Source organism: Artibeus jamaicensis, unplaced genomic scaffold (genome assembly GCF_021234435.1).
Source record: "Artibeus jamaicensis isolate MK-2021 breed Jamaican fruit bat unplaced genomic scaffold, CSHL_Jam_final contig_373, whole genome shotgun sequence".
NCBI lineage: Eukaryota > Metazoa > Chordata > Mammalia > Chiroptera > Phyllostomidae > Artibeus > Artibeus jamaicensis.
In genome coordinates this window covers 4162422-4223369 of record NW_026521807.1, presented here as the reverse complement: position 1 = coordinate 4223369, position 60948 = coordinate 4162422, and the positions used below count along the sequence as shown (strand labels likewise).

The 60948-nt window shown below is 42.5% G+C and overlaps 1 protein-coding gene across 4 annotated transcripts; it reads left to right on the top strand.

Annotated features, from left to right (window-relative positions):
• The first annotated feature begins 17794 nt into the window (after positions 1-17794).
• MTX3 (metaxin 3) lies at positions 17795-31890 on the top strand. Of its 4 annotated transcripts, XR_005080395.2 has the most exons (10): positions 17795-17898; positions 18404-18473; positions 18823-18899; positions 19415-19507; positions 20008-20190; positions 20335-20411; positions 21136-21293; positions 22575-22663; positions 25016-25218; positions 31562-31890. XR_005080395.2 is itself a non-coding variant. In XM_037130781.2 (9 exons), exons 1-9 carry the CDS (start codon positions 17818-17820, stop codon positions 25124-25126), a joined length of 939 nt encoding a protein of 312 aa, XP_036986676.2. In that variant the 5' UTR covers positions 17795-17817; the 3' UTR covers positions 25127-28642. The 4 variants fall into 4 exon arrangements, 2 of the variants coding, with proteins under 2 accessions (XP_036986676.2, XP_036986677.2); XR_005080396.2 differs by lacking the exons at positions 25016-25218; positions 31562-31890 and adding an exon at positions 21684-21780 and having other exon boundaries at positions 22575-22658; XM_037130781.2 differs by lacking the exon at positions 31562-31890 and having other exon boundaries at positions 25016-28642.
• Positions 31891-60948: the final 29058 nt, after the last annotated feature.

Sequence of the window (60948 nt, the reverse complement as noted above, 5' to 3'; positions counted from 1 at the left end):
TTTTCCTCATACCCCAAATTACTGTACCTTGGCTACAATCTGCATGTGTTCATAAATAAATATGGCAGCTACTCCATTTTCTTCCATTTTTTCGCCATCCGTTGGCCAGTGCCACACCCTTGGCCTCCAGCACCACTCTTGGTCTCAATCAGCCTGAGCTGGTTGCTGCTCCCTCGAGTCCTTCTTTGTTCACAGGGCACTCGTCTGCTTTTTCTGGAAATACCACCACATCTGCTGGGGATCACTGTCACGTCTGCTGGGGACCACGCTCATGTCTGTTGGGGATCATTATTCCATCTGTTGGGAACCATATTCATGTCTACTAGGTACACATGGGTGTCACACCAGCTGGGGACCATAGTCATGTCTGCTGGATACCGTTGCCAATCTGCTAAGTAACCACTGGCGCTTTGGATCCTGTGAGCTTCCAGAGCTGTGCAGCATTTTGAAGTGAGGTTTGAGACAGACTCTTCCCTGGTTAGCTGGAATATATATGTTTTAGGAAGTTGTGGTGGTACCAAAGCAATAATGCCTTGTAACACCCCAAATCTTTAACAAGTTTTTAATGGAACAGCTCTGTTCAGAATTTATTTGTAATCCCACCTCTATATGTGATGATGAATTATTGGGGAGTTGGGCCAGGAGACAGAGCTAAGTGCTGGGCACCAATCTACATTCAGAATCTCTACTTATGGGGTTTTATTACTGGTCAAGTTCACTTTCTTCTTCCTTTAGGGTAAATTTCCTCCAAATAGGCTTATTTGTGGGGTAGCTATTGCTACAACTGTCATTTATTGGGTGTTACTACATTCTAGGCGCTGTGCCAAAAAGCTAATTTTACTTTAATTTTTACAACAGTCCTGTGAAGCAAATACTTTAATTATGCTATTTTACAAAAGAGGAGATGGAGGCTTGAGGAGAATACATGACTTTTCCAAGGTCACACTACTAATAAGTGGCAGAGCTAAGATTTAAACGCAGACCTGTGCAATTCTGGAGCCTGCTTTCTTAATCTTTATCTGCAGTGACTGGTGAAAATATGCTTTGGACAGACGATCATTCCCACCTAGCCCATGTGCCTGGCTGTGGCTCAATCCCAGAGGTAGACACGGAGGACTCAGAGTAGGCCCCTTCATGGAGAGAGTGCTTTGTTCTTAAAACATCAGTATGTAGGACCCTGGAAAGACTCCTCTGGAGTTAAGAAATTCAACACTTTTTGGGGGTTTAGGGTGGAAACTTGTTCCATTTTGGGGATCCCTGTGGTCTTTTCTATATGCAGCTAATCCCCCTGTATTTCAGCACTGGTGTGTGGGAGAGGATGGGGTTGAGGGCAGAGGGGAGAACATAGAGGAGACAGGATCTTTGTCAGGGTCAAGTGCTGTGTAGGAGAGTCCCAGGATGAGGGTCCAGTAGATAGGCTGACTGGAGATTTTCTAGAGATAGCCTTTAGTCTAAAGGTATTAACACCCCTACTTCAGCAGAATGAAATTTCCTGAGTTGTGAACCTGTATCTTAGTTTCACCACACTTGTAGGTGGGCATGTAAGCTTTCTCATTAGGCGTATTTAAGTTATTAGTTGTGGACACACTCAGATTGCTTCAAATGATGGATGCTGGAGGTCAGGATGCTGGGGCGAAGGAAGCCCAGGAAACCACAGCCTTGGGGAGTGGGGGCTGTCTCAGCAGGAAACCCTGAGGCTTCCTAAACTTCTTAGCTTCATCCGGTGGCTGGAATTTGCCCTCAGGGGAGAGACCAAAGCCCATTGGCCATTCTAGAAGTCAGACTTTTCATGGTCCCTCATCTTCTATGTTTTCTATAGTTTCCCTATGCTTTTCCTGTTCATGCCTTCTGGCTCCTCTGTCTGTCTTATTCCAACTTCATGAGAGGATCAGTTGGTGTTTAGTCTCATGCTGCCTAATATATTGCTGCTATCGGTAACAGTCTTACTACCAGGCTTCTTCAGAGGTTGCTGATCTCCTTACATTTAGGTTATAGATGACACCTTTTACAATAGGTTCCAATCCCTGGTCCAGGCAGTGGCAGAAACTTGTCTGGCTACTTTGTTTACAAAGAGGGGGACCCTTTTCTGCACAATCTCTTTGATACTTGTTATTACTTGTCTTGTTGATTAAATATCCATTCTAACAGGTGTGAGGTAGTATTTCATTGTGGTTTTGATTTGCATTTCTTTAATAGCTAGTGAGGTTGAACATATTTTCATGTATCTGTTGGTTGTTTGTACATCTTGTGCAGTGTGTCTGCTCAGGTCCTCTGCCCATTTTTTAATTGGATTGTTGCACTGTAATGTATAGATCTGGTGTCTTAGAAATGTACACTTGAAACCTATGATCCCATTAACCAATGTCACCTCAATAAATTTAGTAAAATATTTTAAAAAAAGAAAAAATACATTAAAAAGGGGTAGCAGGCACTAAAGCTTAGTTTCTTGTCTTTCCACACAACCTTATTATGTTAAAAATCCAAGCACCACTAATAGAAAGTAATACATTTGTATTAGTGTTATCTGATTGGTGTCTGATTTTGGTCAATACAATCACTGGTATCTTTGTAGAAGCAGAATCGAATTTCAGTACCTTTTATAATCTACATTAATTGACTTGCTCTGATACGTAGCCAGTCTTAGAAAAACATCTAATTCCAGAGGTAGAAAGAGATAGAGCTCAAAGTCAGGCCTTTTGTGAAGATACTGCTTTATCTGGTTCTCCCTGTGGCTTGGGGTTGGGGAGGCAGCCTAGGAGTTGTCCCTAGGAACTTCTTCCTACAGAGCTCTGGGAAATCCATGATGGCTCATTCTAAAATCAAGCTAAATTTGGTGTAGTCATCAGTACTGAACACATCACTGGATATGAGCAACCTCTCAGTTCCTGTCATGTTTTTAGCTATTTCTGCCTCTGTGCTTTGTGGGTAGCTTCTTCAATAAAACAGGTTTTGATCTAAAATTTTCAATAAACTGAACAAACCGAAGCAATGATTTTCCTTCCCTCTTCCCCAATATCCAATCTCCCTCCTCTTCCTTCCTCTTCCTAGCTAGGCATATGGCCTCCATCTAGAGGCTGTATTTCCCAGCCTAGGCTAGCTGTCCTAGACATTCTAGACGAGGAGATGTAAATTAAAGGGTTTTCTGCAACTTCAGGTTATATCCTGTTGTGGCTGCTGCACTGTGCTGCCATCTAGCTATCCGGAAGGTTACTGGCTATCAGCCATCTTCGGGGATCACCTCAGCTGAAAACAGCTGTCTCATCCAAGGCCATGCCCCCTTTCTGGAGCAGCTTGAAGCCAATAACTGGTCAAGGGACACAGAGGCCCAACTTCCCATCCTAACTCTAAGGGCCATCTCTGGGTCAGGGTTCCCTGTAAGGTCGGTTGAGACCTTGATAGGGATAGGTTGAGACCTATTCCATAGCCTAACTTTTCCCTTTGCCCAATTAGGCGTCCTTCCTCCTCACCCCCCACACCCCCGCACAGGTGTTGATCTCACCTTAAGGAGTATTTCTGTGCAATAATCCCCATCACAAAGTCTGTTTTCTGTGTGTGCCCACCTCTCTGCCTACCTTTCTAGAGGTTGGAATATAGGGAGGGTGGTGGTGAGCCAGCTTTGACCATATGGATAAGGAGAGTGATTCACAAGGGTGAAGGAACAAGATAGAAAGTACTTGGGTCAATGGCTGACTTCATGGATCAAGCTCCCCATAAACCCTGGATCACTGACTACCTGCATGCTTCTAATCTGTTATGTAAGAGATTAATCAACTTTGATCGTATTGGAGCCGTTCTATTTTGGGGTCTGTGTGTTAGGGGACCTTAGCTTTACCCTAGGAGTTGGAGAAACTGATCTACTCCTGTTGGATAATTTAGAGGCTTGTCGACAGCAGTCGGGATTCTGGACTTTGTCTTAAGGGCAATTGGTCTTTGCTCCATCTTTAGGAATTTTGTATATTTTTTTGTCTAAAGAAAGAACTGTGGACCAGAACTGAGTTTCTTTGCTCTTAAAGCAGAATTGCCTTGACATAACTTAAAAAACAGCAACAACAACATTTAGTTAGAATAACTTTTACATTCCTTACATTTAGTCAGAATGACTCAAAAATTTATTTTGCATTATCCTCACAAAACCTGAAGTTATAGACTTCAAATTAATAAAAGGCAGAATAAGAAGCTCATGCATTCTCGTTGGACTCTTCTTTGAACTACACACAGTTCCTTTGAATCTCTTTTCATTGGAAGTAGATTTGATTTTTCACTCCAGTCTGGCAATCGTGTGGAATTTGAGTGGAAAATAGGATTAGGGCTGAAAATTCCTTGGAGGAAAGAATGATTAGTGACTCTCTCTGTAAAACCAAAGAACAGTAATTAAAGCCACAAAGACTGGAAAGGTTAATGATTTAAAAACTTCCTCATAATATGCATGACCACATTACCTCCTTGGTTTAGAAAGCAAACTAAATTCATATGTTTTCTTGAGGGAAATAGAAGCAACAGCACCTAGCAAAATTCCCTGTTAGATTATTTTCTGAAAATCATATAGCAAACAGTTCCCAATCTGGTTCTCCACACAGCTCTTAGCAATTTGTTTTTTGGTGTTTTTTTTTTTTTTTTGGACACACAGGCATAATTATTCAGCTAGGTGGCCTAGGTTGGAATTTCACTTATTGCTATCCAAATAAAACACTCCTTTTCCTGAAATCAGTGGACTGCATGAACTCCTCTTGTAGAGTCTGAATAAGACTGTGCTGGGAACCTGAGCCCTCTCCCAAGCTCTTCCTCTAAAGCCTCTAGAGGAACAGAAGCTTCCGGAATAGAGCCTGAGATTGCAAAATGATCCCACGTCCAGCAGCTCTTCCACCCCTCAAGCATTTCCCATCAATTCTCCATTGGTCTCTCCCAAGATGCTTTAAATGAAAACTACATAAAGTATGGGTTTCCCCTTCTGTGTTCAAGACCAAGACAAGCTAGTTTTCTATTAAAATATATGCAGAACACTTACTTCATTAAGTTTCCTTCCTCAGAACAGTGGTCTTCAACCAGGGATAATTTTGTTCCCCCCACCCCCAGGGGTTTTTGGCAATGATCGGAGATATTCCTGGTTGTCAGAATCTCGGGCACTACTGGCATCTTCTGAGTAGGGGCCTGGGAAGCTGCTGAATGCCCTGCGGGACACAGGACGCCCCGCAACAGAGAATCGTCTGGCTCAAAATGTCAGCAGTGCCAGTGTCAGGAGACTCTGCTTCAGTGAGGTATAAAATTTTACTGAATTATTTTCCAAATTCATTGGTTATCCTATACTTTGCATTTTATTCAAGAGCAGTATTTGGAAACAAAATTTGTCCCTCCAATTATAGTCACTGTATTTAGCAAGTAAAAATACAGGAAGCTGAGTTAGATATGAGGTTTTTACTTATATGAAAAAAATTATCTGTTATTCATATGAAATTCAAATTAAACTGGGCATCTTGTATTTTGTCTGGCAATCCTACCTTAGATGGAGACATTTGCCTTAGTTTTTAACTGGTAGAACTGCTTTTATATCTTCATTTAAAGCACTGCTTTTAATTAAAAGATGCTCACTGGTTTTAAAAATCTTTTATGTTAATGTGGTACATAAACAAACTGATTATCTTTCAGAAAGACCATATTACTATGAACACAGCTTGAGACTATCTTTAGTTTCTTCTTTGAAAATTATGTCAATCTGATTTTTGTTAACACTGATATGAAATGATAAACATTTTCATGCATTTATGCTCTGCTAGGAATAGTGTGCATTTATTCTGGACCTGGGCCCAATTTGTCCTGCGACCTTACCCTAAACATCCAAATCAGGTCTTTCGATTTCTTTTCTTGCAGGAGCATCTGTTGCCTTCTTCACTCTCAAAATAAAACTAAGTAGTTCTTATTTGGGAAGAATATGAATAATCAGTACTGATAATCTCAGATAAAATCTAACATACCACCCACAGCACCACAAGAAAAGTGACAGTAAGACCCAAACAATAATATTTGTCTTTCATAAAAATATATGCTAGGTCTGTATGAGCCGGAGTCAGGAGACTTGGGTCCTGGTTGAGGTTCTGCCACTGGCTTACTCTGGGCTCCTCACTGATTCTCTGAGCTTCAGTTTCATTCACAGACAAGTTGGGCCCTTGAAGCAGGTATACCTGAAGAAGTATGTCAGTTGATGGGATTTTCTAGCATTGAGGCAGAACTTGACTGAGAACCAGAATGTGGGCAGCAGCTGAGTCCTGCAGATTGGGCATGCATAGTGGGCAGCGGAGGGATGTCTGCTTCTGAGGGGAGCTAACCTTAAGCACTAGCTACCTGGCTTCATGGTGCAGATGAATTCCAGAAGATGCAGGGATGCCCCTGCACTAAGCTCGATTTTTGTTGACATGCCAGTAGAAAATGACACGAAATTTAAAAAAATTACTACTGCTAAATTAATTTAGTCCTTTTAAACCATGTTATTGTATATGTCTATGAAAATCATAAGAAAAAATACGTTTAATTGCTCCCTGTTAGCGTCCAGGCCCATTATGGTCTAGTCTGGGTCTGTGCATGTCTATGGGCTATGGACCCATGGATGAGGATGAACACCTCCTGGGTTTCATACTGTTGTTCATAGGGCATCATCCATTCTCCCTTCTGTCCCATCCCTCTGGGAATTTGATGTCCTTGGCCTCAAATTCTGGAATATAAGCTCCACAAAAGAAGGAATTTTTGCCCATTTTGTTTTTCTGTGCACCCCAGAAAAGTGCCTGGCATATAGTTGGTGCCCAGTAAACATTTTCTGAATGAATGACTGGCATGCCTCCTTCATTCTAAGCCAGCTTTGCAATTGTAGTCAGAATCCTTCCTTAACCATTCCCACTTCAGATATTTTCACTGTGGGACGTGCCAGCAGGGTGGTGTTGAGCTCCAGGGCAGTGGGGGTGAGAACAGTTTCCAATCTGACTGTGAGGGGTAAGAGAATCTGAGGACAGTGGCTGAGTTTCCAAAAGGACCAAAGCAGAGCAAAGTTGACCAAGGTAGGGAAATGAAACCTCTTGACATTTTACAGCCACAAGAAAAATAAAAAAGAGTTCTCCAGTTCCTTTTCTGGAGACCATTGTTTTTCAAGAAAACTAAAATGCATATAAAACCCTTCACTTTAAAAACAATACCACAAACAAAATATAAACTTGTACACAGTGTTCCAGGTTATAAACATCTCTACCATGTATTATCTCTCTGGATCCTTACAACATCCTGCCAGCCAGGCAGAAGGGGGATCTGTGCCTTTCTCTACATAAAACAGGACCCTCAAGCTCAGGGAACTGAAGTGAACAGCTCAGGCCAACACGTGGCGGAATCTGTCCCAAACCCCAACTCATTAGAATTCACATTTCGTGCCCATCCTTCTGAGCCAGGCTCTCTCCACATAAAGTTTAACGTGCTTTGTGGTTTAGTGATATTAAAATGTATTAGAATTGACAATCACAAAATGTCATGTTTGGCAAATTAAATTTTAAAGAATAGTTAATTTGGATAACTGCCAATTGACTAATTAAATGAACTCTTATCTATACTTATATTTATTACACATGGAACCACAAGCTGCTAAACTTTAAAAAATCCAAAATTTATTACTTTCTGCCAATATAAAATAAAGCTTGAGAATATCACATTAAAAATGAAGATGTTTATAATATTCTGTAGTTTTCTGTTTAGTAGTATCATAGCACTAAAATAAATATTCACACAAAGGGCTAAGAAAAAAAATAAGGAAACCCACTCTGTCCTAAAATATATCAAGTACAGCTCTTCCATGTGAACATTAATTACTGTCATTTCCGAGTTCTCACTGTTACTCTAATTTTTAATTGATATTTTTTACTTGCCACAGTTGTAAAATGCTCCAAGTTGCAGCTTTGCCCCAATGGGTAAACACTTCTCTAACCTTTTACTGAGTTGTTCATTTCTAGATTTTTCTGAATTGCTAAATCAAATCCACAGGCCACAGAGAAGGGCAGACTCTAGCAGGAGAGAAGCAAGAAGGGTCCCACCCAGTGTCTGAAAAAGGTCTGGCCTGCACCGTATGTCTGCCAGGACCCCGGCTCCGTGTCTTGGGAATGAACATGAAGAGTTGTTGTGTCACCAACAGTTGAAAGCATCCCCGAGGTACAGAGTCCTGATTTCCCCAGGCCAGTCAAATGCAGTGCTGATTCCTAAAACTTTTCCATTTTCCCCATTTGGGGAGAAAAATAAAACCTTAAGGCAACCCTGAACGACACTTCAGGAAACCCAGCCCCTAGTTTCAGCTCTGCTATTGTGGTTAGGGTTCCTTGTGAAAGCTACCTGCCAACGGGTAGAAAGTGAGGAAGCTAAGCGGGAAGATTTTCAAAGCCTTTTAGTTGTAACTTTGATTTTCCTTTACTTTTGCTTCTCTGGCTGTGATTCATTTATGCCACATTAGGAGAGCTCCATGTCTGAATGACCCGGCCCCCTACTGCCTATCTTGGGTTTCCCTGTGCTCAGCAGCTGCACTTTTAAAGAAACAGACTTGAAGAGGAATGTTTAAAATCCACAATATATGAAGAACTTCTCCAAAATCTCTCACCAATCTGTTTCTGATGATAAATACCAGATGCTATAGAGGAAGATTAACTATGCAGACAACCTGCATGTAAATTACATAGTAATGGCAAGGAAGGGGTCCTGAGGGATGTGGGATTTCATTTTGAACTTGGCAAAAGCATGTGCTTCTGCCTCCAAAGGGTAGTAGTTTAGGGTTGCTTTAGGTTCATTCACAGATATATGTTCATTGTTGTTTCTTTTCTTTTTGGAGGAATTGCATTTGCTGTCCATTTTTTTCTTTTTTCTTTTGGAAGAACTGCTCTTGTGTCTGAGTTGTAGAGATCAGAATGCTGTGGGAAGCTGCTTGAGCTCCTATTTGGTGAGCAAGGGTTAGAGAGCTTATTCGGTCAGGACAATAGTTGAAAGGGCAAATCCCTAGCAAACAGCATGGTGTGACCTGTAACCTAAGGCTTCACAAAACTCTCTGGGTTCAACATCATTCCTCCTCTCTCTCTCTCTCTCTGCCTACTTATTTCTCTTCCATTGGTCTCATCCCTGACCCCTTTGAGCTTTCTTTGTCTTACTCTCTCTCTCCTTTCTCTAAATATTGCCTTCATCTCCAGTTCACTTTTTGAAAGTTAATGAAATGTTTCAGGCATGCGTAAAGGTATAAGAATAACACAACTAACATTTATTCCTACTATTCAGCTAAGTTTGTTATGACATATTATTGAAGCCCATCCTTAAAATTCTACCCTTCATTCACCTCCCAGGAATTAACCACAATACTTAACTTGCAAATCATTTACCTGTTACAGACCACAATAAAAGTGTTAAAAATATCAATCTTGTTCTAACTAAAAAAATTGCATTCACAGTTTTTATTATCAAAATCAGGGCCTTTAATTAAAGGTCTAAAGAGAAACAGGAGACAAAGTTACTCAATGAACTTTCGCTGAAATAATGGATCCTCCACCCACCTCCTGGGCAGGGACATGTACCAGCTGGGCTTCCCACCACCTCAGCACAACTGTGTTCAGAAGTCTTTTTCCAAATCTGTACACATTTAATGCTCTCGCGGTTGGTTCTCAGGATTTCTTTTTCTCCTGGACTTGCCTCAACTGCCCAATGTTTCTCTCCTGTCTCATTACAAGACTTACCCTGATGACATTTACTACTTGGACAATTTATTCTGGAATATAAAATGTTCTCTCTCTGCTCTACACCAAGTGATTATAGTTCACTTTCCGTGCACCCTTTCTATTAAAATGGTTTGGTGAAAAAGGATGAAGACCATTCACATTAGGGTGGAGCATGAGGTCATGGAGCAGGGTGCTTCCCTGCCCTTCTGAGGCAGTGTGACTGGTAAACACAGCACAGGGCATGGTCCTTGGGCCTCTGTTCCTCTTTGGGAAATGCTAATGGTTTAGGGGCAGCTGAGCCATCCTTAGTAACTGGGCCTCCCCTGACATCCATTGAGATGTCAATTCCTGATGCCAGGACTGGGAGAGACCTCTGCTCCCATCAGGCCCAGCAGATGTTCTTTGATGGAGGTGCCCTTGATGTGAAGGTCTGGTCTCAGGTTTAAGTCTATGTCAGGCAGTTACTAAAGGCAGTGGCTGGATGTCCAAAGAGCTGAGAGCCTATTGTGCAGTACCTCCAAGTGTAAGTCCAGTATTAGATGTTAGACAGTTTGCTATTTTAATATCAATTACAGTTAACAAAACCAAATAGATGCCCTGGCTGGTGTGGCTCAGTGGACTGAATGCTGGCCTGTGGACCAAAGGGTCACAGTTTGGACCTGGTCAGGACACGTGCCTGGGTTATGGGCCAAGTCTCCAGTTGGGGCCGCACGAGAGGCAAATGCTTCTGTCACACATCAGTGTTTCTCTCCCTTTCTTTCTCTCTCTCTCCCCTTTTCTCTAAAAATAAGTAAATAAACAAAAGCTTTAAAAAAGTAGACTACATGGTTTTGAGAGCAAAATTTCAGAGTAAAAGATGTCTAATCAATGACTCAGAGTTTAAACAGCGTTGAAAGTCAGATTACAACACTAACTTTTCCAAAATAATGTTATTAAAATCGTTTCCAAATTGGTATTTTTTCCTTATTACAATATGATTTATTTATATCTTTGGTAAATAGTTCACTTCCGGAATGTCTATGAAGTATGATTTAGTGTAAAATATACAGGCTTTGGAGATGAACAGAATTGGGTAAAAAATCCTCATGTAATCACTTTTCAGGATAAATTATTTACCCTTGGTTTCCCCAAGTCCCAGTTCCTTAGTGGGGCTGCACAGGTATCTATGTAGCCTTATTTCTCATCATTATCTACTACATACTTTGCCCTCCTGAAGTGTTGAATTATACACAGTTCTCAATGCACAACGTACTATTTCTCTACTCCATGTCTTTATTGAAGCTATTACGTCTGCTGAGAATGCCTTCCCTAGACATCTGCTTGCAGAGTGCTTACCTGATGCTGCTTCATCCCCAAGTCCTCTGCCACTCTCTAATGACAAATGATGCTGAGCATCTATTCATATGCTTATTTCCATCTGTAGATCCTCTTTGATGATGGTGTGTCTGCTCACATCCTTTTTTCCAGTTTTAAATTGGATTGTTTGCTTTCTTGTTGAGTCTTCAGAGTTCTTTGTATATTTTTAGATACAAGTCCTTAAACACATGTGTTCTGCAAATACTTTTTCCAGTCTGTGACTTATCTTTTTTAATCTTTTCATTCTCTTAATAGAATTTGTTATATTTTCATTATTTAATATTTTTCCCTTTCAGACTTTTTTTTTGACCCATGATTATTTAGGAGTATAGGTTTCATTTCCAAGTGTTTGTAGAATTTACTGTTGTCTTTATGTTATTGATTTCTAGCTTGATTCTAGTGTGGTAAAAGAATATATTTTGTATGATTTTATTAAAATTATTTGTTGAGGTTTGCTTTATGACTCAGTGTATGGTTGGTCTACCTTGGTGAATGTTTCATGAGTCTTACAATGTATGTCCTGTTGTTGTTGGATATAACATTCTATAAATGTCAATTAAATCCTGTTGTTTAATTTTCCTAGAGCTTTGCTTATTTTCTATATTAGTTCTATCAATTGCTGAGAGCTATTCTTGTTGTTCTGCATGATTGTTTTTTGCTTTCTTATGTTCCAACTCATTGATTTGATTCTCAGCTTCATCCACTCTACTGTTGTGTCCCTGTAAATTGTTCCTCATTTCAATTAGTGTATCCTTTGTTTCTGACTAGATGTTTTTTATGCTGTTGAGGTCCTCACTAAGTTCCCTGAGCATCCTTATAATCAGTGTTTTGAACTCTGCATCTGAGATCTTGCTTTTCTCTATTTTATTTTGTTATTTTTCTGGAGTTTTGATCTGTTCTTTCATTTGGGCCATGTTTCTTTGTCTCCGCATTTTGGCAGCCTCTCTGTGTTTGTTTGTCTGTATTATGTAGAGCTGCTCTGCTTCCATGTCTTGTTAGTATGGCTTAATGTAGTAGGTGTCCTGTAGGGTCCAGTGGCACAGCCTCCCCTATCACCCAACTGTGTACTTGAGGTGAGCCCTTCATGTGGGCTGAGTACACCCTTCTCTTGTAATTGAGCCTTGATTGCTGTTGGCAGGTAAACAGGATGAATTTACCCAAGCTAGTCAGCTATAAGGGCTGCCCGTGACCACTGTTCACCAAGCTCCTTACCCCCTCCCATGCCCATGAAGGGTCAGCTGTGCAGAGGCAGGGTAGTGGTGCTCCGACATGGTCTGTAGCTGTCCACTTGGTGCACAGGCTCTGGGGTTTCCCAGTCAGTGCAGACCAAGGTCAGCTCCCACCTGTGTTCTACCTGGGGCTCCCCTGCATGAGCTATAGAGCAGTCTGAGGTGGCTGCTACTTGTGCTGAGCTCGGTTCCCAGGCAAAACCAAGCTATGAATCTAGGTTGGCAGCTGATAGTGCCCTGCCTGGGGCCACTTAGCAAGTGCTATGGGGGCTGGGGACTCAGTGAAGCCAGCTGTTGTTTGTTTGATAGGATTTAGGAAGTTGTGAAGCATAAACCAAAAATTGAGGGAAATTTGATAGTAACTGATTTGAGCTAACTCAGCACTCCGTGTTCTCCTTGAAACTTCCTCCAATGTCAGAAAGTATGCATGTCTCTCACTTGACTTGGACTTCTGTTTTATATTATTGACACTGAATTTCACTTCTCTTGTCTTCATAATACATGGCCCAGGTGTTGTTGTTCCTAGAAGATGGCTTGGCTAGTAACTGTTGAATTAATTAAAATTGGAATATTATTAAAAAATAAAAAAGCATGTCTCTCATTGTCTATGTCAGCTCCATTGCTCAAGCTACTCATCTCAGCCTTTTAATTCCTAGGTAATTCCTAGAACCCCACCCCTCTTCTTTCTGGAATCTTAAGCCTTTTGCTCACTAGCAGCCAATTTTGTCTTCATATATATGTGGATCTATCCTGTCATCTCCTTCAAAAGCTTTATCTTGGGTCTTCTGCTCCTATCTTATTTCTTTCCTTCCCATATGAGATCTGTGTCATATTTCCAATAATCTTGTACCTGTTCCTAACACTAATTTCTCTTCAGTAATCCCCTGCAGTTTTTTTTTCCTCTCCTGGAGGAGAGAGCAGCTGTGGGATCCCTTGCAGTTTGATTTCCAGCAATGTAGTCAATGAGAAATGCTCAGAGCAAGGGTGCCAAGTGACTTTCTTCTAATACTATTCAGCAGCATTTCCTCATTTCATTTTCCATGACATTTTTGCTTAATTTAATACAATTTATGGATTCATAAAACCCTTCCTCTTACAGTGTCTATGCAACAATGGCATTCCACCTTCCATCCATGGCAATGTGAATCCATCAATATTATATTTAGACTTTTACTCTTTTTCACCTCCTCAAAAATCCATATGCTCAGGCTTCCAAAATCACCAATTGGATATCCAATATCACCAACTCTTTCTCAAGTTAGTCAACCAACAGTCTTTCTGATCAATCTCCATCTTTTTATTGAATCCACCATCCATTTACTTGTCTTTAGATTCTTTGCCATAGTCACTCCATCTCTGTGCCTTGACTCATGTAGCACAGTCCATGTGGAATGCCTTCCCCTGCTCCAATCTCAATCCAATGTACCCATCCTTCAAAGTTGGCTAAAGTCCTGATTCTTCCCTTAGGCCTTTGCCAAGCATTGCAGTACAGTAAAGCCTTTGTCTAAAATCACACTAGACTTGCAATCTTTGTGACAACATGGTACCTCCTAATCATCTGCAGTTACCTGAAATATGTAGACTTTGTTTTACCAACTATCCCTCTGAAAAAAGCCTGAAAAAGATTTTATTCCAACAGCCTAGCTGTGTGCTGGACATACAGAAGTTGCTTAATGAACTTGTTTAATGGCTTAATACTAAACAAGTACTATTGAAACAAGTAATGATTGCAATATCATTGCATTGATAACTCCACTTTAAGTGAAACCAGTATCTTTAATGGATTACTTAGAAGGCCATAGGCATTATGACATAGTGGTTAAGAGAATAAGCCCAGATTGGCTAAGTTCAAATCCTGGCTCTGTCACCTATTGGCTAAGTAAGCTTGGGAAGATTAATTAATGTCCTTGTGCCTTCATTTCTGTTCCTGAAAGGAAAGAGTACCTACCACGTGCAATCATTGTAAAGGTATAATGAGTTATGTTAGGTATGTTAAATACTTCAATTTCTGGCATTAATGTCATTCATGAATGACAATTTCATTCATTAATGTCAAATGTTATTATATGCTCACATGTTTATGGCATATAGAGTGATAGCATCTCAGAGCTAAAAGAACATTTGCTTTATAAGCGAATGAGTTGAGGAAGTAAGGTAAAGTGATTGGCACAAAAAGGTTATATAGCTAATTGGAGGCTCAGTCAGGAAACCAGCTGTCCGGACTTCCATTCAGTGTTTGAAGTCTTCCTCTCCAAGGATTCTACATCTGAACATGGAATTGAATTATGGAAGTTAAAAGTTGAAAGGGACATTCAGGGCTCTCTAGTTCAACTTTCCCTAAGGGATCACACTACATGATTACTTGTCACAAGCCTTTCATCTTTGCTCACAGCACCATTTCACAGATGCTTACTCATCCAGTTATAAAGATCCTAACAGAACCTGCACCGTGGCTCCCAAGTTAAGAAAAACATGAGGGATAGGAATAGATGCCAAGGTCAGGTCCCCTGAGTTTAGATGACTATCACTACATGAAGTCATTTTACCCATCTTTTGAAAAATATTTCTTTTTCAGGGAAAATATTGTCTGGAATATTCATTAAAAAGCTGTGATTCAGGTCATCCCACACATACGTGAATGTTTTGCAGATAGTATGCTTCCTGGTAGAAATATGAAATGATTTTGATGAACTCTGAACAATATACTTTAGCAGCCAGGAAAAGACACTGGAGCCAAATACCCATACCAGGCATAATTCCTGAAGGTTTCAGCTTTCTGTACGGTTCTCTGGAACAATATTCAGCCTGGTTGTGAAATCAACCCCACTAGGGCTTTAAAATTCAATCTAGCAAATACAGATTCTCAAGAGGGGATGCAGCAATAAAAGATCGCAATTAAATAGGCACAAATAAACCTGTGAGGGTTCTCTCATCAGATGCAATAGCATGCTATTCTCTGTCTTAATTCAATGCTAAGAGAAGAGATTTAATTTCCCTTTAAAGCAAATGAAGTTGCTATATGTAACAGCACCAATAAGGAAGAAGGCTGAACCAAAGAATTATGCGTCCACAAGGAAAGTGTACCTCTCTCAACCCCCTCCACCGTACAAACAAGACTCAGGGGAATCCACATTCTCTGTGCAGGGTATTTAAATTGCCTGATTGTAGTATATGGACTTGGAATTTTATGGCTTGAAATGTGAACCCTCAAAACAGGGAGGTCCCATTATTTGAATCTGAAAGTTAAATTACATTCTGTTTACTGAAAACTGAACAGATAACCTCCACTAAATCCCACAGAGGAGGCATCATTCCTGCTCTGTGCTTCCATAGAATTTTATTTATATCTCTAATTTTACTTAAGATAATCGGAATTGTTACACCTGATTGTAAGTCTCCTTTGTAGAGGATAAACTCCTGAGGATAGAATTTATGTTTTATTTATCTCTGTATTCTCCCAGACCCTTTCAGTGCCTTGAATACAGTAATCAATAAATATTTTTATATTTACTTTTAGTAATACATATATTAAGCATTTTCCAGTTACACAGTATTATTAATGGATTCCACCTTTGACATACTTTTTCCTCTCTATCTCTGAGAACTCTTGCCTTTGAAACATGACAAAAGATTTCAGCAGATTGACAAAGTAATTTAGATGGGTATGTAAATGGTAAGGGAGTGCCTAACAATTTTTTTGGTTGAATTGTAACTTTATGAACATTTGCAGAGGTTTCCTTTGAGCTCTCAGTTGTTTAAGGGAACCCATCTATCTTAGTTGGGCAAAGGAAAGGAGAAAACTCAGAGGAATGACTGAGAGAGTATTTAAGAAAGACTACTGTGACTTCTAGAAAAAAGACACAGCAACTCTTTACTCCAGGACCCACTAAGCATGTTAGGATCATGACATTTCCAAGGCCTACCTTTTAACTGTTTTTCTGAAAAGCTGTCAGTTTGATGTTCAAGAAACATTTAGTGCACGCCTATTGGACACACAGACACAACTGGCTGTGTGATTTTCAGGGCCCGTTTGACAATAAAAATGCAGAGCCCCTTTTCCAAAAATTATTAAGAATTTTAAGATGATAACAGCAGGCGTGGGCCCTTTTAAGCACAGGGACCTATGTGACTGCAGAGGTCTCACTTCTATAAAGTTAACCTTTTCCTGTCTTCAGAGAGCTTCCTGTAGTGAAGGGCAAAAGGTCTGTATCTAGAGATAGAAGCTACAATTCAAGGATGTACGAGGGGCCACAGGAACCTAGAAGTTCCTAACTTTGTAGATTCATCCCAGGGAAGGTGACAGTTAAGTTCACTTTTGAAGGGGTAGGGAAGAAACATATTTCATACCAAAGGAAGGCAGTATTCACCTGTTAAATTTCAGGAATAGGGTTACTTTCAAGGAGGGTGGGGTGGTTGACATGAGGATGACATAATTGATATTGAGAGTGCAAAGAGGCAGAGGCCAAGTATTGGGTTGGCCAAAAAGTCCATTTAGTTCTTCCTGTAAAATAAAGACACATTTTTCATTTTCACCAATAACTTCATTAATTTGGATAGTTTGAGTGTGTCAGCTATCTCCTGTTATTGGCTTCTAGTGGGTAGAGGCCAGGGGTGCTGCTAAACATCTTCCAATTCATAAGACAGCCCCACAGCAAAGAATTATTTGTCCAAAATGTCAAGAAACTCTGCAAATCACTTTTGACATGTACAATCAGTCACAGCACCTTCTTCATACACTGAACAAATCTTTTCTTATGTTTCACTTGTGTTTTTACCTTTTTGAAATAGTAAATCATAATATGCTGAAATGTTGTATATCTTCTTCCATCTTCAATATTAAAAGGGCTGAACAAAAATCACCAATTTTGATATTTTTAAATGCATGCTGATATGACAGCTGTCACAATACAGTATAATAAAATTGTTTTGAATGAAATTAAAGAGAACTAAGCACGACTAGAGCCATCGTGTGGAAAAAAGTAGGTGAATTTTTTTGGCCAATTCAATATATGGGGGAAGAGGTTGAACAGTTATTAAATGCCTAATGAATGCCAAATTTGTTTCCCCCATGTCATAATTTTAAACACAACAATCTTGTAAACGAACTATCTTACCTATTGTACAAAGAGGTTAGTTTAGGCACAGGAAGGAAAGGTTCAAAGGGTCTGGAATACATTAGGCATCCAACAAATATTTAAGGAATTACTGGTGGGTGTGACTTAAGTTCCAGGACTCCTAACCCCTAGGCCAAGCTTCTCCTAAACCTGCTTTTTATTCATCACAGGTCTTTTCTGCTTCTCTGCAGAGTCCAAAAGTACCCACCCTGCCCTTCCCTCGCCCCGCCCTTCCCTTCCCTCGCCCCGCCCTTCCCTTCCCTCGCCCCGCCCTTCCCTTCCCTCGCCCCGCCCTTCCCTTCCCTCGCCCCGCCCTTCCCTTCCCTCGCCCCTCCTCTGATTTCCACCTGCCGGAAACTAGGTGGCAAAAGTACTTCCGGGATAGCAAATGTTGGCCCTGGCAAGATGGCGACCCCCTTGGAGCTCAGTTGCTGGGGAGGGGGCTGGGGGCTTCCATCAATACACAGTGAATCCTTGGTGGTAATGGTGAGGCCAGGGGCATGAAAGAGGGGGCGGGGCAAGAGGCGCGACGTTAGCTGTGCTGGGTACAGGCGGCTGGTAGTGGTTCCCTGTCCCGCAGGGGCCACCCGTGGCGCTCGCTAGCTGCATGCACTGCCTTGGGCTCTATGTAGTTGAAGAGTTACAATCCAGCCTGTGACCCTACCGAGACGTAGGGGGAGACCCGTGGCTTCTCCGCTAGGACTGGAGCTGGAGTTATTCTCAGTCTTGCAAAGCTATCTGGGCGGTGGAGTGAAAGTTCGAAGCAGGGAAGCTCGCGAGAGAGCGTGCCCTGCTCTGCATCTTTATCCCGCCCCCCTTCGCGTAAAGAGGTTTCTGAAAGCCGGGTAGTGGCCAGCGTGCTCCCCTGGCTAGAGATCGGGGAAAGGACGCACCCCCTTGCCTTCGGGGAACCAGGCCGTGAAATAAAGCAGATCTGCAGATTTGCATTACGTACTCAGTCTAAAATATTTTATTGCAAACTCTGTTTCAGGCTTACGCCAAGTTTTCTGGTGCACCCTTGAAAGTCAATGTCATAGATAACACCTGGAAAGGTTCAAGAGGTACAGTGTAAACTTCAAACACCCCTTCGGCTCTCTTTAAGGGCCTTCGCCCTTACCCCCTTTAAAGTTCTGAGTCATATGGCCTTGATTTCGTTTCTTTTTACTGTGACCTTGGCTGGTGTAGCTTATGGTTTTATCATTCTGTGTAATACTTAAAGTGCAAGCCAAATCAGAGGAAATTATGAGAAATGTAAATGTTCTCTAGCACTGCTCTTTGTGAAATTGCAGAAAACTAAGATAACAACTTACTTTTTTTCCCCCTCCAATGGCGATTGGTAGAGTTGAGTATTGGAATCTTTAAGAGGGAATAGAAATGTTTCTTTGTATGTAAACTGTTTTTTGATTGTAGGAGATGTACCAATTTTGACAACTGAAGACAACATTGTTTCTCAACCGGCAAAAATACTAAACTTTTTAAGAAAACAGGTGGGTGGTTCCTTTAGAAAAAGTAGATTGTTGATCCCTGCATATTGCTTTAAAAAATACATTGTAAGGTTTGTGGATTTTTTTCAGAAATTCTTTTTTGGAAGGTTTTCTTTCTGTTTTCATGGGGGAAAATAGAAAAGTCAAGTCACTAGACAATTGGAAGATTTTCTTTCTATTTTCATGGGGGAAAATGCTACCAATTAGAACTTTTTTTTATTATCAACAATAACAATAACTTCTGTTCAGTTTGTACAGAACTGATCATTAACAATTACTGATATAACAGTGAATAAAAATTGTGACAGTTATAGACTTTATTGTGTGCATGATGCTGTGCTAAGAACTTTATTTGCATTAAGCAGCATTTGCCACTAACTTTGTATTTCTCTTTCTCCCTTTTAGTTTCATGTTTGCTATTTTTGAGGAAGAATAAATAGGAATTGTAATTTATTTAGCTTCACTGTTTTGGGATGCTCTTGACTTCTGAGGGGTTTTTGTTTTATATTTTTTAATAGAAATATAATGCTGATTATGAACTCTCAGCAAAACAAGGGGCAGATACACTGGCTTACATTGCTCTCCTTGAAGAGAAGCTTCTTCCTGCAGTGGTGAGCATTGGTGAATATTACAGTATTTTAATGATCTACTGAAAATGTATTTATTTAGAAGAAAAATGATAAAAAAGGCTTAAGAGAGGAAATTTCATTTATGCATTAACCTTGATTCCTTCATTTCCCTGTGAAACTGGATTCTGTTAGCATTCTACTAGTATGAGAAACAATAAAGTAAAAGATAATGTCGTTTGGAAATGAGTCTTTGTGGAAGATGGAGTTTGTTGCTCCTTGTATAGAATTGGGTAAACTGTAATCCATTCATTCAGCAAAGATTAATTGAGCACCTACTGTATGCTAGGCCTTGTTCTGGGTGCCTGGGATATAGTGATTTAAAAACCTCACATGTAAAATCTTGTTTAATCCTTGAGTCTTTCTAACTAGAAAATTTGTATGAATTCACTGTATACAAAGATATTTATGAAAAACTTGCACATCAACTGAGTGATCTTTTAATAAAAGAACATCTTTGTAGTGTTTGTTCTCTTTTTTTGCAGCTTCATACATTCTGGGTTGAGAGTGAAAATTACTTTTCTGTGACAAAGCCATGGTTTGCTTCACGAATTCCCTTTCCCTTGAGTTTGATCCTTCCTGGAAGAATGTCTAAGGGAGCACTGACCAGGATTCTCCTGACCAGAGGACAGCCTCCCCTCTACCACCTCCGAGAAGTGGAAGCACAGGTATGGTCACTATTGCTGTCAGAGCCGGGGCCTTCCCGAGGAGGGATGAGAGATAGCGGAGACGGGTTTATCTGTAGTTACCTGCCTAAAAAAGGAGTCGAGAGCATCCTTCCTATCTCTGAGATGTAATGTCATCCTTATTAGATATACAGAGATGCCAAGGAGTGCCTGAATCTTCTGTCAAACAGATTGGGGACATCTCAGTTTTTCTTTGGAGATACGTGAGTGCATGCCCTTAAAAATCATTTTGATGCTTTGTGTGCATATTTTCAGTGAGCACTTATTCAAAGTAAGTGCCCTTGTCCTCTTCCTCCCCCATTGAGTTTTTCACTTAAAAAATATGTAATGAGCCCTGGCTGGTGTAGCTCAGTGGATTGAGTGCAGGCCTGCGAACCACACGATCGCGGTTCGATTCCCAGTCAGGGCACATGCCTGGGTTGCAGGCCAGTTCCCAGCAGGGGCCAGTTCCCCAGCAGGGGATGCACCAGAAGCAACCATACATTGATATTTCTATCCCTCTCTCCTTCCCTTCTTCTCTAAAGATAAATAAATAAAATCTTAAAAAAAAAAAAACGTAATGGGTTTTTACCGTGGGAAACTTTCCATTGGCGGTAATCTCACATTGACTTACTGCACTGCACTGGTACATTGAGAACAGCGAGACTATTCCCACCCCGTCTCCAATCCCTCCATAACACTTGTGAGTGAAAATGAATCTTTAATTTACAACTGAATTTTCTTGGAAATAAAATAAATGGTTAGAGTATTAATAAAAAAACAAGTAAAATCCTAGTTGCATCATATTATAAGCTAAAGTGGGTGTAAACTTTGAAAAAGACTATATTGTATACTTCAGAACTGACTAATAATGTACTTGAGATTTTTTTTTAATAATGCCAAATATTTTCTAATGTGCTTTTTAAAAAATGCTTACTTTGTTTTTAGGCCTTCTACCTTGGATGCCTATGTGTTTGGTTTTCTCGCACCGCTGTATAAAGTCCGCTTCCCTAAAGTTCAGTTACAGGAACATTTGAAGCAGCTCTCCAACCTGTGTCGCTTTTGTGATGACATCCTCAGCAGTTATTTTAGGCTCAGTCTTGGAGGTAAGTGGGCTCCTCTTCAGCTGGTCTCTGTTCGTATAGAGTAGTGTTTGTCTATTTCCTAATGCTGTATAGCGAGATTTATTACTTATTAAAGAAGTTTGCATATTGTCTTTAAATGCTAATTTGTAGCACTTCAAGAAGTTGCATTTTCCCAACTTTATTTTTATTTTCATATTTTAGTACTTATTTAAATAGAGACATGAATATTTGCTTTTGGTCTCTTCTTTTGGGTTTTATACACTTCTTGCTTCATGTTCTTCTTTAAATATTGCCCCTTTGAAGTGGGTCATTTTCTTTGAAAAAATTAAACCACAGGTGTTTATTGAGGTATTTATTAAGATAGCACTTTTCCTAATACAAATGGGCAATTACTTTAAATGTTGCTTCTAGCATTTTCCTGCGTGAACAGAAATCAGTAGCAGATTGATTTTGGTGAGGTACACCCCCATGATTCCACTACTTGAAAACTGATTGCATCAGATTGGAGGTATAGTAAACAGAGGGCACCTGTCATTCAGGATATGATTCGTTGGGAGTGTGAGACCTTGTGCTTAAGTGATTGGGATACTAAATTTATATTGGGAGAGTTGGCAGAAACTGTCATTTTAAGAAATGGGGGGTTATTAAGGTAGCTGGCTGAGCAACAGTTTATTTTTTATGGGTGGTTATACATTTCATATGTAGGGAGGAGTTAGTATTAATAGTTTGAGAGTCATGAAATTAAGTAATGTTCAACCTTGTTACTTTGAAGCAGTGGTTGGCAAACCTTTCTACAGGACAAATACAAAATCTTGGGTCCTATACCAGATTTACTAAATTAGAGTTTCTTAGGAATAGATCCCAGGAATCTATTTCTTAAAGTCCCTTCAGATACTTTAGATGCCTGTGGATACCTGTTTGGGAGTGACTGCCTTAGACAGCTATCCAAACAGTTGTGACTATTTGACCTATTGGAATGGGTGGGGGAAGGTACGACTTGGACCCGAGGAGGAAGCGAGGACTGCTGTGCTCGCTCACCAAGTACTTGGCCGGTTGCATCACACTCGGCCAACAGGGTCTACTTTGTGGACAAACTTGGTCCTTTTGTTTATGCTTTGGTTTTGGAGCATTACTTTGCCACCTGAGTTTATCTTTGAACCCAGAATAGTTTTTTTTCTTTGCCTTTTTTTTGGAGGGTGGTCCACGTGGGAGGGTGGATAGACTCAAAAGTCTTTTAATCTAAACAGCTTTAAAGGCTTTCAGATTTTCCTGTCTTTCTGACTTCTGTCCCTGGCTTCCTAGGCATCTCTCCTGCTGGACAAGAAACGGTAGATGCAAATCTGCAGAAACTCACACAGCTTGTAAATAAGGAATCCAACTTGATTGAAAAGGTCAAGTTTACTTCAATCATTTGTAATAGTAATTTAGTATTTTTCCGTTCTGCGATTAATATTGTAATTTGGGTTATGAATTAACTTTACCCTCTTAATATTTTCAGAAAACTTTAAAAATATACATTTACTGAAGTTGTGTAGTGTAATACAGTATTTTGAAGCCAGAAGTGGCCTGATTGCTTTGGGGGGAAGATCTGATAACACGATTGGGTTTCCTTTTGCCACACAATTAGTATTTTTCAGGTTAGGAGACCCAGAAGCCTGGCTTAAAAAAAGAAAGGACAAAACAGTTCTCGCTTGTCTGCTTTTGTCTCTGAAGGTTAATACTTCTTGAGATCGGAAGCATCCGAGCTTATCCTTTCTTGTTAATTGTCTTACGACATCTTGTTCTTCCACATGAACTGTGTCATATTTTCCCCTTCTTATCTTTTTCTTTTCTAAATGTCGTCCACAGTTTTTCTTTATCAGTGTGGGTATTTTGTCATTTTGGGGTCGTTCATTTGGTGAGAGTGATTGAATAACTGGGTAGAGGAGAGCCAGCGATGGAAATTTTAAGGGTGATTCTTACTGAAAAAATACAAGAGAATTATGCATTTCCCCCCAAGTGTCTGGTAAACTTGCTTTTAATACTTCATTCTTTCACAAACCAGTGGGGCCATGCAGCCTAGTAACACCGGCCAGCAGTGACAGGCACTGTATTATGTGCCCTTTATATGAGTTACCTCATCGAATCCTCACCGCAGCTCTGAGTCCATGTCCTCTATCCTCCCTGTTTTACAGAGGAGGATGCTGAGGCTTCAGGAGTAGCTAGTGTCACCTACGCAAGGTCATTCGAGTGACGAGTTTGAGGCGTTATTTGAATCCTAGCAACTGGACACCAGTATGGGCCTTGCAGTTAATCAGCCAACTAACTCGTGAATGAGATTGTGTGTGTATTGATAGTAGTAGCATAGTAGCCGGGCTTATAGCTGCCACCCTCTGGAATGACTGTTCTGTTTTTTTATTGTATTTCATTTGTTGTTAGAACTTGAGAAGTAAGTAAAACTGAGCAGTAGAATTGTAAGAGCCCATTATTAAGGTTTGGGTAAACTGAATAAAAACCTAGTTTGTTTTAATTCTTTGTCCACCCCAGTAAATCTCATGAGAGGAAATACATTGAGTGTTAAGTGTGGATAATGGAAAGGTTCCTCAGACTATTTTAGGGCACAGACTATTTTAAACACTTATCTGCTAGATGAAGGCTAGCTGGTATAGTTTCCATCCTCTCCTTTCCTCCACACCCGGCGCACCTCTGCTGAAACACTCCCACTCTGCTTTATGAGAGAGCATTTTGAGAAGATAATCCAAACTCTAAAAAACATGCACATCAACTGGGTAAAAAGATGTTCTATTCTGTTGGTTTTGTGTCTTTGATGGCAGCTGCTTTCAAGTCTTTTACTAAGTTGAGCTGATAGTGAACTCTGCACCAGGACCTGAGTATTTTGCTCTGTTTGCAGGGTGCTCTGGTTAAAGGTAGTTTTCTGAAATCTGACTCAGTTCTAAATACTCGCTCTGCTAGTGCTCCCAGGAATGCTAATGTCTGCCTTAGGGTAAGTCCGAAACTCTGGGGCATTTTCTCACTCTGCTCCATATGAATTTGTTTTTGTAGAGCAGACTTAGAACTGATCCAGCATTTGGAATGCCTCTGAGTTAGGGCTAAAGAGCTTATCCTTGTTTCAGTCTCTTTTCCTAGTTTCCCTTGGTCTAAATACTCTTAATCTGAAAGAGCTGGTCTTGAGTGGAGTATAGGTAACTTTCATTCAGACAGTGAGTCCAAACAATAATAGTGCTGGAATAAGACCCGAGTTCAAATTTTAGCTGTGATACTAACTTTGCAACTGAATGCAAATTCATTAACCATTCTGAGCTTCATTTTGTTAGTCCGTAAAATAGGGGATGATTGTAACTGCTTTCTTTTCTTTCTTCACAATGGTGTTGGGAAGATCAAATGAAATGTTGTGTGAACAAACTTTGTAAACTATGGAGCTTAGTATTAAAGAAGTAGAAGACCTCTTAAACCAAGTCGTGCCGTAGTTGATTTCAGCAGAGTATCCATTTTGTGGAATAACTATAATTTTGTGAAAGCATCAAGATGAGCCATATTGCTTTTGTACATATACTGAGTCAGCTGGTATTTGAAGTATGACATTTAGAATTCTCGAGAGATGATCTGTACGAAAAAGGTTTCTCTGGCATCCCAGACACATATGGTCCTGTGCTGCTCTAGGCTCTGGTTTGGGTGGGGAGGCCACAGTCCACGCAAGTGGAGCCGCAGCCGTTAGTCAGATGTACCTTTTGTACTTCCCACAGATGGATGACAATCTTCGCCAAAGCCCTCAGCTTCCTCCTCGGAAACTGCCAACACTTAAACTGACTCCAGCAGAAGAAGAAAGCGACTCCTTACAGCGGCTGTCACCCTGACAGACACCGCACTTTGTGTCCAGAGTCCCAGGACTGTGGCAGTGCTCTCTTACACCGAGTGTGCGAAGACAGAGAGAAAATGCCATTAATAGGTACTGGAAGACTCGAGCAAGACAAACTTTGTATGATATCTATTTTTTTAAATTAGGAAGCTTGTATTTTAGCTTGGCAATGCACTTTAAATACCATCAAAATAAATACTAAGCGAACTTGGGGAGGGGGGAAGAAAACGCATTGTACTGTATATATTAAAAGAAAAACCTGCCTTAATCGTGGCAGATTTTTGCCTTTGGTTCACATGTTGCTGACCAAAAGCTACAATTCTGTTCTGAATGTGCACTCTCACTTTATTTAAGCTAATTTATAAATTTAGTTTTCTTAGGGCAGTCTGAATGTCTAATATGTGGCTCTTGGGCTGAGGCCTTTTTCTTCTGTTTAGAAATTTGATGCCTACTTTAGACATTAGGAAAAATATATTATCCTTATATTGTATTTACTTCCCTGGAAAAGCCTGTATTTAATTGTAAAAATCATTGAGGAATGTGCTTTTAAATTATTCTCTCATAAGACTAATCTTTTGGGGGTTTAGTACCATATATAAATATTAAAGGTGGTTATATATAATATTTATCTGACTATATGCACTTCGATATTACAATTAACATTTGCTGATATGTTCAATCTAGGTCAGTAAGGGCTCTTTTAGTTTGTTGGGTGAATGTGCCTGCTTTAGACCTATGTATTTGCAGTGTATCTTTAACTCTGGTCATCTCTTTCTTGGATTGATTTCAGGAGGACTGAATGTATTGGCACCGTTATTATGCCAAGCTATAAAGTCTCATTGAAACTTGCTCCATTTGTAGACACTACTCAGAAGGAACTCTCACCAGAGTACTAGAAGTACCTACTATGTGCTGGTCCAAGTTCATCATGCTTGGCTCATACCAATGTTCTTTCATAAGAAGCCTATCATGTATTCAAAAGTTTTATGACAACTATTTTTATGTAGTTTCACTATAGTTGAAGGATCCAGTGGAATAATAGGGAATAGCAGTATGTTTTAAGGATATTTTCTACTTATTGGTTGCTGAACTGTTAAAGGATTTGCTGTGCAAGTAATTTTACTTATAGTAAAATCTTATTTTAGTGGCTGAGGTGCTTCTGTTGACCTAAAACCACTTCTGGGATTTTTAAAATATAGGACCATATTTTTGATTAGTGTCTTAAAAGAATACTATGGTGCTCAGCAAATCTTATCACATTCTTCAGAAACCCACATGTTAAGAAAACAGCTTTGTGGTCCAGACTCATCCAGTTTGAGATGAGTGTAGCTCCGCTGTGTTTGCCCTGCGTCCTCTCAATTTGTTCAGTATTGAGGTAGCTATTTATATAGGAGTCTTTAAGTCCTTGTAAATATTCTTTTTTGAAAGTGAGAAACAAAGTGGTCTTCAAAATCTTGTTTATCTGTTTGGATGCATTTAGGGAGAGTAACTATAATTTCTGCAACAGGTGGAAGAGTGTGTGTGTGTGTGTGTGTGTGTGTGTGTGTGTATAACGTGTTAATCATCTGTTAGTTTCCAACAATCTGAAATCCATATGAATGTTGTGTATTGAAAATCATGACCAGAGGATTTTACTGTCCTCCACGATTGATGATACACATTGGAGGTGGTTGGTTAGCACATCAATCAGACATTTGTTTATGCTTCAGCCAGGGTTAGTCATTTCTAGTTACAATTTCTATTATAGCTTCCAAAAAGCTTTTGAAGTGGCTTAAAACTGTCAAACACATGTAAAACAGGACAATTAAAGTTACTTTTGGAGTGGGAGAGAGAGCTATACCAACCTTTATAGATTATAAAATAGAATGGTAAATTTAATTCCAAGTCTCTCCGAAAGCAAAGTCAAAAGATAATGCTGGATTATGTAAATTTTTCTGTCAATAAAGTAGTAATGCCCATGAATAAGAAAAGTGTGTTTTAGTTTTTGTAAGAATGTGGGAGTTCGTGCTGTTACAACACACAGACTTGAGCCGAGAAGTATCCTGTTCCATGTGTTGCAAGTCTAATCAATGGCGCCGTTTTAAAACAACAAGTATTTGTCTTTTCTAGTAGAGAAGATGACTGTAAACATGACTTATTTCCTTTTGATCATTCCTGCCTTGAACTGCCTTTAGACTTGTACCACATAGGCCGTGATGCTTCCACAGTACTTTTCCTAAGAGGCAAAATGTGGTTTAGACAGGTGGAAACGTGTATGTTGGTGCACCTGGCTGAGCTTTTTTTTTGCATAAGTTCTAACTGAGCACAGACCACTGCAGAGATGTGCTCTTGGAAAGGAACAACATTCCAGACTGGACAGAGCTTGTGATCAGCCTGTCAGGATGTGCTGTGTATAAAGTTTGAGTTTGTTGAGATAAATGGTCTATAGTCTTAAACAGAATGCTATGACCTACTTTCTTTTGGAGTGATGGTGGAAGATAATATAAAAGGGACTACATGTTTATCTTTGTGGCATAGGATTAGAAAACTGGTCAGATAATGCCCGTGTGAATAAGATCCTACATCCACCATCATCAGTTAGCCGTAAGACTGACAATTCTCACAGCACTAAAGAAACTAAAGAACCATGAGGATGTTCATTCCTTCCAGTGCTTTTTACCCCCCCTACAAAGGTAGGCACTGACAAGTAAAACAGATGTCAATTTAGGTATGTTTGTATTATTTTGGGGGGTACTAGAGGATTAGAGATTTTACATTAAACCCAAAGCATTTTAATTGCCATTTGTAATTTCTACTCACTCAATATTGCTAGATATGAGGGGGACCAAAAAGAAAACCTCCCTGGAATTTATTGATAAAAACTGTGGTAAGAATAGTAAAACTGTTGATCAGAATAATAAATATTCTTACGTGTTTAAACTTTAGTCCCCTTCAAAGTAGTCTCCATTTGATGCAATATACCTATTGAGAAGTTTTTTCCACTGCTTGAAACAGTTTTGAACTCATCAATTTTGATGCCTCTTAGTGCTTCTGCTATTTTTTGTTTCACCTCTTCCACATTGGCAAACTGTTTCCCTTTTAGAACTTCTTCATCTGGGCAAACAAAAATAAGGTCTCTGGGGGTGAGATTGGCTGAGGGAGGGTTGGGGCCATTATTGCCACTTTTGGTCAAAACTGCTGAACACCTTACTGTGTGCTCCTAAATCACCCACCATGAAATGGGCAAACATGCTAAAAGAATCTTTGAAAAAAATTTACTGAAGCTGACACAGCCTCTCACAACAATGCCAGCTGGCACACTGATACAAATGGGTTCCTAGAACACCTAATGGGGGAGGCCTGTATTACAAGGGGCCCACCCTCCAAAAAATAATTCTGGATGCTTTTTTGGGTCACCCCTTGTAGATAAACATGAAGGAATGGAGAAGCTTATTTCAGTCATAGCTAAGTTATAATTTTCAGAAGTCTGCAAAAATGAAAAAAAAAAACGTCAAAAGAGTCAAAAATTGTTAAGGGTGAGAGTATTTCAGAAAACTAATTTTTTAAAAGATAGCCTCATGTGATAAAAGTTTGAAGTCAGTAGTATATTTTCTTAGAGCCTCTTCCAAGAATATACATTTCCTAGATCTATTGATAAACTGTCAAAAATGTTAATCCTTTAAAACCAAAATATAAATGCTTAAATACAAAGACAAAAAGCTGAGTGATGGATGCACAGGATTTCACTATATTTTTTGCAATTTGTGAGTCTGTAACTACTTTAAAATAAAAGGGTTTTAAAAAGTAAATTTAATAGAATAAATTTATCATTATCTACATAAACTATGATTTAAAATTTAATGCTCCAAAGATAGTATCCAGTATCCAATTCCAGATGAATAAATACATACTATAAGTTAAATATAATTTATTTCATTTTGAGTTTAAAGAAACAAGCAACTCCAGTTTGTGACAAGTGCTTATCAGACCTCTTTTGCTTTACCAGGAAAAACAACGACACCCCCCCCCAAACATCCTAAACCAAGAACTCCTATTCCCTAGGATATAAAAAAATTCTACAATTTTATGTTGATCATGATATCTTTTTCTTCCTAGGGTACCTGGGGTTTACCTTGGTAGTTAAATAGTTACCTCAAGGAAACTATTTTGCCTTGAGGATAAAATAGTTTGAAAAACTTCCCGTGTATCCAGGTGGTAGCCCTTGGCTTTGCAGGTGTCACCTGTCTAACTGCACAGTGTGGCGGGGAAAACACAGGGGCCGGGCTTTAGTGGAGGTGCTGCATGTCTGTGAGCTTTTGGTTCTAAGCTCACAGCGATTTCATAGTTGACTTTGTCTTGGTTTGGCTATTTATATCATTGAACTCCTGAGCAGAGCCTCAGATTACAGATGGGTTGTGATGATGGTCTTTTGTATATGTTGTTGGTGTTAAGAATTTCGTCTTTTGCCTTTTTTCTTGTTCGGCTCTGTGGAATTTACATTTATTCTCAGTGTTTTCATACTTCCTAAACAGATCGTTAAGAAATTTGTTGTTACCTGAATCAAAGGTCAATAATTCTAGCATCCTCACAGGTTTAATTGAAGTTTCATTAGATCTTCGAAAAGCTGATTTTCACGGAGTTGTTAAGATGGAGTTTGTTTTTTTCAAGGGTGTGAAAGATAATTCAGCCCAAAACTCTGTTGGGAGGAGTGTTTTCTAGGAGCCCAGGTTACCTGCCCTAGATTCAGAACTGTTGTGATGGAGGCGGAGAGGCAGGCTCAGAATCAAAAACAACGGCGATTATTTGTGCCGGTGAAGAGGCCAATGACGGGAGTTAACACTCTTGAACAGTGACTGTGAGAAAAAGTAACCTTGACTTGGACATTTTTAAATAGAGAGAAGTATGGGGATTTTTTTAATGGTAGAAGAATATTCAGAGTAAAACAAAGCCGTTTCTTTATAAAAATATAGGAAAATATGTCCTTTTATATACTCATTGTTAATTTGAAATTCTACTGTAAGATTAAAAAATTCTTTTAGTTCATTGGAGAAGTGGTTCCTAAAGGTGTGTTTTGGCAGAATATATTGTTGTATGGATAGAGAGTCAAATAGATTGGGGAAGAGTTGGTTTAGATGGAAGTTACTGCAGGCTGTTCAGAGCTTGGATGCGCCATTGTGTGGTTTCGGTCTCCAAGCAGGACCTGTGTTTCAGACGTCATTTCCCTAATTTATTTTTACGTGGATTTGTTCTTCACATTTTTTTATTGTTGTTCAAGTACAGTTGTCTCCACTTATGTGGATTTTTTAAAAGTAGGTGTCTTAATGAGATTAGTGTTCTGTGAAATACACTTAGGGAAATGCTACCCCAGAGTGTTTTTGCTTGTTTGCGCTTATTGCAAAGGCTCCTGGTTGGGTGCCTCAACGAGTGGCCAGAAACAAGAAGAAACAGGTCAGGACTCCCTGGGACCATGGGGTTGAAGAAGGGCAGCTTTGGCCTTTGAGGTTGGTGAGGCAGGTATACGTGAGGCCCCTGGGCAGCTTGTGAACGGGTGGTTTTGGAGAAGTGCCCTAACTGGTGCATAGGCATCTAGGAGACGGAGAGAACCGGCTTGGAATTCCAGAACCATCTTCTAAACTGTTTTTGGCTGTCAAAAATGCAACGTTTATAGCACCAAAGTCAACTATAAGCTGGCTATTTTTGCACGTGCATGCACACACAAGCATGCATTGTGTCCTGGAAAGTTTATAGGTGTCTCAGGAACAAAGCAAAGGAAGGTTAATGTTTTCTATGCCTAAAGGCATGGTCTACACAAGGGCTGTGTGGTTTTTGTGTGCATTTTGTAGCAAATGGGTTTATAGGTTTCATTAAATTCCCAGCAGTTTCTATATCCCCCAAATTTTAAACTCCACTGACCTCCAAATTTCAGAGAACTAAGTATGTTGGATTTCATTTCCATGAAATCAGATTACCAATCAGGCACTAGGGCACTTCGGTTTGCTTTCTGCCATGTAGACAGTTGCAGATTTGGAACACTATGCTTTGGATGTGCATTTGAAAGAAAACTTGCCCTTGGGTTTGAGTTGTGTAATGGTGAACATCTAGTCACGTGGAAAGCAGTTGGACCTTTGTTCTGATTCCTCCTCGTGCAGATTCAGAGAAATGCCTTTTAATCATTGGGTTTATATATCCCAGATCCTTGGAAGTCGGGAAGAACGAGCTGCCAGGGTTTGCATCAGTCCCCTGCGAGCCGTGTACTATAGCGAAGGCTGTGCTGGCCGCGCCTTCCGCGGCCTGCTGGCTCCTTCTCCTGCAGGCTGGCATCTGTGTTTCTTGGCAAAGGAAGGGTGCACTGAAGCTTTTATGTTAATTGCATAAAGATGAGCTTTTATTTACTTTACGTCTTATTTTGTAAAATAGAAAATACTGTCTCTCTATTTTTCTATTTATCTTGAAGTGGAAACTTGAGGTATTTGGAATGTAACTTCAGCTTTCTGGAAGATGGACAGCAAAGAAGGTAAATAAAAAAATGTATGTTTATATATATGGTGGCTTTGTTCCACCAAGCCTTGAATGGTAAACATTTTAAACATCTGTTCTAGTGTACAAATACTATACATTTGTTACAAACAATCTTAAAATAAGCATTTTTGGTCATAATTTCAACATTCTAGCAAGTCTAGTATGACTGTATGTTACTGAGAGATTGTGTATGAAAACCCAGAAGTGGTGGTGATGATTAGTATTATAAATAATTTATTCTGTCAAATGAAAAACTGGATATAATGTCAGAAAAGCTGTTTTCACAATAAAATCTCAGATTCACTGGATGTTTATTAAATACTGATTTGATGTTATTTATTCCTTGAGGTGAATTTTTGGATGGTCACAAACAGTTATTCAGTGTTGGGACTGAGCTAGATCAGGGATTGTTCTTAAAGTGTTCATCCTGTGATGTATCGAGGTCACTTGGGCCCTTTCTAGCCCTTGCTAAGGGCGGGCAGCGGCCTGCTCCCTGGGCCTCTGGGAAGTGTGTGACTCAGACGACAGTTGAGTCAGGGTGACAGTTATGTCATCCTGGGGCTCTACAAGTTTTTGAAAAGTTTCCCTTTGCCCGCTTAGATAGTTCAGCAGTGTCCCATGTCACTGAATGGAAGACATATACTGAGAAAAAATAGTGCAGTTTTAGTGAGGGGGGAAGACATGTTTTTTGGTGCGTTTTTTTTTTTTTTTAATGGGAAGGATATATGGATATAGAGAACCCTGGTAGAGCTGGTCAAGGAAGGGCAGGTTCCCTGAGAGGATATGTTTGTTAGTTTATTTTTAATTGAGGTATAATACACATACAGTAAAATGCATCAGTCTTCAAGTAGAGCCATTCAGGTAAGGAAGCACTGTATTTCTCTCACATGGGAAACAAGCTATCTCCAAAGAACACAAATCCCAATCGAATGCGAACCTTGGGTCCCAGATGAAAGGTCCTTGGGTGGATTAAGGTGGGTGATGGTGATCACTTATCTTCAGCGAGAGAGCAGGAAAGGAGTCACAAATCTGAGAACCATACCACAAAGCACTTCAGAAACTTGGTTCTTAATTGCTCAGCTCAGAGGCTTGACTTTGGTCTGGTACTGCTGGGGGTGCTCAGAAACTCCTGGATAACTATTTAGCATGATACCCTTCAGTGGATGGTAGGCTACACGATACACAGTGCTCTGTTTTTCTTTGCCACTAAGAACAGCTATTGGTAGGAAAACTTAAGTTTTTCCATATTGGGATCTTGGCCTAAGTGAATCCACATAGGAGGAAGATTGAGATAAAGGAACCATTTAGGTCACTGATAATGATAACTGGATATTTGAGTGCTGCCCCGCATATTGGAGATAACTGGATCTGAGAACGAGAAGGAAGTGGTGGGAACACGTAAGAATGTGCCTTACTCAAGGTCATCTTGTAATGAAGTTCCTACTTGTAGAGCAAAGGAGAAACAAGTCCCTTCTTGATCTCACTGACGAGACTTCAGGAGAAAGGATGAGAAACTATGGTCCATTCTCTAGGTACATTAGTCAGCCCCCTGGAATGCGTTAGACATGTGTGATTAAGAAATGAAGACAGCTGTGCACCATCAAAGACATTTCTAATTTCTAGCACTGCCAACTCAAGGCTCCAAACATACTCTTCCAAGTGCGAGAGAGGCTATTATACTTATTCTACTTTTTGAGTAAGTGAGGCAAAAGAATAGGAAAATGTGAACATTTATGAATACATTTAAGGATTGGTTCTTCAAATCCTAGTTTGGGAAAGGTGGTCCTTTCAAGAATTCTCATTGCAAAAAAGTTAAGAAATCTTACTATGTGGAAGAAAGTATAACACTTTCCAAAGGAAAGGCTTACCTTATCACAAGTAAGGCCAAACAGATTTTAGTTTTATTTCAAGTGCAAGAAGCAAACTGACTTATTTGAAGGCCACCAGGTTGTGCCTATTCTGGTACATATTGTCCCCGTTTTTCCCTGAGGGGGGCATTGCCTTTTTTGTCTGTCTAATGAACATGTTTTACATTTTGTATCACATATAACAGTCAGTTCACAAGGTGACTACTTAATGCTAACATGGTTTAGAAAAAGGTGAGAAGGTATAGCAGGTGTGGAAATTAAGAGGAAAAAGAAGAACTCTTTTTAAGCCAAAAAAGAAGAACTCTAGCTGTGATGTAATCAGAGCTCTGGTGAGGAAGAATGGGCCATGGAAAGCCAGACTTCAGAGTGGAAAGCCAGGCCTAACCCAAGACACCAAAATGATGACTTCAAGCAAGACACTGGACCCTCGGTCTGCATTGCTGTTTAATGCAATGCAGTAGAATAACTGAACATGAACGAATGAACATTTTTATGTGTTTGTTTTTTAAAAATATTAAAATTAGATGCTAATAGAAAGAGCCCCAGTCTACCTCTGATGAACAACCTCTGTTGACATATTGGTATCTATGCTTCCAGTCTTTTATTTTCTGCACACTCACACACGCAAACAACCCCGTATATATTGTGATCCCTTGTACGTACTATTCTGTAATACGCTTTTTCACTTAGTGTTCAGAAAATCTTACAGGTCATTACATATTCTATATGATTTTCAAAGGCTGTGTGTAATTTTATTGTATGAATGTAGCATTGTTTACTTCATTCCCTTGTGACAAACAATAAAGTCAGTTCCCCTTTTAGTGGTCCCTGTTACATATTATTACCTTGTTTCTCAGGCAGCCTGGGCCACTGTGTGTTCTCTGCAGCCCCACCAGGTCCACACATTTTTCTTTGCCCACTTCATAGGGAAAAAATAGTATTTTTATTGATTTGATATGTATTCCTTTGATTATTAGTAAGGTGGAATATTTCCTCCCACCTGTCTATTGCTCATTTATGTTTCTCCTGTGACTGGTCTAGTCACAGCCTACAGAAAAGGCACATTACCGGGCTTCCCTGGTTTTGCCAGCTGTGAGATGTGGCCTTCCTGTGGCCTGGACGGGGCACCACGCTGCAGACCCAGAAGAGGCAGGTGCCACCAGTGTTAATTTCCTTCATGTTCCTTCCTGGATTAAGAAGGGAATCTTCCCGTCATAGAAGACTGAGGCTCTTTATTGCATCACCACACCTAGCACAGTGCTTGGAACACAGAAAGGGCTCAACAAGTTGTTGAGGAAGGAAAACTGGGTAGAATTTGAAAACATTGTGAGCATAACAGGAGAAGAAGTGAGAAGAGCTGAAACCAAGGCCCAGTGAATCAGCCGTGAGAAAGTGGTGGGTTCCTCAGCAGCTTACTATTAAAATAGAAGAATTTAAGATTTTATTCTCAAAACTCTACTAGGAATCAATTTCTTATAAACTGAAGTGACTAAAGGCCATTAAATACCTATATTCGAGGCTATAACTACCTTAAAAAGTTGAGTGATTTTATTTTGTAAGTGAAAGGGTAAGGATACAAGGACATGTGACTAGTTAAAGGCATCAAATTTTTTTGTGAAAACAAGTTAAAAAATGATTAATCCTGATTTTCACACATTAGATTTGCACAGATTAGGAGCAAATGTGTAATATAATCCTATTAAAAGTGGTAACACGTTAAAGTTCCTCAGGGCTGTGGCGCCTTAGATGGAAGGAAGAGAGTTAATGTTAGGCCTTGTTTTATGCAACACGTCCTGTGATCATGGGGAAGAGGAGTCAGCGGTCTGGTAATGAGATTTGCAGATTGTTTTAAATTGAGAGGTATTGTAAACAGCAGGAATGACTGAGAAATGATACAAGAGGAGCTGGAAAGGTTAGGAACATGGACAGGAAATCAAATGATTCATCCTGAGTAACGCAAGCCAATCTGACATCTGGGGCCAAAGAAGAAGAAATACAGATGAAAGAGACAAACATGAAATGCAGTCATCTCAACGGAGGGCGGGGGGCTACCAGAGGGAACAAGAGAGGTAGCAGGCAGGAACCAGTGGTTGTTGAAAGCCTACTCTGTGCCCACTACTGTGATTTGGTACTTTCCATGTTGATTTCTTTTTGACCAAGGTTAAATTCAGTGCCATGTAAAAGACAGCGTTTTTGAGGACTCATCATGCACAAGAGCCCAGCACTTAATGAAACAAAAGCTCAGCCTCCCTCTAGTTAGTTACTGATCCAAATGGTTGTTAGAGTGTTGGGAGTCTAGAGAGAAGCAGCCTAGCATCTCCAGAAAAGCTCCAGCAGGCAAGGTCATTCGCCACATCTCCGCACGGGCATTTCTCTCTCAGTGGGTGTCTCCGAGAGTTCTTGGAGCAGCTTCCTCCGAGGCTGTGCTAGTTACCAGCAGCACTGTGGTGGCCTCACAAAACTTTCTGTGGGTTAGCACAAGTGTCCAGCTTAAGCCAAAATAAGATGTGTGTCTCTTCATGGCTGCCCCATGAGGTAGCCATTCCTTCCATCCATGCCCCTCTCCCTCTCTCTTCCATGGCCCTCACCTTAGCCTCTAGTAGCAAAGAGCTCCCATCCCAGCCCTTTGCCTGGGTTTTCTACTATTCCCTGCCCTTTTCTCTTGATGTCAATAAACTAAAGCAGGTTTGCTCAAGGCTATAGAGTTGAGCTAATTTAGGAATCCCCACATTCTTTAATAGAGACACTACTCACTTTTTCTGTGATACAAACTCGAGGAGGTGGGTCACAGTGAGGACCCCATGGAGATAAGGAGGAAGAGGATGAAGTCATTCTAGGGAGGACAGAGCTAAGCAGGTGATGTTGACCGTACCCATTCCCTGTCCCGAGGAGAAGAACAGACACTGGTGCAAAAGTAAGTTGAAGGAGAGAGCTGGAAAGGAGAGATGTCACAGACACACCACTCGTACTTCCAGTCCTAGCCTGTAAGGTATGTTAATGTCTCCGTTGGAAGCTTGAAGCTGAATGTGTCACTGTCCCCAACAATAGGCACTTGCCTTGTGGCTAAAAAATTCATTCCTTTATGATGCGGACTCTGACCAGCAGGGTCCATGATGTTGTGGATGCAAGAAACAAATTCACATGGACTACAGGAGTCCTGTGGAGAAAAGGGGCAGCATGACCACTCTCTGAGTGAGAGCACCTCGGCCCCTGCCTGGACAGGCTTCTATTGCTTTTCGGGGAGCATTACATCAAGGAAAGTCCTCATTCATTATGCACAGGTTTGCTTTAGGTGATTTCCTTTTACAGATAACAAAGGAAAGAATGTTGCAAATGCCAGGGGAAAAGTGGTTGAACTGGTTACGCTTCATCCTTGGGAGGTTTAGCACAGGCTTTAGGAATTTACTTCAAAGATATGCATTAAACATTTGCTGCCTTTACTCAGGGTGAGGGTTTTAGCAAAAGCGAACCTCAAAGCAGCCCAGGTATAATGCAGTTTCAGTGGAGTGCTGGGTAGGAACAGATTCAAAGGAGACTAGCGGGAGAGGAATTGGGAAGTGTGAGAAGAAAAGAATTATGAATAGGACAATTGCAAACAGCACGAGAGAGCTGGGAACAGTACCTAGAAGTAAAAATGCCTTCCTCACGGTCCTTGAGCTCCCCGAGGGGAGGCAGGCATGTTTTTCCTTATGTGTATTTATATACAGCTGCAAATCAAGTCAGCATGCAGCCAGCAGTGCTGGGCTGGGTCATTAGAAAATCTTCCGCATTAACAGAGATCTGAATGGGTTTAATAGAATTTGTCAAGGGACTTTTTATTTATTACAAGAATCTTGCTATTTGAAATATGGACTTTTTCTCATGATGATGGGCTAAATTGTTTTCTTTTGTAAATAAGGTCTAGCATATTAACACTTTTATATTTTGCTAAGCCAAATGATGCAGAGACCAAGTCAATCACTGGAGTGTTTTCTACTTTGTCTGGAGGATTTCAGCTTCTGTGGTTTAGGTAATAGAATTTGTTTCCTCTACCCAGGCCTGGGGCCCCGAGAATTGAGCCCAGATGAGCCCGAATCTGCATGTTTATTTTCCATTTGAGCTACTTAATGACTGTGTGCATTCATCAGGGCATAGGATGTGAACATATTTGAAAATTAGAGGGTTATCGCTACAGAAAGCATTGGGGATACTGTGTAAAGCGTAAGTACATGTTTGGGAAGATGTTTAAAGGCATTAGGCCAGTCTGAAAACAAACCAGGAGCCTGGTGTCATCTACTCTCCCACGCTCTCTACCTACTCAATCACCTTGTCCCCTGTGTGCCTCACTGGTCCTCACTTGGGTACGGAGGGCTCCTCTGCCCCCGCAGCCTTTTCTGTCCTGTGTCACTGCCCCGGATACACTATTGGTCTCCCAGCTTCTGGGTTTGCTCCTTTCCCAACCATTCTCCACTCTGTTCCAGAGTGCTCTTTCTGGAATGGAAAATGGTCATGCTTCACTCCCATTTAATTGCTTTTAATGGCTCCTCATTGTTATCAAGTTAACACAGCTCGTAAGATATATCATCATCTGGTTTACGTTTAATGTCCTGCCTCCTGTCCTCCCCAACTCCTTGAATATCCAACCACCAAAAGCACCTCAGCCTCCAAATGCCCCGTATTTAATTTGAAATCTTGAACAGGGAGACTCCCATGAGTATTAGAAGAAGCCACAAAATCAACTTAACAAAACTAAACTGAGAATTGGATCGTTTGGGCTCCACTGAGTAGAAGCGTAAGTGCGATCCTTTGTTTCGGTACAACTTCTGTCTGCTTCCGCTGGCCTGATGCGTGCGCACCGCAGCACTGTGCAACAGTCCTTTGTTGGCTGCTTCTCTGCTCAGCTTTGAGGAGGGTCATGGCTCAGTCCTTGGCCCTGTTACTGCCCTTTACTCACTCGCTTTGCACACTCTCCCTTGTTGGTCTTCTTTATTCCCGGCCTTTAAATATTACCTATCTTTTGCAGTCTCACAGACTGACATCTCTAGCCCAGGCTTCTCTTCTGAGGTCAGACTCCTATCCAAAGATGACCAGAAAGTCTGCAGCAATCTCAAGCTCATACCTAAAGCTGAACTCTGATCTCTATTCTACCAAAATCTCTTCCTTTAGTGGTCTTTGCCATCTCAATAAGTGTCACCTGTGTTACTCCAATGCAAAAGGCAGAGACCTGAAAATATACTTTTCTTAGTTTGTAAGAAAACCTACTAATATGCCAGGCAATGTCTGAAATGTCATACATGTAATAACTGATTTTTTAAAAACAAATCTGTAAGGGAGCTTCTATTATTATCACTCACTTTGATCAGAAAACCAAGGCACAGAGAGGTTAAATAACTTACCCAAGGTTACGGAGCTTACTGATAGTAGGACTGGGATTTAAACTCAGGTGATCCACGTGCTTAACCTCTGCACCAACTGCATTCTTGGCATCTCCCTCCGATTTACCCCAATTTATCAAGAGCGCAAACAGTTCCATCTCCAAAAATGCCCTGAACCCATCTACCTCTTTCCATCGCAGTTGCAGCCACAATAGTTCCTTGAGATTTCCAGTTCTGCCCTTGTCCTCCCTACCTTCCTCACCTCAGTGCCCCCCCCCAGTCATTCTGCCCAAAGCAGCCAGGGCTTAGCTTAAATGCAGCATTTTTCTGAGAAGACCTGCATGACCCCTTTATTTTATGTAGTGCAAAGAAAGTACAGCTTCACTTCTTCATCATGAACTACTGGGAGGAGGCTACATGGATTAGGGAAAAATATGCAATGTATGATTTAAACATAAAGTACAGCTTTTTTTTTTTATTTCAGCGAAGAACATTGTATAATTCTAGTAAGTATGCTTCCATTGTCTACCTCCATACTCCTTTCTATGAGAGTCCAGCCCTCCCTCATGAGCTCAACTCAGTTCGCCTGGCCAGGGGCAGACACTGACCCAAGTGGGGTTGATGAGATCTGCCCTGTTCATAATTTAGAATCAGGAAACTGAGAAACAGATTTTTAAGGTAACTGCATTCATTCATCCTTCAAATATTTATTGAGTATCTAGATTGAACTGGTCATTGGGGATATAATGAACAAGACATATCTCTCCTTGAAGGTATTTGCAGTTCATTAGAGAAAACTGATGTAAATCTGTGATTGCAATTCAGCGTGTTAAATGCTGAGACATGGGAAGTTGCAAGGAGTACTTGGGAGCATATATGAGAGGTGCTGTATATAGTCTTGGGAAGGCAGAAAAAGCTTCCCAATGGAGGTGATGTTTTAACTGAAAGCTTAATAGATCCAGGATAGAGTAGGGGTGAAAGGCAAGGATAATCTAAGTGGAGGGGACAGAAGGTGCCAACAGAGCACGTTCAGTCTGGCGTACAAAAAATAGAGGTGATTGTGATGAGAGATGAATGTGGTCTTCATCACAAAGGCCCTTGTCATCCTGCACAAGGTTTGAATTTTATCCCAAGAGCAGTGAGAGTCCCAGTGAAGTGATTCAGCATGGGAATGACACCTAAGATTTGTACTCTAGGAAGATCCCTATGGTGTCAGGCTGGGGTGGTGATGGGAATGCATTAGAAGCAGATGTACAGTTAAGAGATTGTTACAGAAATCCAGGTGACAAATGACGGTGGCAGGAATAAACTGGTGACTGTGGGAAGGGACAGAATGGATGGTTAAAGTGATATTTAGGATAATGATGGGGGAGGGGAGAGGAATCAGGACAGTGTTCAGGTTTAAGGTTTAGGCTAGCAGCAGATTGCGAGGTCACCCCCTGGAAGAGCAGATGCCCCAGGGAGCTCAAGGAAGACGCCAGGGCCAGAAACCTAAGTGTGAGCATCACTGAGTAAAGGCTCTGGGGCTGATGTTGCCCAGTGAGTTTGAGGTCATCGAGAGAAGAGAAGGTCCGCAAATGGAATGCTGAGTGATTCTACCAGGTGAGTAGGAGGGTGAGGACGAGGAGCCTACAAACGAATTTGAGAAGATGTGTCCTGAGGGCTAGTTGGAAACCGGAGGAGTGACATCGGGGAAACTGACCAAGAGACCCTTTCCAGAAGGATGTAATGCACGTCAGTGCAGTAACAGAGAGACCACAACACAGACAGCTTCGAAGTAACTGATTGCTAGGGGACAGCTAAACAATGTGAAAGTGTCTTTTAATTAAATAAACATTATTCTTAACAATATTATTTACAGTATTCACCTGTCTGTTCATAAGAATGCTAAGATAAGCTTCCCGGTAGTCTCCTAGGCCTCGCACCTTGCAAATTCTCTAAGAATAGGGTCAGGACTCATGAAGGTTTCCTGAAGTTTAGTTTGAAATGTTATTACACGTCGGTTCATGAAGTACACTTGAATGTCAGAGTTGAGAATGTGGGAAAAAAGTAGACGTAAGGAAGGTTTATTTTAACAATTTTTTGAACTTTAAGAAAAGCATCTAACAACCCACTAAGGTTAGCATTTCATGTGTGTTTTTGACCTGTCAGGAACTGCCTGCACTTTCCTCGTGAGCAGGCAGAAGGACACGCTGCCTGTTGGTCATCTCTCAGCGCGTCCAACTTCTGAAGGCCGCTTTGCAACCAACAAAGAACTTTTCTTCCTCAGCGGGCGTATGATGAAGAGGAGAAACATTAGTAATGGGATCCAGGCCATGTAATGTTCATTAAACAAATAAATGCTGATGCCAGTCGGTAGTTGCTTTTTTCCATTCTATTTTCAACAGTTTGAGTGTTCCTAAGAGGCTTGCATAGGCCTGGGTCTGGAATTTTAATCAGAATTTAAGTATATTTTCAGTACTGGTAACATCTCCCTCCCTCCTACTTACACTGAACTATAGACTCTCCTGGGTCTGATTTGTGTTCCTTCTCCTGAATGTTTAGTCAATTTAATATACACAGTGGACATATTCTGGAAAAAAATGCTAGGCTGTTCAGCAGAGTCATTTTAAAGATTAGGTGTTGTTTAAAAACAAAGCCGTACCATACATCACAATTACAAGGCAGGAAATACAGTGCTCTGCAAGATTTAATTAGAACTTTCCTTCAAAGACTCCTGTTTTTTCAGCCTTACATGCACGCAGCTTCTCTGAAGATGATTTTGTGACATCCCCCTGAAGCTTAAGGTTCTGGAAAAACTCAACAGTGTTTACTGAATGCTTTCTATTTAAAACTATTTCCCTGAATTATTTATTGTTGAAGTGGAAAAGAAAGCACAATATGAAGGCATTTATAGTCAAGGCTACTTATTCTCAGTTTTCCAGGTGTTGGGGCCCAGTGCGAGCACAGCTTTTCCCTCGGGGTTCACGCCAGAGGTGCAAAGGCAGGCGACAGCCCCAACCCACACATTGAGGTTTAAGAATAACTTCCTTCATTTTCTGTAACAGCTTTATTTCTAATGCCAAGTTCTTATTTCTTCTGGCTGGCAGAAAACAAACAAACAAACAAACAAAACCGCCTAGCCTCAGTCCTTACTGGGGTGTCAGCCTTCCGGTGATGAATGCCAGTGATTCTGGGGAGGACGCAGAGCTCGGCATGGGGGCCGGGCGGGGGGGGGGGGTGCGGGGGTTGGTCCTCCTTCTCTGCACACCCAATTCGTCTCTGTGACAGCCCCGCCCTTGCCCGACCTGCATGCTGGCCTCCGCCCACCATGTGCTGCTGGCCCGGTGGGGACCCCCACCTCCCCCTCCACTCTGCCCCCAGCATCTCTGCAGAGGTGCCTCTGGGCCCCGCTGACGTCATTCTCCCAGGAAGCAGGGCCCACAACTTCTCTCAGTCACCTCCACCTTCGCCTCCTCCTGGCGGAACAGAAAGAAGATCTTTCTAATTTGGGCAAATTGCTTCTTTCCTTCCATGTTTCTTCAGGACAGTCTGTCTTTTTTTTTTTTTTTAATTATGATATTTTGTAAAGTCTTCTAAGAGCTTAGGCTTTCGTTGCCAAAGCCCAGAAGGAAAGTCTTTGCCTGGAGCCCCACCTCAAACCTCCCGCCAGGCAGGAGCCCGTCAGCTGTTATCTGCTTGAATGGGGGAGGGGGGAAGGGGGAGGGAGAGGGGCAGAAAAAGGAATAAACATGGGTTAAACCGCGGTAGAGAGATAGCTCAACATATTATTCAGCCCAGACACATGCCTTCCCTGACTTTCTCTCCTGACACCTGGACACTCAGTGTGTGTTAGAAATACGACCTCGCTCCCTCTAGGCGCATTTCCTGGTTTCCATGGGCCCAGAAGCCTATGGGCTCATATGCAGACACATACACAAATTACAGGGAAGGACCAGGGCCTCAGGGAGAAAAACTGTCACGTAACTGAGGAAGGAGCCCTGCTGACTGATCGCAGCAGCTGCTCCATGAACCATTCTGATCCGGCCCTGGACGGGAGGAGCGCATGCAGAACAGAAAGAACAGTAACCCTGGAGCTGTCCAGGTGCTGCACCTTCCCACCCCTTCATACACAGGTGACGTGAAACACAGGAGGGCCGGACACAGAAGGTAGCATACTCTCCTTCCAGTGCGAGGGAGCCTGGGGGGAAGCAGAGATTCCCCAGGGCCACGGAGGGAAGGAGCGTGGCTGACTCAACATCTACCGGAGACCACAGACAGGTGGGTGAATGCCACGGGGGAACTCTGACAGGTCAGCCAAAGTTATAGACCACATCACCGAGCTGATCAAGAGGCAGCAGAGAGGAATGGAAGGGCAAGCAGTAGCGTGAGTGACGTGTTGTGACTTCCGCTGCTGTATTTAGATATTCCCAGAAACACAGAGGAGAGACCAAGGGAAGAAGTTCTGTCTGTATGCCAGTGGGGGCAGCTGGAGAGGTGGTGATGACTTCAGCAGAATTAAGGACAGGCTGTTAAAGAACCTTAACGCGGAAGGATCTGTAAGCCGGGAGTTGGGGCAGGCACATATGCCCACATCCATGTCTCTGTATCAAAATTTTAATCCATGAACCATAGTGAAGTAAGATGAGCCTGTTCTCCAGGGGCATCTGGGTTTAAATTCCAAGTCTGTTGTTTTCTTAACTATGAAGTCCTTTGGCAAATCACAAAGGACTTCATCTGTGACTAGGAGTAATAGTTTTGTTAAGTATCTAGCATATTACCTAACACACAATCAGGACCAAATAAATGAAAGTTGCTACTGTTATTATTACTATTACCTCATTATCATCATCTGATCCCTTGATTTCACTAATGAAAGACCACGGCAGGAACCTAGCAGGTTTTAGATTCACATTTGGGCTTTTGCATTTAAGAGCCTGCTTTAGACCAGCTAAGAGAAGTGAGTATCACTAAATATTCAACGGGTGACTTCTCTGAGACTTTGGAGAAGTGGTCACTCTTTGTTCACTCATCATAGCCACACACTTGGGTCACCACAATTTCTCTGGGGGTATTGGGACTGGGTCTGCAATGGGATGGCATTTGCTGAACCTAAGCTGTGAACAGCTGTTCTGGGTTAGAAATAGCTTATCAAATGATGACTTCCTTTGCCAAGTGAAAGACAAAGCTCACAGTGGTCTTGGAACCACAGAAACATCTAATAAAACAGGTCGCCTTTTCACGGTGACACCCAGCAATCTTCCACCTTCAAAACAGGGACATGGCCAACTTTGAACATATTCTTTGGCCTGTTTTGGAACAAAGACAGTAGAAAAGATTCAAGGGGAAGAGAAGCCTCAGCAATTTATTAAAGTGAAACAGGTTCATCAAATCAAAATCCCAGCAGAACTGTAAGTTATGTAGACCTTTCAAAGCTTCTGGCTCCCACATCCTCTCTTGCCTGTTGTGAAAAGCATTTGTGGATGTAATAGCCAAGTTGATGTCCCCCAAACCCATGCCAAATAAAGAAAGCAATGCATTTGGTGGAAAAGTCATAAAAATAAAGACATCCTAATAAAGTGGTTGGACTAGGCTCATTGCATTCTGACCAGAAAAAGGAGCAATGGAAAGTTTACTGCATCATCTGTGATCTCGTTGCCTTAAAGCCATAAATCATAGAACGCTGGCAATGGAGGGACCTCAGAGGGACCTGCACAGTCACTCACCCTTGCTCACAGGCTTAAAGCTAATGCACGGCAGCTGCAGGACCAGAGTTCATGGCTCCTGACGCCCAGCCACAGACCTTTCCACCACCCAGGCAGATGTACCAGAGGTACAAGAGCACGTCTCTTCAAAAAGTACTCTCGGCTCATCACTGAAAAGGTGTCACTTAGACATCAATTAATACTTGCATCGTGGGATCAGGGACAAGAATAACAGTGCATGTGAATCCAAGGGGACCAGGAGACCAATAAAAATGCAGGCTGCCTCCCACTTCTGATTAGATTGTACTCCAAATTCATTTTCAAGTTACTTGCTTCCAGGCAGAAACAATGTTATAAATGGTTAAATCCCCAGGTCAGCCTAGAGAAGCTTATTTAATATTAATATATAACCACCTAAAGTACCCGACTGTTCCTGATAGTCCACCTGTAACAAGCCACCATTTCATAAGTCTGTTTTATTCACAGAAAAACAAATTCCTGGTTCCACAGAAGGTAGCAACATACTTCCTTTCTGTTTCCATGGTATGGTTTCCATTGCCTGGGGTGGGTCTTGGGTCAGGGAACGAGGCAGAAATTCACCACTAGCCCCTCACTACTTACTGACTCTCAAACCCAGCCTGTGCAGGGTGCTGTCCACAGGCAAAGGTCTCACTGGGCTAAGGTGAAATACAACATTTCTGTCCAGTGCAGAAAGTTGATCACAAAGCAAAGTATATTCAGAAAATTTCAACTGTCTCCTCAATGTCTTCCGATTGACATTCAATTCCTTGGGCCCTTCAGGGTTTAGCTTCAGTACATTTCCCACCTACCCTCCTGCAGGCTGCGATCCATCGTCACTGGGCCTTCCCCAACCCACCACGGACGTTCACCTGTGCTTGCCTTTGATCCTGCTGCTCTGTCTACCTGGGCCGTCCTGCTTCTCCCTTCCCACTGTTTTTTTTGTGTGTGGTGTGGAAATATCACCTCCTCGGTTCAGCTTGCTCTCACTACCATAGCCCTCCTCCTCCAAATCTATATTCATAGTTAGATACTATGTGTCTGGCTACGCAGCTCTTGCTCGAAGGTGTCTTGTTTTTATTCATTTTTATAGCTCCAGGATCTAATGTCTCCAATGTGCCGTTGATTAGAAATAGCAGATTGATTTTATTTCACAGGCCAATTCCTATTGGTTGGTAACAATTGCCTGGAATGCAATTTTAAGAAAGGTACTCTCTCATCTAGATTCAATGGGAAAATACCTGATTGACTAGCAATGTCTGCCACGGGCCTGGTTGTGGGAAGTGAAGCCATGCTTGCTCCACATCTGTGTTCCTGGTGGTAAATGAACAATAAATGTTTTCTATGAATGAGCAATATATTTCTTTAAATGTATAAACTATAGGCATTTTAGTAGTTTAGAAGCCTTTCCCATAGTCCAGTGATCTGTTGCTGTATTTCATTTCCTTAAGTGAAGTGGATCTTTTTAGAGAGAGAGGGGAAGGAGGGTGTGTGTGTGGAGAGAGAAAGAGAGAGATTTGTTTGTTGTTCCACTTATTTATTGGTTGCTTCTTGTATGTGACTTGACTGGGGATCAAACCCACAACCTTGACACATCAGGAGGATGCTCTAACCAACTGAGCTACCCAGCCAGGGCTGAAGTGAATCTTTAACCTTGAACTCAAACTGATGTTCTAGCACATCTGGCTTTGTCTCTTGAGCTAGGAGGCAGCCCTGTGTGGTGTCACTGTGTCTGAGGTGGTTTGCGGGAGGGTTTCTGATACTGGCCCCAGGGTAGGTTGAAGAGCTGATGGGGGACAAAAGGAGAGAGGGGGTGGAGACAACTGTGATGTCTTGGTCCTGTGGTATCAGCCATGTCTGAATCTTCACGGAGAAAAAGGCTCCAGATAGAAGCTGAGAGCCTTGATTTTATTAAAGACTCAGTGAGGTCTGGCCGGGTGGCCCAGTTGTTTGGAGTGCTGTCCTTCCGTACACAGAAAGGTTGTGGGTTCCATCCCTAGTTGGGACACAGCTGGGAGGCAACCAACCGATGTTTCTCTCTCTCTCCCTTTCCCTTCCTTTCTCTCTCAAATCAATGAACATACCCTCGAGTGAGAAAAAATTAAAACACTGGGTGAGACATGGGGGTACAAGCAGCAAAGGGAGACCCAGAGTCAGGAACAGGCTCATCATCCGTTCCTGAGAGTCAAGGGCGCTGCATGGTACTCAGCAGGGTCTGGCTGGCGTGTCTCGGGCTGCGGGGGTGGGGGCGGTCCCTGGCAGACACCGCACTAACGTTAGTGGTGGAAAGGACTGGTTTGGGAGCATGAGGGCGTCCCCTCTGGGGAATGCCAGTCCTCTATGTGGGACACCCATTTTGAGCAGGAATGGACAAGAGCCTGTGTGATGCCCAGGTTAGCACTATTACTTGGACGTCCTTTATTCCTACCTTCGGATGAGATCTGAGGCACAACTTGGGTCACACAGACTTTAAGGAAACAGTTCTTGGGACAGACAGGTATTGAGAAGTAGTTGTTAGGACTGGAATGTCCATCGTCCTTTCTCAGAGAACTGAATTGATAGCTTACAGACGATATTTCGCACTGGGGACATTTTGACCAGAGCAGCTAATTACGGAATCCGACCTGACACAGAGAACTGGAGTCCTGGGCAAGACCCTGCCAGGACCCGGAGGCCGTGTTGTGATGTTATAGATGCCACTTTTCAGGCCATCTGCTCCCTCACAAGGTCTGCAGGAAATGGACAAATGAACGGGAGGAGAGGAGCATCCTACGATGGTGATTTCTGGAATGGAGTATGGTTTGGGTTTTCTTGGGGGAGTGGGTCGGCCTATGTTCGAATCTTATACACCTGCACTGGGAATGGCCTACAGCATCTGCCATTGGAGATAACGAAGGCTCCAAAGCATCCTGCTTGGGTTATAGCAGGACTGGCATCATCTTACCTGGTCAGCTAGGCCTGCATTTTAAAGCCCTGTTCCTTGGGGGCCTTCCCTGCCTTTAGCGCCAACATAATCAGGGTCCTTCCAGCTGCCCAGGCTGCAGGGCCCAGGCCTCCTCCATTAGTGAGTCGCAGGCAGAAATTAAGTTCCTTGCCCTGACTGGTGTGGCTCAGTGGGTTAGGTGTCCTTCCGCAAACCAAAGGTCTCTGGTCAGGGCTTGTGCTGGGTTTGCCAGCCAGGCTCCCAGTATGGGGGTGTGCGAGAGGCAGCCAATCAATGTTCCTCTCACACATTGATGTTTCTCTCCCTCTCTTTCTCCCTCCCTTCTCCTCTCTCTAAAAGTACATACAATATTTAAAAAAACAAAAAGAATGAAACTGGAACAGAAAAAAAAAAAAGAAAACCAAATTCAGTCCTCTTGGGTCTGCTTGTTAACCCTAATTGTGAACCATCTGCTCCCGGTATTTTCCCAGGTTGCAGACTTAATCCAGGGAAGATGGAATGTTTTGCAAACTCTGCAGCTATTAGTTTTCCCACTGATCATATTTCGGGGCAGGGGGATGTTTTCCTAACGGTAAACTCTCTTTAAGCTTGAGCCATTTAAAATGTATGGTATCAGCAATGTTCAGAGGAAACGTATTACAGCTGACCAAGCAGGAAGGCCTCTGCCCTGGCATCCCGTTGTCCAACTCTTCATGCACAAAGAGAGAATTTAACCTTCAGGAAGGGTGCTCTGGAAACTTTCTGTCTCCTGTCAGAGATTCTACCAGATGCAGTTCTTGCCTCCCGGCAGGAGGTACATGTTTTACATGCATCTGAGGGGGCCGAGGAGGGTCCTGGACAGCTTCGGTGTGGGTGAGGGACAGCCAAGGTGCGCCCCCTCATTCTGGGTGGGAGGAGCTGCCCCAGGACGCTCTCGTCAGTGGCCTCACGTCTGCCTCCTGCCAGCAGAGGAACCCTGAAGACTTTCTGAGGCTGTGTCAGGGAGGGAAACTGATCACAAGCTGGTAGCTTGGAAAACTGGATTCTCTGTATATTGATTGGCCACTTGCACATTATCTTATGTATGTTTTCCTACTGGTTTGTGTTTTTCAGAGACTGTCTCTTGAACGAGGCTCAGAAAACTGCAGCCTGCTAGCCAGATGCAGCTATTTTTATATGAAATGCTTACTTAGAACATGCCTATTAGCTTATGAATGAAAGTGGCTGCTTTCTGTGCTACTAGGGAAGGGCCAAGTATTGGAACAGAGGGTGAATGGTCTAAAATATTTACTATCTGGCCTTTTACGAAAAAAGGTTTCCAGTGGCTGCCTCAGTGGTTTGACTCCTTCTTGTAAGAGAAAACTACAAATTGTAGCCACAAGGAGATACCATCTTACACACCCATCAGGTTGTCACAAAGCATAAAGCGAGAAATGCTCACACATATTAACAAAAAGACAGTTTACAAGCATGTTCACTGCAGCATTGTCAGAATTTTAAAACTGGGTAATCTTTCACTGGGGAAAAAAAGTAGTTTTTGTTATATGCATAGAGTTGAATGTTTTTTGAGATTTAATGTGGTTATAAGCTTTCAAAACATAAACTGAGAACTACCCCCACCAATTTGCAGAATGATTCATACAACAATAGCACACAATTTGTATCAAATTCGAAAATGCAAACCTAATCTGCTCTTGTAGATGAAGTCTATATAAGGAACTAGACCAGTCTACAAAGACTGGTCCGGGCTGGTGGATGGAGAGAGAGGGTGAGATGACCCCACCTACTGGCTTACTACCAAGGCTACGTGAACAAACCAAAGCTGTGTGGAGGTGAGAGGGGAGTCTCTTCCCCAGGCCCTCAAGGACAGGTGCTTGAAGCTCTGTGGAGCAAAGAAACCTCTGGGCAAGAGACCCCTTAACTGTGGGCCCACTGCCTTTAATATACCCTTTTAGTCTGGGGGTGGGAGTCAAATGTATTTTCATACAGGAACTTCTTGTTACACCACAGTTACAGAGACCTACATTTTATTTATTTGTTGAAGCATGAGGCCTTTTCAAGGTTCACGTTCAATGGTTTGATCATATATAGGATAAAAGCATGTAAAATATGTAAGTACAAAATTCAGGAAAGTAGTTCCCTCCAGGAGAGGGGTACAGAAGAGAAGGGGGTCAAGAAGAAATTCTAGTGGATGCGATGTGTCTAACATTTTATTTTTGTATAGCCTGGCCCAGGGGTGCCAGCCATCATGGCAGCGGGCCTTCCACAACAGCACCTCGGGCAGAGGCTAAGGGCCACAAGTTGGACCCGTGACTCTGGGGCTGAGACAGCATTTCCCCTGTGCTGTAACCCTCTCAGAGGGTGCGATAGAGCTAATTTCCTTGTAGGTGCTCAGTACCTTAGGCCCAGAGAGCAACAGGAAGGTGATGGACTACAGCCGAGACATTGAAGATCCCTTTACTTTCAGCACCTGAGAAGGGGGCAGACAAGTTTCTGAAGTTGTGGGGCCAGCAACCCCCCCCCCACACACACACAGAGGGGCAGCACTCCTGTGTCCCAAACCAAGCCACAGCAGCCTGAGGAGGAAGAAGAGCCCAGGGAGAGGCTGAGGGCACCTGAGTGCTTGTGTAGATCTGTTCCCTTCCCTTGGGTGACTTCAGGCAAGACCTATTCTGGTCCTCGGGTCCCTCATGAAGGGGAGGGGTGAAATCAGATTAATTCTTTGTCAAGATGCTTTGGGTGCAGGCAAACAAAAATTGACTTTAGCACACTTAAGCAAAATAAAAAGAGAGAGAAATCTATTATATCTAATTAGTAGCTCACAGAGTTGACGGGAAGACCGAGGAGCAGGTTTGAAAGAGGACAGGAACCAGAACAGCTTCGGGGCCCAGTTAGCAGGATTCCGTGAGTGGCCTTGTCCGATGCTGGTGGTGGGGAGTCTCTTGAACGCATGCACTTCAATAGCCTGTTCCATCCTCATTTCACTCATTAGTAGCCACAGTCTAACCGGCCTTGCCTGGACCACTTGCCCACCCTTGGAGAAGGTAGAAAATAGTGTATTGACCAACATTTTTTTCCAAGGACATGCTGCAGGGAAAAGGTAGTTCCCTAAAGAAAACCGAGGTGTTGTAACCCAGGAAGGTATAATGAATATTGACTGGCCAAAAGTACTTTTCAAGTTGAAGATTTCTATGGAACTCTAAAAATTCAATAATCTAGAGCATGCGGTGAGGCATGGGTTATGGGTGGATCCTCAGACATGTGGGGCCATAGACCCTTCCCTCTCTCCAGTGTGTTAAATGTGGGGAGGGTAGGAGCCAGTAGAGGGGCTGCAAGAGGAATAGTTACAGCTTGGGGGGTTCTGAGGGCTCTTCCAGGTCTTTCTCAAGGGCACTTTTCTTTAACCAGTGCCTCCAGCCTCTCCTGCAGCATTGTGAAATTGCTTGCTGGATTCCTCTTCTTCTGAGATCAGAGGATTGGAGGTAAGTCCCAAAAGTTTCCATGAAGTCCATGCATCTGACAGCCCGGGCCAGGCTGGATGGGGAAAGGAGGTCAAGGAGCTCATGTTTGCAGAGGACTCTGGGGGAGGATCCCCCAGAAATGTTTTCAAATTTGGGGGAAAAATAAAAAATAACTAAAATTGGAGCCTATGACATATTGAGAAATGGAATCTGAGTTCTTGTGAGGACAAACATGAAATCAGGAATTATTCATAGTGAAGGGAGGGGCTTTTATAGGTTTCCAAAGGAGCTTGAAACCCAAGACTGAATGAAATTCAGGTTCTTGTGCTAGGCATGGCTGGGGACACAGAGAGGGTCATTTTAATCACCACACGTCATTTGATCCAAGGCTACAGTTACAAGGTCACGAAGCAGGGCAGCATCATAATCTAGTGCCACCAAACTCCGTTTCCGAGGGGAGATAGACAGCCCATGGCTACTCATTCCTTGAAACAGACTTCAGTACGAGCATGAATAGGGGAATATTGGAAGGGGGAGAGCATGGAGTGGGTGGTGACTCCAAGTGTAGCGAGGAAGGACGTGGGGCAAGGGTTGGACTGAGTGAAGAGTTCTGGTGCCTCCACCCTTGACCACCTCTACTCACCAGAAACAAAATGTGAGGCTGCCATGGTATGCCATCTTGGGGGGAAAGGCTCCATTTGCAGGTTCTTTTTATCAGGCACAAGTAGATCTCCTCTATCTTTAACTGATAATCCTTATATACCCCTTCATCCAATGTGTGATCCAACTTGGTCTACAGACACTTCAATTTGACCTAACACCCAAGGGTGCCTAGGATCACTCAGGATGAAGAGAGAGAATAAAGTAGATGGGACTTCAAACTTGATTCAGAGAGAAGTGGAAGGAAGCCAGAAGCTTAGGTAAATGTTACAGAAGCAATGAAGACTCCCAGAATGTGTAATAGCTTGCCTGGCTGAGAGCAAGAGCTCTATACTGCTAATAACTCCCCTAGGTTAACTCTGCTAAGTAAGTACGAGGTCTGTCTGCAAAAAGACCAGCCATTATTAATATAATGAGAATGGTTTGGGTGACAGTGATGTAACCTGGCAACCAAGGAGAGTGGACTAGAATGAACATGCCTGAACAGTGACAGCTTCACTGTACTAGTCAGTGGAGGCGATAGATGCCATTGAGTGAGCATGTGCACTATGTGGCCATGGCATTCAAATGACTGAGTATCAGCTTGAAATGTGTATCAGCTTGTGTATTAAGCTTGAATATGTTTCTGCAGAAACTATTCAGGTGATTCAGAAGGCCACAGCTATGGGTGACTGGTGACTGGCAGCTTCATCACAACAATGCACCCGCACATGTGCCACGCCTTGTGCAGAGTTTTTTGGCAAAACATCAAATCACCCAGTGACTCAATCCCTCTACAGCCCAGATTTGGCACTCTGCAATTTCTGGCTTCTTGTAAAACTAAAATCACCTTTGAAAGGGGAGAGATTTCACACCATCACTAAGATTTAGGAAAATAGGACAGGGCAGCTGATGGTGATTGGAGAACTGTGTGAGGTCCCAAGGTGCCTACTTCGAGGAAGTCTGAGGCATCATTACCCTATGTACAATGTTTCTTATATCTTGTATCTTCTTCAATAACATCTCTATTTTTCATAGTATATGGCTGAATACTCTCTGGACAGACCTCGTATATGGTAAATTATTGTTTTAATTAATTAATTAATTATTTTTAGAGAGGGGGGAGGGAGGGAGGAAGAGAAGGAGAGAAACATTAATGTGAGAGAGAAACATCTATTGGTTGCCTCTCGAACACACCTGACTGGGGACTGGATCTGCAACCCAGCACGTGCCCTGGGAATTGAACTGGCAAGCTTTTGCTTTGCAGAAGGACACCCAACCAACTGAACCACATTGGTAAGGGCTGTATATGGTACATTATTGTTTAAAATTTTCCCTGGTTGTAGTGAGATTGAGCAAAGTTTCTTAGGCTTATGTTTATTTTCCCTTATGTAAATTGCCTATTCACATTTTTCTTTTTTTTTGTGGGGGGGGAGGGAGAGTTTATATGAACTCTTTACACATTCTAGATAATAATCCTTTGTTATCTATGTGCATTGAAAAAAATCTTCCCTCAGTCTTTGTCTTGTTTTTTAACTTTGTGAATGGTGTCTTTGTACATAAGTTATTTTTTAAATAGAGCCAAATTTATTCATCATTTTTCCTATGTGTTAGTTTCTATTGGCTCAATAATGTTTGTGGGTGTGCATTATATATTTTGTCTCTACTTTTTCAACTTTCCTATGCCTGCTCCGCCTTACTAATCTCAGCGAGTGCAGACTTGGGGGGACTGTCTGGCTCGTCAGCCTCCGGGCACACGTCCCTTAAACGTACTGAAACCAACTCCAGTGACCGGCACCAATTTCCTTGCTACGGAATTATGAAAAATCAACTCTTGTTGAAAAGAAGTAGGCCTTTGGCTGGAGTTTGGAATTATTTATGGTTGTAGACGTTTGTCTTTGTAACGTCTTAGTTATCTTTAGCTGTCCATTCCAGAAAAATAAATCTTACTATTTGTCGACCAAGCACACCAGGAGTCCTGGAAATAGAGAGAAAAAAATAGAAGGAAAAAAGAAAAAGCTCTTCACTTTCCATTCATGCGTGGGTCTATTCATTCCTTTTTTCAGTCAGTCAACACTTTTTTAAATGCCTCTGATGTGTCACATACTTGGCTATAAGTTTGGGACACAGCAAAACAAATACCTCTGCCCTTGTGAAGCCACACATCCTTGTCTCGGTGAATTGGTGTTAAGTCCCCCTTGGAGAGACCCTTGGGACCCCTAAGGCAGAAGTAAGGTCACTTGTACCTTACTTCTGTTTGTGGTCCATTGGCCGTTTGCTCTTTTGCCCAGGGTCCCAGCTGTCAGGGATCATTCCAATTGTTTGTAATTTTTTTCCCCTCAATGGGGAAGACTATTGAGGGAAGCTTTAGTTTCTTCAGATGTCTCCAACCAAAACAACCAAAGGCAAACAAACATTTTCTTTATTACTGGTCTCTGCTGCTATGGTCTCTGCCTTCAGTCCATTTCGAGCCACCCTGTGTGCTGCACTTTGTTACCGTCTCCTTAGGAAATGGATACCGTGTTGAAAACAGGAAAACCCCAAATCTCAGTATTCCCCGGCCTGCTTCCTGATTTATTTTACTGATAACATTCATCATTGCTAATATTCTATCTTATTTATTTAGCTTTTGCCTGTGTGACCTCTACAGAATGCAACCTCATGAGCTGGGATACGGAATCCTGAGTGCCAAGAGTGGTGTTTGCTCCCTGGAGACACTCGGTAAATATCGGTTGAATGCTTGGACAGATGCGGGTACGTCTTTTCTTTTGGCATAACTCTGGTGGGTACGCTGTCAGCAGGTTCACATCACTTTTCTTTGCCTTACCAAAGAGCTCTTTTGTCATCTCAGTTTGGTAAGGACGAGGCACCAGAAGTGAGAAAGTGCTCTGCTTCCAGGGTGGGATGGCAGAGATCAAGGAACTCCATCCTGCCATAAATGTAAAACTGTGCTTTTCAAAAGCATTATGATTCAGAATATGAATTCAGGGTGGATCTGTGGATGTCAGAATAAAGATATCATATGTGCGAAAACCTCCAGGGCAGGCATTTGAGCTGTGTCCTTAAATATCTTACAAGGTCTGGAAGAAGTCCGGCCATTGTTAATATAATGAGAATGATTTGTGCAACATCGATATAACCAGGCAGCCAAGGAGAGTGAACTGGAATGTGCATGCATGAACAATGACGACTTCACTGTACCAGTCAGTGGGGAGGGTAGACATTGAGTGAGCTTGTGTACTGTGTGGCCATAGCATTCAAAATGACTGAGCAGGTAAAGCAACAAACCTGCATCAAATTTTTCATTAAGCTTGAACATTCCTCCATGGAAATTATTTGGATGGTTCAGAAGGCGTTCAGGGATGATGCAATGAGTGCAGCACAAATAAGTGTGTGGCAGAAACACTTCCAAGTCACCACGTTAACAGTGTTTTTTGATTGAGAAGGTGTTGTCCATCATGTGCACACTCCTCCGAGCCAAAAAATTAATAAGGAGTAGTACTATCTCAATGTTCTTTGTTGGTCAAGACATGCAATATGATGAAAATGGCCACAGCTATGGCGACTGGTGATTGGCAGTTTCATTATGACAATGTGCCCACTCATGCATCAGGTCTCGTACAGAGTTTTTTGGCAAAGCACCAAATCACCCAGGTGACTCAGCATCCCCTCAGCCCAGATTTGGTGCCATGTAACTTCAGGCTTTTCCCAAGACTAGAATCACCTTTGAAAGGGCAGAGAGTTCAGACCATCGATGAGATATAGGAAAAGATGGGGCAGCTGATGGCGATTCCATCAAAGGATTTTGCAGAGTGCTTTGAACAGCGGAAGAGACTCTGGGAGAACTGTGTGACGTTCCAAGGTGTCTACTTTGAAGAGGACCAAGGCGTCATTGTCCAATGTACAATGTTTCTTGTACCTTGTATTCTCCTCAATAAATGCCTCTATTTTTCTTATCGCATGGCTAGATACTATCCAGATAGACCACATACACTATTCTGGGCTCTTACATCTGAAGACAAAGTTGAAGCCACTTATATTTTCAGTATGAACTCACTGAGCCTTGGGCTCTGACGGAGTCACCAGCACCACAGTGGCCCAGACATCTTGTGTGGCTCAGATACCTACCAGGGGAAGGACTATGTTTATTTTTGCCTTTGCCTCTACTACAATTTCCTACCACTTCGCTCTTTCCTAAAGGCTCTTGTAATGTTCTGAGAAAAGAGATAAGAAAGTTTAGAAACAGAAAAAACTTTGTTTTTTGATGTCAGGGTTCTCTGGTACTGTCTAGACAGACACTGCTCCCATGTAACGACAGGTACTTGGGGGCAGCCATGCCAAGCGGTACTAAGCTGTGCTTGTCGATACTCAATCCCCGTGTTCTCACCCAGGAAGAGTTCATAGGAAAGCACATTCCAGAGAATATGAATTACATGACTCTGTTTTATAGAACAGAACCACCTGAGTCAGCATGTGCATGTGCATGTGCACGAACACATGAACGCTGCCCACAAAACCCCCCTACATGCCACATTAATACAGGGTGCAGCCAAGAGGGGGGCCCCAAAAAGGGATTTGGAATGGGTGTTCCTAGACACCAGAACTCAAGGTGTCTAGGAAATATTGGAGAGACATATAAGATGTCCTCACCTCTTCCCCCACAGGTGTGAGTTGGGGGAAGGGACACATGGAGCAGGAACATGCAGGGCTGTTTTGTACAGCCACAGCCTTGCAGCTAATCCATGGCATGGTCATTTAACATATCTACAGCCTTTGGCTGTTTGCTTAGATGTGTTAAATGGCTGTGGCCATGCTTGGAGCCAGAGAGGGGATGGAAGTCACTTCCCCCCTAGATGTAACTGGGGGGCAGGTCCCCTGAGTTACAGCACCTGCGTGGGAGCTGGAAGATTGGCTCCATGACATGGGGCCATAGCTGCCCAGACTCATGATGGCAGCCCAGTAAACTTGGAATAATACAGGAGTGCTGGCAGGTGTAACTGATTGTAGGAGGAGTTGGAAGTGGGGGTACAGAGGAAGATTGGTGAGGGGATTTAAACCCAGACATGGTAGCCATAGAAGGGAGAGCCACACGCTCCTGGAAGAGTACAGACCCCCTCGAAGCTTTGGTGAAGAAGGGAGATCCACACGGCTTTGCCAGAGTGTGGATCCCCTCTTGGCTTTGCCAGGAAAAGAGATCCGTGTGGTTTGACCAGAGTGCAGAGCCCTGAAGCTTTGGTAGAAGAAGACCACTTGGCCTTTGGCCATGTGGCCTGGGAAGCAGGAGAAACTTTGCCTGGAAAATGGGTACAAAGAACTCTTGCCAGTAGACCATGAGAGGTGCCACATGGCTTTGGATTAATTAGAGATCCCGCCTGGACAGCTATACAACTGCTGGTGCCAGTGGCCTGGAAACATGGACATGTGCTTCATTTCCAGAGTTATGGTACCCTGAATTACGGCAGGGGGAGAAGGAAGTGCTGTAGGCGTCTGTGGGTATCCAAAAGGACTTTGATATTTTAGTGAAGACGTTACGGAACTACTTTAAGTCTGTATAACATTAAATTAACCTTTCCTTTCCTTTTCACAAATCTCTGGCATTGAGAGATGCCTTTCCAAAAGGGCAGCGGAGATAACAAACCTTGGCCCCTGCTTGTTCTGGAACAGCATCGCAGTGAGGATGCTCTGGGGGCTTCTCAGGGTGGTGGAGGGATGTACTGCAGGTGATATTTTACCTGGGGTTGAACATGTTCTATATTTTTTTAATCCTTTATACTTAGAATATGCTATTCTAAAACTACAAAAAATAACTTAAAAATATTTTCTGCAGCTTTGGGATGGTCACTTTTGGGGGCAATGCCTAGACTCTCAAAACTGCAACTGGCACCTTGGGTGCTCCTGCCCGGTCCTCAGGCCTGTGCGTTCTTACACTTCCCCTAGTTTCACAGGATACAAAGACATTATTATATCATTACAAGAGACACTAAGTTAGTATTTTGGAGTATTCCATAGTCCATGAAAAGGTGTTTCATTTTTAGGAACAGATTGAAATTATTCAATTTCCACAGTAGTCCAGAGAGATGGAGTCTAACTCCCCTGTTTTGTGGGTCCGAGGAGGAAATAGGCTCTGAGAGGTGGACTTGCCTGGTGTCCTGCAGCCCTGGGCCTCTGCCCTGCTAATGGTCCCACCGACTTCCACAGAAACTCGTTTGGGCCCGGCCCTCTCTGCCCCCAGTCGCTGCCTTGCAGAGCAGGAGTGGAAACCCAGCTCAGGCTAAGCCAATCAGATGTTCTTTCCCAAGAAACTGAATTTGGGACTGACTGATATTCACAATACCCTGCAGGGGTTCAGAACAGGTCTCCTCAAATTACGCTGCTTCGGCCCTGGCTGGGGCGGCTCAGCTGGGGGAGTGTGGTCTTGTTGCACCAAAAGGTTGCGTGTTTGATCCTCGGTCAGGGCTCGTATGGGAGGCAACTGATGGGTGTTTCTCTCTCCCCCCCTGCCTGCCTTCCTCCTTCCCTCTCTACTTCTCCCTTCCGCCCTCTCTCTAAAATCAATAAACATGTCCTCGGGTGAAGATGAAAAGAAATATGCCACTTTGGCCTGTGAATTATTTTGAGCTGAAGGCAATCAATGCCCTGCAGGTTCATGAGAAACATTTATCTCTCCCTTGAAGAATTTAAATTTGGAACCTTGCCTATAATAAGCGTTGTCAGCAGAAAGTTTTATGACCTATCTGTGAGGCAGAGCAAACTTCTAATTACCGAACATCTGTTCTTCTCATCACCCTGCAGCCTGCAGCAACCCTCCTCCCCCCGAAGCCCTCAGGTTGCAGAGTTGCCATCGGCACCTGGCCCGCCCTTTCTGTCCTTGGAACTCTCATGGAGTCTCTCACTCTCTCCTATATGGGGGGCTCCATGTGTGCATGTGTTAAACTTGATTATTTTCTCTTGTTAATCTGTTCCCCGTCAATTTAATGATTAGCCCAGTTGAAAGAACCTAAGGGGAGAGTTTCTTCCTCCCTTACAACACACTTGGTCGGACCTGCGAGGGAGCTCTGAGGCGGCCATCCCTTGCCAGCACTGGCGAATCGGTCCAGAGACAGGCAATGAGGGAAAGCGAGCCTGCTCTTTCCCGTTTGCTCTTGACAAGCTTCCCTCCTGAGGCACAGCTGCAGTCCTACTCTGGGATCCCACGAGATCCCCCACCCCATATCCTTCCTTACCTTGCTGGAGCTTGGCTCCACTCACCTGAAATCAAGGACCCCCAAGACCCCAAACCAGGAAGCAACAGAACCAGAGACCAAACCCGAGTCACCCACACTCCACTAGGCCCTGTGTCCCTTGCGCTGCTTCCTCTACCACTGGAGTAACTGACATCTTCATTCACAAATGCTGTCACTAAGCCTCCAGGCACTCAAGGCAGACGGCTGCTGAGTGTAGCATGGACGTGCTCCTGCAACAACACAGCTGTGGGAGACTGGCAGCAGATGTGCTGCTTGAATCAGACGTACTTGGCTGTAAACCCTTCACAGATTTTAATGTGTGGGTATGAGAAGTACACCTTCCTTTCATGTACACAGCAACACTAGGCTGCATCACCTCTCCCTATCTTGAGGGATTCCTGAGAGGTGTTTGTTGATATTTATTACTAATTATGTTCAAACACACCTATCCTCTCATGCAGTCTGGCTCTTGGAGAATCACAGGTGTGTGGTAGGGAAGTAAAAGGAAGAAAAAGTATTGTTTTTAACACATCCTCCTTCCCTTCTCTTCTTTCTCCAACAGCTTCTACCTTATCTGAGACCTCAAAAGCATAGTGCGGTAGACTGACTGCTTTAATAGTCCCAACCCTTCACCCCTCCCTGTACCCACACCCTTTGCCAGGTAACTTGCGGCACCCCTCCCTTTAATTCTGGGCCATGTTATAAGGCTCACTTCAGCTAATGGAATGTTGGCTAATGTCAGGTCAACTGAGGCTTGAAAAAGTGTGTGTGCCTTTCCACTCACCCCTTTGCTCCGCTGCAGTCACCATGAGAACAACCCTAAACTAGTCTAGGATGACCTAGGGTCGCAGAGGTGAGGGGCATCAGTCAAAACCATCCTGGATCAGCTAATAGCCAGCTGAGCTGTGGAAGGACCATGTGAGTAAGCCCCAGCTGGGACCAGAACTGTCCGTCTGAGCACAGCCTAAATCACCTACCCACGGACTCTGAGCTACATAAAAGCTTATTGTTGTATGCCCACTGAGGTTTTGTGGTTGTTTTTATGCAATTTATTGTGGCAGTAGATAACTGATTCATAGGACAAAATTTATATCTGCTTAGGTCATTGTGATATACTCCTTGGACAATTAATTATCTGGTTAACTTTTAAAACAGTTTAGGTGGCCTGCCAAGGAGATCAGATATAAAAGCAATCCTCTTATACACCTTACCTCACCATCACTGCTCAAGAAAGAAAAAAACCAAAATTCCCACTTTTCTCTGATGCTGTGTGTAGCAGAAGTGGTTGGCTGTGGCTTTGTGCTGATGTCTGCTCACCTCCCAAGAGCTCAGTTCATCTTTTTGTAAACTCCAGTTTCAAAGAACCCCTAATGATTGTCCACTTGCAAAAGAAAGATAAAGATCACATGGCCTTCTGATGAATAAGTTATGTGGTAAAAACTTAATAAACATTTTAGATTGATAAAGGGTCTCTTAAGGGCATGCTTATTGATTGAAAAAGTCCTGTTCAGCCTCAGAGCAGCCATGGCTACTCTCCCAGCTGTCCCACAGTGACCCACTGGAGGCCAGGCCAACCCACCAGGTCTTGCTGTGTGCAGAGTGGACACAGACTGGGGAGGGCAGCTATCAGGAGCATTGGGGAGGGAGGGGCCACAGAGGAAGGGGCAGAGAGTAGCTCTCTCAATAAGTTCGCTTTGCCAGGCCTCAGGGTTGGGGATTCCCAACCCAGGCCACATATCACATCAGTTCCGAGGCAGGATGCCTGGAGCCTAGAACGTGCATTTGTCAAAGGGGCCTCCCTGACTTTGTAATGCTGTCTCGGCTTGGGAGGAGACCCTGGGAGAGTCAGAGAGGACCAACAAGAAGAGGTTCACATGGAACAAGAGAAGCAAAGAGGTCAAGACTCCATTCCACATACATGGCCTTGAACTCCATGGACTGAGCTGGAAGGCAGTGGGGGGCATGACCTCCAAGCAAGCTGAGAGGGACTGTAGGTGCTGGCACCCACTGAGATATGGAACTTCAGGCCAATGGTTTCTCAGAACTCTCACTGCCCAAATTAGTAAACTTTTAAAAAGAAGTAAGGGGCAGGGGGAAGACCTACATAGGGTACTCAGCTTTTAAATTTGCCAAATGAGAGATTAACCAAAAA

Coding starts and splice junctions, on each gene's coding strand:
- MTX3 (XM_037130781.2), top strand. CDS start 17,818: ATGGCGACCCCCTTGGAGCTCAGTTGCTGGGGAGGGGGCTGGGGGCTT. Junction 18,900..19,414: donor TAAACTTTTTAAGAAAACAG/GTGGGTGGTTCC, acceptor ATTTTTTAATAG/AAATATAATGCTGATTATGA. Junction 22,664..25,015: donor AATCCAACTTGATTGAAAAG/GTCAAGTTTACT, acceptor TACTTCCCACAG/ATGGATGACAATCTTCGCCA.